Source organism: Talpa occidentalis, unplaced genomic scaffold (genome assembly GCF_014898055.3).
Source record: "Talpa occidentalis isolate TD23 unplaced genomic scaffold, MPIMG_talOcc4v2.1 talOcc4.7, whole genome shotgun sequence".
Classification (NCBI taxonomy): domain Eukaryota; kingdom Metazoa; phylum Chordata; class Mammalia; order Eulipotyphla; family Talpidae; genus Talpa; species Talpa occidentalis.
Window position 1 is genome coordinate 103,327,430 of NW_023605083.1, and position 72,089 is coordinate 103,399,518.

The following is a 72,089-nucleotide window of genomic DNA, read 5'->3' on the forward strand; positions in this document are numbered from 1 at the left end:
ACAGAAAGGAATAAAATAGGACCATAAGACAAAGCTCTGTCAGGCTCACTGTGTGACACGTGGTGCAAACGTGACCCATGTGCCTACAGGGCAACATGTGACTGCAAACCGCGTGTGTGGGGACAGAGGAGCTAACCTCGGCTGACACTGCTGGACAGCCCATTCCTGCTCCTGTTGCTCTTGCTGCATGGCGTGGATGCTGGCAAACTGCCAGGACGCGGGCGGGCCCCCGGGCACCAGGCAGACCCCTGGGCACCCATCTCAGAGGATAACTACCCCTCTGAGTGTTTGTGGCCCGTGGGATCCAGCCTGCTGCTCTGAAGGACAGAGATGATTCTGGTAACTGTGTGGGTGAAGGGGAGCAGGGAGAGAGCCATAGTGGGGTGGGATGGGGCTGCCAAAGGTGATGCCACATCTTCATCTTTTTCTCTCTCTCCCAAATCAGAGATGGGATGAGTTTGACATTTTCATAAATGAAGACAATGGGCTGAGGTGGTTTAAATGTGCCACCCTCAGATATGTCAGCCACACGGTGCAGTGTTTGTCTCCTGAAAGCCTATTCTTGCTTCTCTAAGAGTCTGGGTGATAAGCAAACACAGGAAGTACCATATCGGCCACCATCACAGGAGCTGTGGGCCTGTCCTCCCCTGCCCCATGGTCTGGAAAGGCCAGGCCTGCACTCTAGACCTCTACCCTGAACTCTGCCCACACAGAAGGGACAGGAGTCATTGCCCACAGGGAAAACAGTGGGGGCAGCTTTCCCTGCCCATGGGGAGTGGAGGAAATTTTGTCTGAATCATCCCTCTCCACCCACTGATAAGAGAAGGATCCCCACCCCAGGGTTGGGAGTGGGAAGACATGAACCCAACATGGGAAGACATGAGATGGACACAATTCATTAGTTTATTAGTCCCATATTCCCCCAGCCTGGGGACAGGGGAGCAAGGACACAGGAGGGTGTACTCAGGGACAGAGAGACCCAACAGGGATCATGGGAGGAGGACTCTGTAGTAACAAGAAGGCCCTGGTCTCACAGGAGGCTGTGATGGGTTTTTGTGGCCTTACCAAATGTCCAGGCAGCATCTAAGTTTGAACCTTATTGTTCAGGTTTACACTTAAGATACCTTTGAAGCTGTGCCCCAGGGTACCATGGGCAGTGACAGGTGAGCCTGCCAGGAGTAGGTCACATACCTCTTGAGGACCTGAAACTTGCAGCTGTGTGTTCCATAGACCTGCTGAGCTGTTGTCGTGGGAGGTGTGGACAGAACACCTTAGGGGACCTGAGTATGTCCCAGAAAGCTCCCTTCTCTCCCAGAAGGTGCAGACAGGCCCCAGGGCTTCCTGCAACTTCAGATGAGTGGACACAGCCAGGGGATTGCCCAGGTGGTGAAGGCAAATGACTGTCCAACCAATCCAGAACAGGACGGAGGGGCCATGTGTGCATGAGAGGGGGACTGGCCCCCCGTGACAAGAGGCAGGCTGGTGCGGACCATGGCCCATCCACTTGGGGCTCCACACAGATCCTGGTAGGAGACTCAAATGCAGTAGCTTAGGTTTCTCTTCCCTGACATGAGGTCCAGAGAGAGGCCGTCCAGGGTAACATTGAGACTCTAGAACGTCATAGTGGAGCCACGTTGTCCTTGTTTCCTCCAGGAAGAAGGGGCACAGGGGATGGAGGCTAAACCACAAGGATGCTGGGGCTCTGTCCTCACAGCGTGGGAGGTATGGACAGATGTGTGTGAGAAGGCAAGAGGGTGTGTTGTTGTTGCTCAGGATGAAGGAGGAACAGCTTGTTCTGGGAAATCAGCTGGTCACACCAAATATTCCTGAGTCTTGTTTGTGACTTCATCTCAGTTTCTCCACACTGTGATGCAGCTTTGATCTGGCTTAACACAATCCCTGCTTTCCCTGCGCGGTCTGCCCCTAGTCCTGGGTGCTCATCAACACCAAGAAATTGCCATCCAGGCCCGTTGACCATTGAGTGGACTCTTAGTTGGATGCTTGAGTCCATTGCCATGGGTTGTGCTTCTGTCCACCAAAAATGACAGCAGCAAGATTACCTCTCCCCAGTCAATCTTTGTGTCTGAACTCCTTTTAAGACCTCGGACCTGAGACTAGTCTTCCTTGTTGGTGTGTTTTTGCTCCTCTCACTTTCTGCCCTTGGGTCTGACCTCCTTTTAGTAGGGTCAAGAAAGTCTTTGGAAAGTCCAGAGAAACCCTGCCTCACTAAGTGACATTAGCTAATGAAAATTCAGAAAAGTGAGAGGCTGCTCAGCAGACGGCTCTCACTGGAACAGTGTCAGGACCCAGTGCAGCATTTTCAACTCTCCATGTGGACAGGTGCACAGCTGACCCAGGGAGAGAGTGTCTTGAAGGCAAGGGAGGGAGCTCAAGAGGCAGGCTGCAGGGGGACCTCATGAATGAGACGTCAACAGTGAGAACGGCCTTACTAAGCGTTTATTTTCAAAATCCAAAAGAAATTGTACACAATCGGTTAGTGTGGGAATTTCAGCACTTGCTGTGGTTCCAGCATTTAAAATAACCATTTAAAATCCTGTTCTTTTAATCTAAGGTGATAACAAAGTAGCTCTCTTTGGGGACTGCCCACATGCTAATCCCAGACACACTTCAGCTATATCAGCCAACACTTTTATTTCGGCTTTGTTTGTCTTTTATTGAAAAATCTGTCACTCACGATTCAAATCTTGGTCAATATTCTTTTGGTAGTATGTCTATTTATGTGTGGGCCATCTCACATAAAATTTAAAGAGAGCTAATAACCTTTGAGAGGTGGCTGGTGTCTGCAGACTCTGTCAGGGTCCATGCTTGGTATGGACGCGGAGGTGAGAAGGTGCTGGGTCTCCTGAGCATGTCCGAACTGTAGTGCCACGCACATCATCACCAGTATCAGGCTGGCCGTGTGCTCCAGCATTTGCCTGCACTGACCTGTGGATCAGACAGGGCAGCTGACTGACTTCTGGGAGAACGATGGTCTAGCAGTGAAATGCTCCTTAACCAGCGGCTCCACATGTCCTGTCCCCCAAATCTCACATCGATGAGAAGCAACTTTTGGTGACCAAAATCTCCAAGGTGCAAGTTAAAAAATTCATTAGTTTGTCGGCCCCAATCTGCATTTCAATCTTTTCTTTTTTTTCCTGAAAAAGAACACTAGATAGATGGACATCTCTGGGAGTACTTTTCATTTTTTAGAGAACAAGAATAAAATTGCTGAAGGGTTTTGAGAGCTTTCTTATGACGCTATTGTGTCTAAAAGATGCAGGATTGAGATTGAGATTGAAGAAGATCCTACAAGTCAATATGAGCTTCAAAGTAAGTTATGATAGTCATATATTACAGCCCAGGAGGCCCTGCTGATAGACACACTTGAATGAGTGAGTGGAAGAAACGGACTGTTCTTCCTTAGAGTAAAATGTTGACTCATCCCTCTACAAGGAATGATGGAATTAGAAAATCACCAGTTGGGAATCCTCTAGAGGGCGGTGATTCAGACAGGGGTCATGAGTGGATGTTGTGACTGGTGGGTGGAATTTGATGGGAAAAGGACATTTGAGGTTGCCTCAGCATCTTCCACAAAATATGATTAATGATGGGAGGCAACACGTTGCAGTGGAGAAGCCAGTGGTCACTGATATGGTGCAGGTGACAATCTGCAGGATGGGAAGCGCAGTGCTGTGTGAGCCTTCCACAGTGTCATCCAGCAGGAGAGGCGTGGCCTGAGTCTGCCCTGAGGAAACAGTGCACCTTGCCCCCTCCGTAGCTATCAAGGACATGTGGGACAGGGGAAGGCCACGGGCTGTTCCATATGAAGGACACTTACAAGATGTGACAGTGACATATAACATGTGGCTCTGGACAAGACCACACAGCAAAGAGGAGAGAGAGGCATCGTCGAGAGTATTGGCAACGTTTGAATGGGGTCAGTGTTGGGTGCTAATGTACTGATGTTGATTTCTTGATTGGGATGTTTATAAAGTGTTTATGTAGGAGAGAATCTTTGGGGGGAAAATAAACTGTAATATTTAGGGGTGCCTTCCCTCAACCCCAAGAAAAGCAGGACCCCAGGCTCATTCATTTTCTTTCTGTTTCTCTACCTACCTGCAACCTCACTGTGGCCTCAGGTGTGCTGTATTATTTCCAGGTTTTGTTAGTAACCTCTATCTTTTCAGTTTCCTGATGGGTATTGCTGAAGGGCATCTTGCAATCATAAGATGAACCCTAAGGGCTGGTCCAGTCAAACTGGGTTATAAAGGGGAAATGTTTATGGGAAATTTGCCTGGGCCAGATAAGTGCCTTCAGTCATTTCTAGTCATTAGCATTATTATCAATAGGCTGGAAAGTCACAAAAACCCCTGTTATACTGGCTACTTTAAGATTGTTATGAGATCATTCCAGTGCATGATTCTTTTCTGCATCAACAGTAGTTGATTGTCTTTTTTCATTTTAATTGTTCTTTTCTTGGTTCTTAATATGATGGATATTTTTTACTATCATGTGGATTTTCAGTTATTATTTAGGAGGACCTGGGGTCTATTAAAATGTAACTTCATTTAATAATTGTATTTCTTTTTGTTTTTAATTTGTTTAGGTTTAGCATGACAAACAGAGCTCCTGCCTGCCGTGGCAATCTGAACGGCGACAGCTTTGCATTGCTGTTTCGGACTGTGGCGTGTCTTCTGCCACTGGTCTCCCACAAATCCCTGTTGGCATGTTGGCACCCCAGGTAGAGAAGGGGCATCTGCAACCTGGGGGTGGAAGAAGCAATGAGGTTCTTATGCCGGCACCTCAGTCCGGTGCTCAGGGGAGTCTCCAACCTGGTATCAGAGGAGAAAGGAACCCCCATTGGCTGCTTGTTGGATCCCTTGGTGGGTTCTGGGCTCACCTGCATTGCTACAGGACTCAGTTTTGATTCTGAGGAGGAGGAAGCCTGCCAGGTGTGGAATTGGGAGACGTCAGGCCTGTGGCATCTACTCCTGATGAGATGTCAAAAGATGCCCAGCTACTGTGTATTTCCAGTCCTGGGCTCTCAAACCAGGTGCCTTCTCTTCCCATAGTTCAGAGCTCACTTTTGGTTACTGTTTTGTTTCTACAGTTTACAGTTGTGCTTAGAGTGGAGGAAAGACAACTGCAGGTGGTTCAGTGGTTTATTTTAAAAAGTAAATTTTGTAATCATTTTATTCTTTATGAAAATGTCCAAATATATGCCCTTACAATACTTTGTGCTGCAAATGGATAGTTTCACTTGTCAACTTTTCTTTCCAAACTTTTGATAGTCTCAGAAATTTATGAAAACCTCAGCAGTCATCGTTTAAATTTACAATCTTCAATATGTTCAATAAAAAGTAAGCTAAGGGGCCTCCCTGGTGGGGCAAGGGGTTCAGATGCAGCCTATCAAATTATCCACAGCCACTGAAGCACGAGTTCAATCATCAGTCGGGGAGCTACCCACATGGCGCAGCAGACCTGTCCTGACTCACCCGCTGCTCCCCTTAATAGTGTATTTCAGTCAATGTGCCTGTTCTGTCCCCCAATCTGTCTCTGGTGAATCCTCTCACCTCCCTCACCTATGGCCTGTACCCCAGTTCTTGCATGCATAAATAAATAAATCTTTAAAAAAAAAAAGTAAGCTATGTTTGCGATCTGTGGTTTTTCTAAGTAAGAGTCATTAAGAAGACTTTTTCTTCCAAAATAGGTAATATTAGTGTTCTTCAATGAATGTTGCTAAAGTTTCTGAGAAAAATGCTGGCAGCCTTCATAGATTTAGTCTGAGGCTAACAAGAGGGCATCCTTCTTTAATTCCTAATGCTTCCCCAAGACTCTGGAATTGCAGCAACTTTGCCCTTGCATCAGACCTGCAGTGAACAAACCATTTTTAATGATGAGGCACTAAGAATTTAGGGTTACTTATTATAATATGTAGGGTTAATTAGCCTGCTTAATATAATAAGTATAGATTATGAATAGATGCATTAAAGAGGCAAAGACCCAGATAGTCTATAAAGATGAAATGATGTGTAGAATGATGCAAATCAGAGTAGCACTCACACACCACTTTTCCATCTATCAGATTGGCAACAGCAGTCCATTAATAAAATATAATCTCTTTGACATTGCTGGTGGGAGTGTGTGGAGGTCAGAGTTCAGGGTGGGAAACAGAAATCCATTCAAGTATTTCAAGCAGAAAGATTTCCTGCAGATAACAGTGCTCTGGCTAGATCAGAGGAAGGCTGTGCTGTCTCCAGGAAGGATCCCAGAGCATGGGCAACAGAGAGTGGGAGGCTGCTATTGGAACCACAAGTTCAAGACCAAACTCCATGACATGCCATAGAGGAAAGGGAGCTAAGATGGGGGAGAGCTGTGCACACAAAACCCCACAATGGAGGGGAGGCTATCAAAGGCAGCAGGATGTGATTCCTCTAATTTTGTAACCACCTTGCAGAGCACTTGTACACTTTTGTATACAACTGTACACAAAGAGACACATGAAATCCTACTTCCTGATGAGCATAGGGCCACTTGTAGGGAGGGGAGCAGGACTTTCAGTATTATTGGAAATAATGAACCATTTCTCAGTATAGGAATGGCTCAAGAAATGGTTTGCCCATACAATGGAATACCAGTGATCTGTTAAACTGAACAAACAAGATTTATGTATATTAACAAGGGCAAATAGCAAAAACCATAATAATGTTATTTTATTTTATTTTTTTTTAAAGATTTTACTTATTTATGCAAGAACCGGGGTACAGGCCAGATGTGCAGGAGGGTGAGAGGATTCACCAGAGACAGAGTGGGGAACAGAACAGGCAGAATGACCGAAATACACTGCTGAGGGGAGCAGCGGGCAAGACAGGAAAGGTCTGCCTCGCCATGTGGGTTGCTCCACAGCCAGTGGGGATTGAACCAGCACTGCAGAGGCTGCGGACAGCTTCACAGCACTGCGCTCTACCGCCTGTGCCACCAGGGAGGCCCAACCATAATAATTTTAGAAAAGGTATATGACAAAAAGATACGAGAAGGGTTATATCAATGCTGTGTAGTTTTGAAAGTACCCAAGCAAGAATCTCTTGTTTTTCAATTATTCCCACTACATAAGGAACTAACTGAACCTTGGCCTTGCTCCTCTTGCAAGACAGGGCAAGCGGGTAATGAAGAACTTTTGACTTTATATTTAATAGTTTATTTCTTGGGTTTTTTTAATCTGGGATGATAAAATGTTTATATGTGGTAAGGTGTCTGGTGTAGCATTACCTGCATTGGTTGGGTTTGAAATGTTTCCTAATTAAAACAAAAATTAGAAAGTGTGTTCAGCAGAATCATAAAGAAAACTGAAATCAGCTAAGAGGGCTTGTTCCTGGAAAAACAGATGATCTAGGACTATATTTTGATTTTATAATTATATCTTCATGCAATTTTGTATTTTCCTTATACATATATAACTTTGTAATTGGCATCAATATCAATTAGCAAGAACACAGCTGTAGTTGACAAAGCTAAATTTTTTATTTGCTGCAGCAAGGAAAACTACATACCTGGGCAACCATGGCCAGAGTGTGTGGACACATATAGGTAGTGCCAAACTGGGGTCAATCGCAGGATGATCTTGGCCAGACTGCCCAGCACTGTAATGAAGGTGTTGCAGGAAGAGGGAGTGGTTTACCTTTGAAAACTTTTGTTTCCATATAAAATGGCTGTTAGATTGTATGTGTGCAGTTTCATCTTGGAACACAGTTAAGGAACATTTAACAGAAAAGCCACTATGATATGACCCAGTGATTCCACTTCTAGGAATCTACCTAAAAGACACAAAGACACCAATCCAAAAGGAAACCTGCACTCCTATGTTTATTGCAGAACTATTTACAATAGATAAGATATGGAAACAGTCTAAATGCCCCAAAACAGATGAATGGATCAAGAAGATGTGGCATATGTACACAATGGAATACTATTCAGCAATAAAAAAGATAAACTCATGCCATTTGCGGCTACATGAATGGAGCAGAAGGGATTATGCTAAGCAGAAGTCAGAGGAAAAGATAAATATCAGATGGTTACTTGCAGACTATAGAGAAACAAAGGATCAGGAAAAAGACAAAACCTGCAAGCAGACCATAGATCTGAGGCATACAACAGGGGAGGGGAAAATGGCCAATCTTCTATTAATATAGTCTTTTGGTTTATTTATTTATTTATTTTATTTAAAAAAATTTTTTTTAGATTTATTTATTTATTTATACAAGCACTGGGTACAGTCAGAAGCGCAGGAGGGTGAGAGAATCCACCAGAGCCAGAGCGGGGAGCAGCAGGCAGAAGGACCCAAGTACACTGCTGAGGGGAGCAGCGGGCGGCAGGAGAGGTCTGCGCGCCATGCGGGACCCTCCTCTGGTGACGGGGGAGCAGCCGGGGATGGAACCAGCGCCGCAGAGGCTGCGGGCAGCTTCACAACCCAGCGCTCAACCGCTGCGCCACCGGGGAGGCCCAATATAGTCTTTTGAAACAAGGGTGCAGTGACCATAGTCCTCACACAGATTCCAAGTCTCAGCCACACTTCCTGGGATGAGCTTATTCCAGGTCACTGTTTTAAGCTTTAACGACAGAATTTCTCAACCAAGCGGGAAGCCATTATTGCTGTTGTTCCACATCTCCACAACCCAAGAGATACACATCACCCCAGAGTTTGGATAAGGAGTTGTTTATTATTCTTGGAAGATAAAGGAGAGAGGAGGCAAGACTTGCATCAGTGTGCATGTCCCCTGTGAGTTGTTATCATGCTCCCCCCAGAGGAGGCCATCTTGTGACCAGTGACCACTGCCCCCCTCTCTCTCCCGTGCTGGGTGGATGGGCACTGCAGAACTGGAAGCAAGGCAGGCTGCCATGGCACAGCTCCTGTGCTCAGCCACACAGCTCTCTGGCCCTAGGCAGTTCAGAAATAACTGCCACCCAGTCCCCCCAGCATGGGGCTGCTGCTTAATTTGCCCCGATTTGGAAAGATTAAGAAGGATAAAGTTCAAACAAGAGCCAGCCTGTCCTGTCATCATTGTCCCCACACATTATTTAAGCAACAACACTCATGAACTTGTATGAACTGCCAGGAACAGAACCCAAAAGCAGTTTCCCCTCGTCGATCACATTTATTTTTCTTTCTTAGCACAGTCACTGCCTGTTGCATTTTTATTACCCAGTCTCCTAACAACACCAAAATTCAAACACAGCAAACTTCCACAATATATTTGAGAAGCTGTTGACTTGGGAGCGACACCAAAAAGCAATGTATCAAATGAAGATAAATTGGCCCTAATTTGCTTGCTTGCTGCTGGGTTATGGACTCAGAGAGAAGGGCTGGATTTATGGATCTTGAAAAATAGTCTCTTGTCATGTTAATTAACTAGAACATGATGGTGAAACACAGGCATTAAAGGGGGATTTTTCCACTCCTGGCTTCCCTTCCACTCTGTAAGGACAGCCAGCTCTGCGGGAACGGCAGAAGGTTCAGAGAAGTAATGATGCTCTTAAACTCAACTGGAAACCACGGCAACATACCAATGCCCACACTTCCTGCCCTCTAGGAAAAGGAATCAAATTATAAAAGGTTCCTGAGTGCCACTTACCACCTTTGCGTGTGACATCTCTCTGCTGACACATGCATGCCCAGGGTGACCTCCCAACAGGAACGCACATGGAGAATCTGTACCCAAAGTCCTCCTGCACTCCTGAGGGATGCACTCTCTACAGGTCCCTCAACCGCTCTCTGAGGAGAGATGACCCAGCATCCCTTATTCCTTTCTTCCTTATCAGGAGTCTGGCTTTACTCTGGGTGTTAATATTTCATACCATAAAATGACACTTTCCTTCCTGCATTGCACCCAGCGGTGGTCAAGCTCCCGGCTCTAGTCAGTGACATGCATATGGAGGAGGCTTCCAGGACAGTTCCTTAAAGAGATTAGAGGTACAATAGCCACATGGGAGGGTGATAAAAACTTGAGTACTGAAGACAAGTCAATAGATGGGGAATCTGAGAGGGCAGGGAGAACTGTACCCGTGGACAACATCCTCTAACCTGTAGGTAGAGGAACCTATGGTAGAGGCCATGTCTATAGATAAAGGGGCCCGGTGGGCAGAGGTCAAACCCAAGACTGAGAATATTCTGAGGGTGGAGGTCATGGCCAATGATAAGGAACCTTGAGGAAAGAAGATGGACCAAAGGATGAGGCACCCTGAGGATGGGTGTTGAAGATGGCAGATGTAAAGTCAGCAGTAGACTAGGGTATTGAACAATCATGGGACCACACCACAGACCTGCCTGCCTGATGAGAATTTCATGTTATTTAGGTGAACTTAACCCATAAAAATTAACCTTAAGTCAATGTTTGCTAATAATCAGTCACACTCTGACATCTCTCCACCCACCCACTCATATATGCAAATATACACTCACATGTACACATGTAGTGATACTGAAGGGTCTTTGTCTGGTGTCCACCAATTAAACCTGCACAAATTTTGAAAGAGCCAATAACTGGTTTCAAGTGAGGAATGTTTTTGCGGGTCACACAATAGGGAAGGGGTGACAACTGCCTGGAGCCACAATCCCAAGTTGAGTGCGGCAGGGGTCCTGGTGTTATGGGTTTGATGATCAATGTTGGGTAGCCAGAAAGCAGGGTATCAGCTGGCTATGTTTCTGTGGGTTTGAACCACAGACAGGTAACCAACAAGGACCAGGTTAACCCAGCAACACAAGCAAGGGCCAGGGTCCAGGGACCCTTTAAACAAAGACACTGTTCATTTGCCCTCAACAGAATCTGAGCTCACACTTTGTGAGGCCCTTCTTGGGTGTCAACTGAGGCGAGAGACTGTTTGGGGTACAGAAGGACCTCTTGGAGTCTTTTAAACAAGGCAAACTTCCCCTTCTTTCTCTCCCCCATGATGGCCCTCCCTAGAGCATCTGACATACCATGTATTTCTCAACGGTCAGTACAAATATAGGTTTTCTGAAAGCTCCCTGACCTGGCTGGAGGACACAAGTCTCCTTTCTGTGCTATATCATCAAAGCAGTTTCCCTCATGTGAGCTAGAAGTGTGTCCAGCCAACCAGCCTCTACCCAACCCCTGACTCTCTACAAATGTTTGTCTAATGAATAAGTGAGTGATTATAGAATATACTTCAAGTTTAGTGGAATGGATTTGTTGTGACATGATAGGGTATTTGGCTAGATACCCTAAAAGTGCCCATATCCTTCCTTGGCCTCAGAGTTTCCACCTTCTTGTGCGGGCATGATAGAAATGACATGCCATCTCCAGTCCAGCAACACCTGCAGAAAACCTCACGGTCAACCCTGAGAATCATAAGAAATAGCAGCATGTTGTGTTTTGGAGAGGTTTGTTATATGGAGCAAATACTTGATCTGAGTATCTGTCTCCCTAATTCCTTGTTCTTCCATTAATGAGGTAACATGGGCATGCAGCAATGGCCCCTGGGTATAGGCCCAGGCAGCCAGTGGATGCTGGTGGAGAGACCAGCTTTTCTGTGTTTCTGATTTCCAGCAGTCCAAACTGGCACGGTGAGCTTTCAAAGTGAGCTTTGAGATACACACTACAGAGCTGTAGAGGCGAGGCCAAGGCACCCCACAACCTCGGCTAAGAGTCCCCTTCTCTTGGAGAACTGGGAGGTTTTATGTCCTGGGCTTCTATAGCAAAATCTATTGAAGAAAACATGAGTTGCTTTAAATAGGTGAAAATCACTGGACTAGATTATTTTGAGGACCTTTGGGAACTCATCTAAGGCCAGCCAGAAGTCATGGCTCCAGCAAGAGCCTGTTCTGATTTGAAGTCTTGCCTAAAACCTCCGGAAAAAGCTGTGTCCACAGACCCCGCAGTTTCCCACGCAGCTGGAGAACGTGTGAGTGCACCATTGAGTACAAAAGCATCGATGGCCTGGAGGACAGAACCAGACTTCATGGCCACTTATTTTTGAGACTGCCATTTTAGTCTTCTTGGTGCAGGGTGAGTAGCTTTTTGGGTACCCTGCCAGCAGCCAGCGGTCCTCTCCGCTAGGGACCAGGTGATATCTCTGGCCATCTCAGAGGCACAGTGGGGACCGGCTCTCCTACATAAAAGAAGGCCTGCAGGAAGGGGCAGCACCCAGACTCCCTTTGAGGGAGGAGTTAAACCCTCCTGGTGTGATGTGCCATCACGGGAGGGAGTGCAGCGAGCACTGTCTGCAGAATGAAAGAGAAGAAGTCTCAAGAGTGCTTCCAAGGAGCTGGGTTCTTCTACCACACAGTGGACTTATTCCGGCCTCCAGCTCAGCCAGCCTTTCCATGTGCAGGTGTTCAGCAGATGTGGTTTCTCTACAGGGGGCAGGGAGAACCCAGGAAACTAATTGTAGGGCCAAGACAGGCCCTTCCCAGCTGTCTGCCACTTGTGGTCACCCCCAGAACAGCCTCCTGCATTTTGCTGTGTCCCTGGCCCCAGGCAGAGGAAGCTGGTGCCATGGAGGGGAATGTGCAACCTCCCAGCTTTGCCAAACATCCACACTTCTACAGAGTTTCCTCAGAAACACTAGAAATCCACTGTAAGCCTTGCAGAAAGAAACGACGCTTCCACAGGTCCTCAGGTCCACAGGCCCTCAGTTTCCTATTTTAAAAAGCCAAGTTGAATATCAGGGAAGCGACTCTACGCCTGCCTTTCACCTCTCCTGGCAAAGCAGCGGCCTCTTTTCTGATGGGACAGTCAGGAGCCCAAGGCAGGTCCAGCGTGAGCTGCAGTGGCCTCTGCTCCAGCCTTCCCTGCCTTTTCTCAGAACCTGTGGCTTCTGCTAAGCACAGTGCAGTTTAGAAAGTCAACCTGGCAGGTTGCTTTTGGAAGTGACCACATACACTGACTTCAGATCTGCAGCCAACGTGAGTATAGACTCATACCACTTCCGCAGAACAGGAGGATAGGGTGGGAGAACACAGAACCCAGGCCTGGGGCCTTCTTGGGCCTGCAGCTGCTGGCCATGGGCCAGAGGCAGCCTCACCCTATCGATATCGAACTATATAAAGATCGCCTACAACTCAAAAGCAAACTCCTCAAAAAATCCAATTGAAAAATGGGCAAAGGACGTGAATAGACATTTTTCCCAAAGCAGACTTACAAATAGCCGTCAAGGACAGGAAAAGGTGCTCAATATCACTAATCATCAGAGAAATGCTAATAAAACCACACAAGACATTACTTCACATCTGTTAGGATGACTAAAAAAACAACAACAAGGATATGGAGAAAAGAGAACTCTTGTACACTATTAATAGAAATGTAAGTTGATATCACCATTATGGAAAACAGTATGCAGTTTTCTCAAAACATAAACCTACATGAGCCAGAAAGTTACTTTTGGGTATTTATCCAAAGGAATTAAAATTAGGGTCTTGAAGAGATACTTGCACTACCTGCAGCATTATTTACAGTAGCAAAGATATGAGAGCAACAAAAACATCCATTGGTGGATGAACGTATAAACAAAATGAGATACAGATAGATAGATAATAGATAGACATATAGATACAGACACAATGGAATATTATTCAGCCATCAAAAGGAGGACATTCTTTCATTTGCTATAATGTGGATGAAGCTGGAGGATATTTTGCCAAGTGAAATAAGCAGACAAATCCTGTTTAATCTAACTTACATTTGGAACCTGAATAGTCAAACTGAAAGAAGCAGAGATTAGAATATTGACTGAGAAGAGCCGCAGTCTGGAAACAGTGAGGTGATGGCTGAAAGGTGCAAGTTTCAGTTATGAAAAATGAATGTTCTGGACATCCACTGTACAGTGTGTAGACTGGCACTTACACTACCATATTGGATACTTAAGTGTTCCTAAGAGGGTAGATCTATGTCAAGTACTCCTACTGGGGACTGAGATACCTGAGGGTCCTTGTCTTTCGAGAAAAGAATTTCAAGAAGCACCAAAATAAAGCCATTAGCAAAGTTTATTAGAAGGTGAAAGTACACTGCAAAGGAAGCCAGCAGGCAGTCTCTGGAAGCTAAGCTCAGTCTGAAGCTAAGCTGTCTCCTGAGCTTCCCAGCAGTAAGCAGTAGAGGTTATTTTTTTTTTTTAAGATTTATTTATTCATGCATACAAGAACCGGGGTACAGGCCAGAGGTTTGGGGTGGTGGTGAGAGGATTCACCAGAGACAGAGTGGGGAGCAGAACAGGCAGACTGATGAAATACACTGCTGAGGGGAGCAGCGGGCAGGACAGGAGAGGTCTGCTGTGCCATGTGGGATCCTCACCGGCCGGCAGGGATGGAACCAGCGCTGCAGAGGCTGCGGACAACCTCACAGCGCTGTGCTCAACTGCCTGCGCCACCAGGGGAGGCCCAGCAGTAGGGACTTTATGGTCTTTTTCCATCTGGGTGGGGAGGAGTCCCTGTTAATTACGTATGCCTTGCTCCCAGCACTCCTCCTTGTTCCCAGAATTTCAACGCCCCCTCCCTTCCTCTTTTTGAATGTGTGTGGGGGAAGGGGACATCCCTGACCAGCCAGACCTGGTCCAGTCCTTGGCAGGTGATGGGCCAGCTGGACCATAAAGATCATAAAGATGCAGAACCATGGCCACCTCTGTCTGGGAGGGCATTTGGGCTCCCTTTCTGTCCACAGCAACAGGACAAGAGGTCAGACCAAGATAGAGTTTAAACAGAAGTGTTTGGGTCATCTTGCCCCAGAACATGCAGACATTTCTCCCAGATTTCCTGCATGGGGACCTCTTGTTTACCACCCCGATGAAAAGAATGGGAACAGTTTTGTCCTTGAGTCCTGTCCCTCTGTCTCTACCCTGGAGCCTTCCTGTCTCATTTCCTCTGAGAGATATTTCATCCTCTTTATTCCTTAAAGGTAAAGGGACAATGGTTTCAATCTTCTGAGCCGCATCCTGCTGGATACAGGTGTAGAACCTACCTACATGGGTGAGGTGTGAAATTTTGTCTGAGCCTAAGAGGGAAGGAAAGGAGAGAGAGAGAGAGAGAGAGAACAGGAGAACAGGGCTATGAGTTTGGGACAGGTGGTTACGTGCAGTTGTTCAATGTTTGACACCAGGAGCTTGAACAAACAAGACCTCATCAGGAGGAGGATAAGAATAGCCATTAGGACCCCCGTAAATAAGGAGACAAGATCTCCATCCGGCAGCCTGTCCCATGGATCTGTCATCCCTTGTATTTCACAGTCTTTTGGAGACAAAAGGAACTAAATAATTTAAGAAGCAAGGGCCAAAGATCAAAAGAAATAAGCATATCTATTAACTGCCATAGGACGAAATGATCCATTAATCTATCCAGACCAATTAGAAAAGGCTTTCTTTATAAAAGGAGCCCAGGGCCAGGATGCAGAGCCTTTAAGATGCCCCACCTCTGGAAGGCAGCTTCTTTCTCTGTGTTTTTAGTTTCCATTCAGCTTGGAGCTCTTTCAAGGTTGTTGCTTTCTCTTGTCTGTAAATACAAGCCTCAGAGAGAAAATGTTAGGTGTTAGACACATTTTTTTCTTTTTGTGTTCTCCAAGGTCTGAGAGCAATTTAACCATTCAGCCTGCCTTACATCAACAGCTACATAGTAATAATAACAATAATAACAATGAGGAGGATGATAATGAAGAAAATGATGGAAACTTGGGAGGTAGTGGGTTTGTTATGGCCTCGATGATGGGATAAATTTATTCCCAAGCTCATCAAGTTTAGACATTAAATATGTACAGCTTTTTACATGTCAATTACATCTCAATAAAGTGGATCTTAAAAGAAGAAATGCAGCCAGAAATGCCCCTTCCATTTTGGACTATTGCTTCATTCACACCCCGTTACAATGTCATCCCTCTTTCTTGTGTCTGGAAAGGAATTATTTTGATTGAAACTATCAGATCTATGAAGCAGTGGGATTTACAATTCTTTAGCAAGGAAAACAAGGGAGTATGGAGACCTCCAGAATCACGACAGGAGAGGTTTCTGTCCACCTCAAGTCCAACCCTGAGCCGAGTGCACCCCACGGAACCTGCCTGGGTCAGCGAACCCTCTCCCTGAGTGCCTATTTAAACTGTCTCCCCTCTAGGCACTGTCTGGTGGTTTAGAGACTATATTCTTTTAAAGGAGGGTCAGTTTCTAAATTTAAATGAAAAAAAATACAGAAAATGAACTACATTATAAGGGAATTTGCAAATGGGTGGTCTAAACCTCTTCCTGCAGGCTTGTAGGAAATCCAGGTGCACCCCGCCCCCTCCAAATGGTGGGTTCTCTGCAAATGTGGTTCTAATTCAGAGCAGGGAATTCTGCAAACTCACATCTCCAGCATTCCTAATAATAGTCGGTCCCCTCCCCCCAGCCCTGCTGGCAGCTGAAGGGGCAAGTCCCAGGAATGCTCCATCGTGATGCAATTTGCCACAGGCCTCTGTCCCCGCAGCAGCTGCAGCTGATTACCGAGGGGCCAGGGCTGGGTTTTATTTATGAGCCGCCTCCTCTCTTTCAAAATCCATCAGCACACACTCATGGAAGCAACATCAGCGGCTCGGCCAAGGCCTCAGCTTGGGAAATACACTTTCCTCTCCTTCTTTTCAGGACAGCAGAGTCCAAAGGGAACAAACAGAAGGGCCAGTGTGCAGCCCTGAGTGGCACTGCGCTCTCTCCATAAACCCTTGCTAAGAAACAATGTTCTCTTATAATAGGTTTTTGTTCCTTAAATTTAACTTCCTCCTTTCCCTGCTTACCATCAGGCTTGACCTCTAACTCAGCAGAATTTTAGGCCCAGCACTTACCTTCCAACTGCTTCTATTTCTGCTTGAGGAAACTTGCTTGTTGGCAAGAGACAGAGACTCCAACTTGACTTTAGTCACTGTGATTGAATTCCCACCTCCGTGAGGGATTAACTGGTGAGAAAAGGCTCAAGCATGCTCTGACACCTTCTCAATTGTTCTCAGGTCTGCTGTCTGGGGTGTCCCCTAGGCCCACTTTTCCCTCCTTCCATCAGGACTGGCCCATGTCCAGCCTCTCTGATTGCTTTTTGGACAAGTCTTTATGTTGACTTGTCAATGTGACATTTCCATGAGATAACCCTGCATTCTTTGTTATCTTTGGAAATCTGGATTCGTTTTCAAGAGCTTTTGGTCCCCAATTAAAACAAAGAGAACATCACTTGGTCAAGGGCCTTATCAGAAGGACATTACTGGTTTGGTTATTCTTATCTTCCTTATGATGGCTGAGAAAGCATTTCCCAATGAAGATTTGTGTCAAATATGGAGGTTCCCACTTAGCTTTTAAGTCCAAAAAGCAGATGCTGGGTGATCATGCCTGGTTCAGGAGAGCCAAGCAGATCAGGTCAAAGAGAAAGAGGTGGAGGAAAATTAAGAAGAAATGGAGAATTCAGATGCCAGACAGAGAAATGGAAGGATAATTTAAGTCTGCTTTCTAGTTCCGTGAGCTCTGCCTGCTTAAAAATTGGAGTTGGGCAAATACGTATCCTCCAAAGAAGGAGATGGTGTTAGCATGAACATATGTGCTTGTGGATGTGTGTGAAATCACTTGTTCTGACAAGCGGGTCAGGGGACACCTCGGGGAGAAAGGACTTTGCAGGCATTTTGCCCATCCTCCGGCTTGGGTATCCCAGAGGAAGAAGATGTTTCTGATCTGCTCCTCCAAGTTTGGGAGAGTAGCTGGGCCCTGTGCTATAGTCACCCAGATGATGTTCCTTAAAGTCAGCACTATGTGAAACCTTCACTTTTCTGCTCACGATAGGAAAGTCCCAGGTAAGGACTCCTTTCTTTGGAGAACCCAGATCTGTACCATGCACATCTGCAATAGGTGGAGAAATTGAGGCCAGGGTCTCTCTCTTTCTGAGAGAGAGTTTCCCAAAACTGTGCTGGGGACATGGTTGGTGCTTTCCCAGCTGCTGACAAAGTGTCTCAGGGGCCTCCAGTCTGTTCTTGTTTTCTGGTGTTTATCTCCTTGGCTGCATTCTGGGCATCAGGACAGATATCCAGCTTTGGTGGTGTCTGGGCTCAATCAGGATTGGGTCAGGGTGGAGATGAAAGTGTGTCTTCATGGAGTCCACAGAAGCTGTGGAATTTCCCTCTATGTCAGCCTCTGAATCAGGAGTGATGGTCATTGTTCTGGAGCAGTGTGGTTGCAACTCAATCTGGAAAGATCCAGGGGCTTTCAAACCATGGTCCCTCTGGGTGAGTGATTAAGTGAAGTTGGAAAAGCAGTGCATTAGCTAATTTTTCAGTGTTTTGGTACTGTCTGAAAATTCATGTTAAAATACTAAGTACTTTAGTTAGTTACTTGTTCCAAAAGCCCCCTGAGTGGGCAATTTTCAAGGCTAACTCCTTGCTTTAGATGTACAAGAGACCCTGGTGAACAGGTAGACCAGATATACTAAGTGTACAGGAGCACCAGATGTCCAAGAACACCAGGTGTTCTAGGTATACTAGATGTTCCAGGGATATAAGGGTACAAGGTGGACCAGGTTATACTTAGATGTCCCAGGGGTATCAGAGGTACCAGATGTGTCAACATTTTCTCCAGTTAGAGGTACAGAGTTCACTTTGAAATAAGAATTTTGATCTCTCCTTCTCATAACCCCAAAATATTTTTATGAAAGATTATTGTGATATTAAATGTAGATAGCAAAAAAAAAAAAGGCTAAACTATCCATAATCCACCATTCAGGAACAAGTCTTTTAAATATGTTAGTGTCAGACAAAGAACAAACTTTAAAACCAACATTTGAAAGTTAACCATAGAATTGAGGCATCCAGAGGGGAGAGGGAAGGGTGAGCACAGGGTGGGGAGACTATGGTGGGTGAGCTATGAAGACTACCCCCAAAGGGGGAGGTCCTATACTTCTAACATGCTAACAACAATGTAAAGCAAAGGTACTAAAATAAAAATTCTATTGAAAGTAAATAAATATTTTAGTGTCAACCATTCCTATATATTTTTTGTCTTACACAGTATATGTGTGTATATATACTACATATATTATATATAAAATACATACGTGAATAGATAAACCCTCTCTGCGAAACTGGGAACACATAATTTCAAAGCCCATTAATTCAAATACCCTGATATCGTCAACATATTTCTGTGTCATTGAATACTGATCTACAATATCATTTTTAATGACCTTTGGGAATTTTCTTGCTATGGGTGGACCAAAGCTTTTTCAACCAATTTTTGGTTTTGGACTTTTACATTATTCTTCCCTTATTTATCTATGAACTATTGTTCGATGTTTGTCTTGTTATTACTAACTTAAAGTATCTTTGGTTAAAATCAAGAAGATGGAAGCTCATTGTTTTAATCTCTAGTTTTGTTTGTGAATCATTTCTTCATATATTTGCCAATTCCACTGGTGTCTGCTTATTAGAGGTCTGATTTATATATGTTTAGAATGTATATGATTTATCATATACAGTGAGAAATATGGTTCTTGTTTGACATTGAATTTCAGGTCTTTAGAGATACCGAGTCTACCAGTATCTCTTTTGCTTTCTTTGGAGAAGTCACACCTGATACCCTTCAACTTTCTGGTCTCTCCTTGGCTGTCTTGTTTAGGGGGGGTTGCTTTTCACCAGAGATGGTATCTGCAAACTCATCCATATTTTCTTTTATTGCTTTATTTTTAAAAAAATAATTAAGTCTTTTATTCACATGTAATTTATTTATGTACATGTTATAAAGTCTTCAATGGTTTTTCCAAATGACTAGCAAATTTCCCCAAATCCCCTCTTCTAAATAATAATTATTTTTGGCAACGCCCCCCTTCTCCTATATTAAATTCTTATTTTTATGTGGGTCTGTTCCTGGGATGTCCTGTTTTATTCATCTATCCATTTCTGAGTCATTATCACAATGATCAAGTATGTAGTTTTCAAATATGACTCCATTGCTTATACACTAAATAATCCTTCTTCCATTAAAATAATTTACTAGCAACACTATAGGAGTTTTTTCCTCCCAGGTAAAATTTCAGGTAAAAGAAAATCAGTGGACATTGCTCCCAGCAAGTCAATGGCTCCTGCTGCATGAGTTTCATCCTGAGGCAGTGAGGGGACATCTCACCCCACTGCCGTCCCCACAGCTGTCATGCTGCCACTGCCGTCCCCACAGCTGTCATGCTGCCAGCCATGGGTGCAAGCAGCTCAGCCTCCTCTTCAGGGTGGTGCCCCCCTTTCTGCACATGGCAGAGCTGAAGTAGCATGAAGGAGGGAGAACAACTGTGCTTAAGGTCTTCAGACACAGCAGAAGACTGGACATGGATAGAGCTGGAAGGGATCATGCTCAGTGAGATAAGCCAGAAGGAAAAGGAAAAATATCCAATGGTTTCACTTATAGGAGGAATGTAGGGGAACCAATTAAGGGATCAGGAAAAAAATAACAATGACAATAATAATAAAACAACAAAACTAACAGGCAGCCATGGATAAGAGACATTACATAATGGAAGGGGAAGAAAAGTGATCAGGGCAGGGGAGAGAAGAGCACAGGGGACTATGGTGATGGTTCAGGGGCGAACTAGTGGTGGGCATTTCACAGGGAATACACAGTGAAGTAAAAGATACAACAAATATATAAAATAAATAAAAACAAAACAAAATAAGATCTCTGAACACAGCCCCGGTTGTGCACCTGCTGAGAGCAAGAGCCAGTGTGGGAGAGGACAGGCACAGGGCTCTTGCACAGATTGCGTGCCCCCCCACCCCACATGCCCTGCAGTGTCATGCACAGAGGTGCTCAAGAGTCTCTGGAGCCAGCCTCTCAGGGATGACTTGAGATTCCTTCCAGGTCTGAGTGCGGGAAATTGAGTTCCTGGGGAGAGTAAGAGGTTACACAGGACAGACTCAGGATGAGCGGTCAGGCAGCTTCTGATGAGCTGAGGTGGGAGGTGTGCCATTTCCAGGGGTAGTATAAGGGTAAAACACTGGGCCTTCCTGGTGGCACAAGGGGTTAAAGTCTCAGCACTATGAAGCTGTCCGCAGCCTCTGCTAGTCACTGTGGCCTGAATTTGATCCCCGGCCAGGAAGCTACCCACATGGCGCAGCAGACCTCTCCTGTCTGGCCTGCTGCTCCCCTCAGCAGTGTATTTCAGTCAGTCTGCCTGTTCTGTTCCCCACTCTGTCTCTGGTGGATCCTCTCATCCCCTGCATCTCTGGCCTGTACTCCAGCTCTTGTATGCATAAATAAATAAATCTTAAAAAAAAAGAACAGCTGATTTTGGATTTACATTGTTATGTCAGTCTTAAAATTAAACTGGGAATAGTGTATCAGGAATAAAGGACTGCCAGGCCTGGCGCTAGTCCTGTGGAGACAGTTAATACAGACAAAATAAAGAAAGAACCCAAATATCCAATGGATAAATCGTTAAACTGTGATATCGCCTTACCGTGAACATCACTCAGCAACAAAAAGAAAGAAAGCATTGATTCACACACTGTGTTGAATGGATCTCAAGGGAATTATGCTGAGTAAAGTGCCGATCTTAAAAGGTTATGTACTCTCTGATTCCATTTGTATAACATTTTGAATGACAGAATTATGGAGAGGGAGGGCAGATCCATTGGTGCCAGGGCAAAAGCTGCCACCCCCCCTCCACTCCCATTCCCATCCTGGCACCAATGGGTCTGCCCTCCACCTCCATAATTCTTTCTATATTTTGGCTATTACAAATAAAGTTGCTATAAAAATCTGCATAGAGTTTTTTGTGCGAACACATTTTCATTTCTCTCGATAAAGTTTCAACAATGCAGTTGCTGGATCATCTGATAGGTCAGCTTTACCTTTTTAAGGAAATCCCATTCTACTGCCAGGGTGGCTTTTCCATTTTCACACCAGAAACCAGTGCATGGTTCTGTTTCTCTGCATTTCCGCTGATATTTGAAGTGGTCATGTTTGTTTTAGCCATTTGGTAGGTCTGTAGAGAAACCACATTGTGGTTTCATGTTTTCCTGATGGCAATGATGTTGAATCTTCCATGTGCTTGTCTGCTTTCCTTAAGTCTTCAGTGAATTAGTATCTCTTAACTGGGTTGCTCTGTTCCTGCTGAGCATTGAGAGATCTAGATCTTTTCTAGATACTAGTCCTTTGTTGGGCATGTGCTTTTTCCTGGTCTGTGCAAGGGGTGTGCCAGGCTCATTTTTTGCCTGTCCATGTCTGCCCACTCTAGCCCCATCTATTGGACAGAGGTGTTCTTCCTCCCTCGAACACCTTGTGCTCATTTGTCAACAAATATTGGGCATATCTTCAGTGTGGGTTCAAACAGGAGATAGAAATCAACCAGCAGGTTAAACATGGGAAGTTTAGTGCAAGAATAATTAACTATCATAAAAAACAACTATAGGATATGCAGAAACTTAAATGGCATAGATTATAAACTGAAGGAGAAAATTTAAAAAAGACAAGATTGGAAGGATTTCAGATCTCTTTGGTCAGCAACAAGGGAGGAACTTGTTGGTGGCTTAGCCAGACTGGAGTTGCTGGCTGGAGTGTGGACAGGGAGCAGAAAATCGGCACCCAGTGGGTGGGTGTGAGGGGAGGGTGACTGGGCACCAGGGAGAATAACTTCAGAGAATGTAGGCTGTGTGGAGGGAGGGGCTTGCAGAGGGAGAGGAAGACCCTTGCAGACCCCTGAATGCAGGTCACCAGGGGTTCCATGTCGTGGGCAGGAGGCTGCCTTTAAAGAGTGGCTGAATGGCTGAAATCAGAACTTTAGATAGAATGGCAATGACAGAATGGGACCTGGGGGCATCAGAAAGAGGGTGGAGAAAGCAGAAATGTAGGTAAATAGACCAGAATACCCTACTCATAATTTCCTAGGTCATGTTTGACAATGGTAGCAAGTGACACTACACTCACCCCGACCTTCCTGTAACCCCTGCTGGCCTCATCCTGGCTTTCACAGGCTGCTGTTCAGTGACACAGAGGCCCTGAAGTCACCCTCAGTGCCCATGTGTGGAAGGATGTTGCATCCCCGGGGATTTGGAAGGGCTGAGGGTCTCCTGGAGAGGTCATCTTGAGGAGTGACCCTGGTCTCCAGGGGTGTGAGGGCCCCTGAGGGCCAGGCCCCAGATCCAGGCTGGCTCAAGGGGAAAGGGAGGGTCAAGACTCCAGTCACCTAGTCACAGGTCGCACCCTCAGTGCAGCCCCGCCCTCCAGGAGGAGGGGATGGGAGCTGCACAGAGAACTAGGAGATCCCAGCGCCCAGAAACCTGAGCAATTCTCTCCCCTTCTCCCCTCCTCTTCCTTGGAGTCTTTGGAGGGATGAGGGAGGGAAGCCCTCCAATTTGGGGTGCTGGCCCCTAGTGTGTTCACAGCGTGGTGGGGCAGCTCCAGGGCTCTTCCTTGCTGTGCAATGTGGGGGTTCTCCAGGAAGTCCACAATGTATGAAACTAGGGGCTGTAGGGTGGAAACCTTGCAACAAATATGCAATTTAAAATCATACTCTTACAAAACAACAAACAACAAACAAGAAACAAGACAGGCTTTTTTAGGAACCAAGGGAAGGTCAGCGGGCAGGAAGCAGTGAGCTGACTCAGGCCTCCCCATGCTCAGGTTCAGTCCCCAGGACAGAAAAGCGTGATAGATTGGGGCTCACTAACCCTTGCTCTGTTTCTCTACTTCCTATTAGACAGCAGTGAGAGCAGTACGAACTGCACAAACGCTGGTTAGGTTACACGCTGTGGTTTTTTTTGTTTGCTTTTCAGAAAAATATATGTTGGCAAAATACAGATTTGGGAGCTGCAACCCAAGAAGGAAATAACTGGTTCCCCCATTGCCAGGGTCTGCCACGGGGTGTGGACCCCTGTGCATGGGGGAAGTGGGGGCTGGAATACCCGGGAGGTCATTTGGAACTCTGCCTTGGAAACTCTGAAGCTCTTCGAAGGAGATGCCTCCTCTGAAAACTCTCTTCACTTGTCTTTCTGAGCAAGGGGCTACTAAAAGGTGCAGGCTAGGACCAGAGAATGCTGCAAAAACCTCTAAGGATGGAGGTTCGTAAGAAAAAAAAAACTTACATGGCAGGGGCATTGTTGTAAACACCCACATGCCGGTTCCTTGCCCAACATACTCATTCTGAGTCCTTGCGGGTGCAGATTCTGTGGAGCTGGGGTCAAGAGCAAGACCAGCAAGAGGTCACCCTCTTGCTTGTCATTGGGGCACACAGAGAAGGTGCAGGCAGACAAGTCAATGTCAGGGGTTCAGCGCAGTCCCTTGTCAGTAACCTCAGAACCCAGGCAATGAGGGGAGCACAGGAAACAACATGTGGGTCCTCAGAGCAGGAGAATGAGTGGGGCTGGGCTCATGTGGGGGAGGGAGAACGTCTTCAGTGACCACATGGATAGCTTTGGGGCCACCAGAGGGCGGAACAGACACCAGGCAGCATGGCTAAACGGGGGTGTGCACAAGGTGGGGGATAGAGCAGCAGTAGCATACACAGACATCTCCAAACCCTCCTGCTCTGCAAGTGGTATCATGTGTTTCCTTTGGCAGGGGGTGCTGGACAGGAGTCTGAGAGAGGCCTTCGTGCACAGACTATGCTGAGCACCCTGGAAAAGTGGTGGCCAATGATCCTGCAAGAGAATCTAGGGATCTGATGAGGCTGATCCTACTCTAGCTGACAGCAGGTGGCAGGGGGTGATGCTTAGGGCAGTGTCAGCCTGGGAGTGCCCTGAGGACTCTGGCCTGGCAGAGGAGGAAAGAGGGGCAGCTGCAGCCCCATTCTGAGTAACTAGATTCCAGGGTAGGGGGAAGGGGAAAAGGTAGGGAACAAGACCAGGGCTGGGTGTATAGACGAGAGGAGACCCCTGGTGCTAAGGACGAAGTGTTGTGGGTGCTAATGGTGATGAGGAATCATGGGCTTCCAGGGAGAGCAGCTGTGCCTGGGAGGGAAGAGGAGGTATTTGTCACAAATAGAATTGAGGTCGACAGATGCATATGCTGTAAGTGAGGACCAAAGACAGGGTACAAGGATGGTTCTAGAGAAATAGGAAGAGTTAGAGAGGAAGGATTCTTAGCCTAGTAGAAAAACAGACCCAGTCCAAGAGTAAAGAATCTTCTCCCAAGGAAAATGGCACTTGACAAGCATCACTCTGAATTTCTCGCTGAGAAGGAGGCAAATGGGATGGTCATGTCCAGTTGTATAGGTTGTGTAGTGCACAAGGCACATCCTGGGGTAGTTGATGTGGGTTTACATGTGACCCATGGAACCTCTCCCTAACCTGTATACAGGCTCTGTAGGGGCCAGGGACCCAGGGAGTTACTGAGTGGGGACGGAAAAGACTGAAGGAAGAAGCACACCTTGGGGGCTCATGGCGAGGACATGGAGAAAGAAAAAGTCAGTGGCAAGCAGTAACCGTTTTCTCCCTCTGTCTCTTTGACCAAATGACTTCAGCGTCTGTGCACAACTTTTACTATCCTAGAATATAATGCTACAGCCCACGTTCAAGGCCAACTTCCTTGCAGGAACAGAGAGCAACGAACAAGAGGCTGTGGTTCCAGACAATAAATGTGCTATCTTTATAGAACCTGCAGACCTGTCTAGCTGCTTTAAAACTCAAAATGGGGTATTTAACCTTGTATTTCAAAAATGCTTATAAAATTATTTCAGATTATTTTTTTAAAGATTTATTTTATTTTATTTATTTATTTATTTATTTATACAAGCACTGGGTACAGTCAGAAGCGCGGGAGGGTGAGAGAATTCACCAGAGCCAGAGCGGGGAGCAGAGCAGGCAGAAGGACCGAAGTACACTGCTGAGGGGAGCAGCGGGCGGCAGGAGAGGTCTGTGCGCCATGTGGGACCCTCCTCCGGTGACCGGGGAGCTGCTGGGGATCGAACTGGCGCTGCAGAGGCTGCGGGCAGCTTCGCAACCCAGCACTCAACTGCTGCGCCACTGGGGAGGCCCTATTTCAGATTTTTTAAAAGTGTGAATGGAACACAGATCCTGGCAACCCTTTTTAATCCAAGCCCAAAGGACTCACCACTGGCTCCCATCATCTGCGCTGTGTGGGATGTGCTAGGCCCTGGAACCTCTGTGTTCTCCAGCTTTGTCTGTGCCACCGTCTTCTCCAACAATGTGATCCAGCACAGCGACCATTGTCTGTCAAAACAGGGATGTCAGCATCAGTTGGTAAGAATTCTGGGCCGACACGGTGAAGGAAAGGGCCATGGTGCTCGTAGTTGGCTACGGTGACGTCCTGACGCCATTGCCGCACAGGCACCAGTTCCGATGTGTGGTCTTAGGACTTGTGTGGTCTCAGTAATTAATTAAATTATTTATTTCTCACAAATGCAGGGGCAGTGAATGTAGGTCATTCCTGAGCTGACCCCTTTCAAATGAGACAATGCCTCACAGCCAGACTAGCATCCCGGAAAAGGTGTTAATAAATATCAGTGATGCTTACTACCTATTTTACTTTAGAATCTTCCAACATGTTATATCACTATTATTGAAAAGAAAAAAATCTTACAAAACCCCAATCACTACCGGGACATGACATTCGGTCAACAGACCTGAAATTCTCCTTGGACCGAGCTCTCAGCAAACACTCATCTCTCTGCACCAGAGAGGGTCTCACAGCACCAAATCTCCGCCATTCAGGCTGGCAGGAGTGTGAATACAGATAGTAGTAAGAAAATGCTTTATCCGGTCATGCACATGATGGGGCACACTTCCATCTGGATGGCCCCCAAGATTACTGGCTCACATTCCTCTAGTTCCATAGACAGCAGGTGATGGGACACCAGCACGCCGTCACTGCAAGAACGAGGAGAACAGAGCACTCAGGACAGTTCTGAGCCCTGTGTGGTGTCCTGTAGGTGCATCAGCAAATCCTCTAAGCAGAACTCCTCCCATGGGACTGTGAGCAGGGACTCTATTGTACCTGTTTCTGGGGTGCTCAGAATGAACTCACCGTGGGATGGATACCGGGAGACAAGATTTTCTTCCCTATTATCATTGACATACATGATCACAAGAGAATGAGTTAGAGTCCTGAGCCATCATCCCTCCATCTCTAGTGCAGAGACGACAGGAGAAGGACTCCCCACGAGGTAATCCTCTGCACTGGCATATGCTGTCTTCTCATCTCCTACACTACTCACTCCAACTTCCCAGCCCCTGGCCTCTGATGGGCATGGGGTACAAATGCCCTGGGAGCTCTCCTATCGCTGTTCCTGCAAGGGATGTGTGCCACCAGGAGATTTCCGAGTCTTCCTGACCTGCTTCTTGCTCCAAATCGCATCATGAGAAGCCTCACTGTTACTGTGCTCATTCATTTCTGCATGTCCAATGGTGCTGAGTCCATGGTCGGGGTCATCAGGCTGGTACAAACACTAGTGGGCATGAGTCAGATCTGGGCTGTGAACCCAAGCCCGCCTCCTGCAGTTATGTGACTTGACAGGGTCTAATGCTCAGTATTGTTGAGACTTTACTACACTGAGCTTTTTGCGATTTTGACAAGGCATTTTTGTCTCCATGTCACTGTGGCTTAGGAAAGGACCTGGTACTTGCAAGTTCTGGCAGCATTACAGCTGAGTTCATGCCCAGGTCTTGGGAGCCAGAACAAATGCTGTGTGTTCCTTGGATCCATGACGTCTGTTCTGTCTTGGCTTTTCCTGGACAAAGTGGGGCACTTAGATTTTTGGGGACCATGTGGCCGTTGGATGGAGGGGGGATGGAGAAGATGTGTGTGTACTCTGCAGCCTTCCTCCCCTAAACCCAGAATGGACCTGATGTCTGGAATAGGTGCTGGTAAACATCTATGTGAATGGATAATATAAGCAAGTGCCTAGCTTAGTAAGCCACAAAGGTGGGTTATAGCTGTGGGAGGAGGAGTCTATAAATCTATCAACCCAGTTTACATCTGTCTCCATCCTCATCCCCCTCCTGGTCAAGGACCACAGTGCAGCAGGGAACCTGATCACACTGGCACTCAAGGGCTGTGTGTCTGTGCCACCGAGGAGGGCAGTGACCAAGGGGCACACCCTCCTTCCACAGTGGTACTGAGTTGGTGGGTTCACGCAAGATCAAATGCTTATTCAGCTGTATTTAAGGTGGCAGAAACTTGTTTTTCTATGATTCACTTAATTCTCACAAAACACCAAAGGGCTTGGCTTTCTTGCTCTGACCATTTAACAGATGAGGAAACTAGAACTTAAAAGCTTTAAGTTACCCACAAGCACAAGTATGAAATGAGCCACATAAAGATAAGCTTGCCTAAAACACAGTAAGCACTAAATACATGCCCTGATGATGCTTTTTTGGAGGGGTGTTTGCCCTGCCTATTTGACCACCCACGGGACAAAGTCACAGGTGCCTCACCCCATGGTAGGTGGGGGCAGCCCCCGCCCCCACCCAGTGTCCCCAGGTTCCTCCTCTGCCTCAGCAGCTCCTGAGAACAGAGATTGTGCTGACAGCATCTCAGCAGAGAACAAAGGCCCTCTGGGGGTCCTTGCTCTTTTCCAAGTGCTGCAATTTTTCTTTCCTTTTTTTTTTCATTTAATAAGAGAGAAAAATATCCCCCCTAAATTCCTAGGGGAAATCCAAAGGCAGTGATTCCCATCATATTTTGAGGAGATCTTGAGCCCTCCACTAGAGGATATCAGATTCTCAGAAGGCAACTGACCTTCTGCAAAAGCCATTAGAAATGGGTCATCTGGAAGGATTTCCAAGACAAAATATGCTCAGGCCCTGTTCAGTCCTAGGATGTATATTGAGGGGTTTGTGGGTGTCAGCCTTAGGGAAAAGTACTAGTGGAAGTGAGCTTAGGATGTTTGGACTGGTAAATCCTGAGTTTTGGGGTTATTCCACTCTCATGTGGAAGGAAGGGTACAAGGTCCAGGTCGGTGCATTCTCTTGACCTTATGGACACTCCTCTGCAGAAGAGACACCTCAGAGCTGGATCAGCATGAATCCTCTCAGGACTAGCCCTGGCTGGCGGCTCCTTGTCTGGACTGTGGCCCTCACTGGCCAGAAAAACTAAGAATTTCTGTAACTGGATGACCTACCCTAAGCAAAAGCCTGGAGAAAATTGTTCCAACTGAAAGGAAATGAGAGAATAAGGAATCTTGAAACATTAGAAAGAAAGTAAAGTGATGGGAAAATAATAAGACTTTTCTTCCCTTTGGTTTCCTAAATTATGTTTGATGGTTGGACGACACAGTAATATTGTTCTCAAAGTGTATGTGGAGGACATAAGTAAGACATTATATTATCAGTAGGGAAGAATTAAAAAGTGTAAAGAAAGTGAGGTCTTAATAACTCATTTGAACTAGTAAACTTTTTGGAGCCTTTAGTCTCTGAAAACATGTGTATATAATGAATTACTAATAAGAGCAACCCCACAAAAAGCTATACAAAGATATACACTAAAAAAACAACAACAAACACTGCAGCTATATCAAAATGAAAATCTAAAAAATATTCAATTAGCACGCAGAAAGAGAAAAAATAAATGAAGGAAGTGAAACAAGAGATAATAATATAAAATCAAAACTTAAGCTACAGCACATTCTTAATTACATAAATGCTCTAAATACACAGGTTAATAGTGAAGATTGACAGATAAAATAAAATTTATGACCCTAAAACATGCCATCAGTAAGAAATTCACTTCAGATTTACTGATATTGATAGATTTAAAGTGAAAAGCTAGAAAATAAATTGCCACATGCCATGCAAACATTCATATCCTACCTTTAGTGATGGATAAATCATTAGGTAGAAGGTGAACAAAGAAATAAAAGACTTGACCAACACAGCAAAAAAAGTATGCAAGGGGGATTTTCCAGGATAGACCACATATTAGGCCAAAAATACAAGGCAGATGGATTGAAATCATAGAAAGCATGCCCTAGGACCACAATGGAATTAAATAGTAGCAATAACAGGAAAGAATTTAAGGAATTCATAAACACATCGAGTTAAACAACACATTCTAGTAACCAATAGATCAAAGAAGAAATCACAAGAAAAATTAGAAAACACCTTGAAATAAATGAAAACCTGCTGGGTTTTCTTAAATAAATGTTTCTTCATTTTCTGAATGCCCTTTGGACAATTTCCAGACTTTAAATGGTTGGTTTTTAAAAATACTTTTCACCAGTTAAGGTTATTAAGCTGGGGAGCAGGTATGTGCACTTCTCACGCCACCATTCTGAAAGCGAACCTGCCAGTTAAAGTTCACTTGAGAGTGCTGCAACAGCAGGTTTTTCCACAAGAAAGACTACAAAAGAAGACAGAAGACCCAGATGATAAATCCACAGAGTAACAGAGTAACAGATGAAAAAATAGACAAAAATTAAGGGAAAGAAATCACCAAGCATTAACACAAGAATATGTCTCAGAACTGAAAGACAAGTGTCTCCATGGACAACCATACTTTCCAAAATTCCAGCACAATAAATTTATCTATTTATTTATTTAATTTATTTTTCTTACATCATTGTTCATTTTTATATGATGTTTGATTTCTCCCCTCATGTGTGTTCCCCATAATTCTCCCACCACTGTGGCCCCCATGTCCATCACCATAGTCCCTTGCAGCACAATAAATTAAAAAAAAAACATAAACAGGTAAAGGTATATAATTACGGAGTTTCAAGACATGAGACTATGAAAAAATCTTGAAAACTCAAAAACGGAAATACATGTCACCTTCAAAGGAACACAGTTAGAAATGCCATTGGTCTGGATGTTGAAGATAATAGGACTATTCAAAATTCTGAGGGAGGGTATTTTCCAACATAAAATTCTAGTATCTATACCTAATTTAAACATGTAATGACTGAATCGAGACATTCTGGACAGGCAAGGACTTAAAAAGTTCACTTCTCACATCATCTTCCTCTGGAAATGACTCATAGATGACCCACCTAACACGTGGCACCAAATTAAGGCAGGTCAGAGGAGCCACAGGGAGAGCCAGAGGAGAATGCCTTGCAGCTGCTTGTAAGCCCAGACCAGCCGCCACCAAAAGGACAATGAAAGACTTAGGAAGGTACCCAAGTGCTGAGGTCTGGGGAGGGGGTGAAGCAGTGAGGGTCATGAAGGAGAAACACATTGTTACATCAAAAGACAGACAAGGGGCCTCCCTGGTGGCACAAGGGGTTAAGCATCAGCACTCTGAAGCTATCCGTAGCCACTGCAGCACAAGTTCGATCCCCAGCCAGGGAGCTACACACATGGCATAGCAGACCTCTCCTGTTGGGCCCACTGCTCCCCTCAGCAGTGTATTTCAGTAGATCCACCTGTTCTGTTCCCCACCCTGTCTCTGGTGAATCCTCTCACCTCCGCCACCCCCACACCTCTGGCCTGTACCCCAGTTCTTATATGCATAAATAAATAAATCTTTAAAAAAAAAAAAACAGAAACAAAAGACAGACAAAAAGAAACCCAAGGAAACCAGACATAAAGAGGGAAATTGTGGCAAACCGTTGTTCCCCAGCAGAATAATATGAGCGGTTCTTTGACTCAAAGTGGAGTTGTTCCTATATTTCAAGATAGAGGTAGGAAGTGGAAGGTAGGAAGTTAAGTTTTGAATCATCAAAAGTTAAGTAATTTCTACTCAAAGAAACTGTCAAATTTAAAAAGTTGTTGTCACTGAGAATCATGATGGATTCCTTTAGGCAGGATTTTTTTTTATAAGACTTTTGATATGACAACATTTTAACCATATGTCATGTAACCATATATCATTTTGACTAAAATAGATTAAATTTTACTTTAAAATGCTCGCAATTTACCTGGATATTTACTTTTTATTATTTTATTTGATAACAGTGCATTACGAACACCTAGGTTAAGACAAAGCTTCTAAAAGGAATTCCAAAATTACCCCTATGTGGAGAGAGTCTCTTGGTGGTGAGAGTCTCTTGGTGGTGTAACAGAGGCACCTTCATAGCAGGGGATGGTACCATGTTCCCCACCCTATTAACGAGTCGCCAGGTGAAGCTATCTGACACAGCATGCAGGTAGGCTCGGGGGAGATACCTGGAGAGGAAGTGTTGCTTCTCGGCTTTGGGCTTGCACTAGGGACTTGGGGAACTTGGAAGGAGACATGTGGAAGAGAGAGATTAGGTGAGAGACACGCAGTGGTGGGGGGAGTGCTGGCAATGGCAGTCTTTACCTTGATTTGTTCTTTGATTTTTTGCTCCTTTTGTCCCAGACATGCCTGGCCCCTCCTTTCTCCTTCCTGTGGTTGCCCACCAGAGGGTGACTTAGACTTGTGGCAACCTTTCAGGCCTCAATGGCCCCACTTTGAGCAGACCCTGTTAAGCTGGGCATTTACCTATGAAGGGATGGGTAACTTTGGGTGTTTTATTGGGAAATATCCTTTCTTTTCTCTCTGCCCACTAAATCCTATTAAATTTCTTTCACACTGAGTATGCTTTGTCTTTGTACACACAGATGGTTGGACCCCTTTGGAGCTTGCAATTTGGGGGTCCCAGGGCATCCCTCAGTCTGCATGCTAAAAAAGGGAGAAACATAGAGAACAAACTTCAAGTAAAACAGTCCTCTTAAATCCTCATCAAGATGTGTGCTCTTCCGGGTCATGAAGAGTAAGGGCGTCAGGGGATGCCCTACACTCAAGAGCTGTCTTCCGAGGAGTGGGATAGAGTCCAACTTTATTTAAAGATTGATTGATTGATTGATTTTACTTATACAAGAACGGGGGCACAGACCAGATGTGCAGGAGGGTGAGAGGATTCACCAGAGACAGAGCAGGGAGCAGAACAGGCAGACTGACGAAGCACACTGCTGAGGGGAGCTGCAGGCGAGACAGGAGAGGTCTGCGCACCATGTGGGTTGCTCCAAGGACAGCAGGGATCTGATCAGCAGGGATCAAACTGTTAGGGGGAAAGGATGTCCCAAAGCTAATTCCATACAGGCTTTGTGGACTCCACCCCCACCCCAGGCCAAAGCCAAAGACACTGGGAACTCCAAATCCCATCACCACCAAAGGGAAGGTGGCTGGGACCTGAGGGTGGGGTTAAGCAGCCAGGTTGATATAAGGCAGAAACATGGGCTTTGGAGGGGTCCCCCATTTTGGCTCTCGGCCAGCTTGCAGCGTCTGGCCAGCTCTGAGAGTGCCTTTGGGTTTCCAGGTCGGTGGATCGGGTAGGACGCATTAAAGACTTTATTTCCCTATTTTCTCCCTGAGTTGTACATTTTCCTTATTTCCTTTTCCCTTGTAAATTAACCTTTTATTAACCTTTTGTGTGTGCCTGTAGTGGAGTATTCATAAGTCCCTTTTAAGCATGCGGGTGAGGACCCACAGCCAGGCAACCCGTTCAATATCGGGGCTGTCCTATAACAAGATGAATGGCTGTGCTGACCTGAAGATTGAAGAGCCTGGGAGTAGACATGGCTCGCAGCCTTCTGGGGGAGAAGTCTTATAGGACAGGGAGAGGGGCAGCCCAAACCCCGCAAACCTGCCTATTCTAAATGGGTTCTGCCATCCGCCGCATCAACACAAAACATAGGAGACTTTAATGGGAAGGAACTTTAATTAAACTAGGACACAACACAGGTAAGGCAAAGAGTCTAGCTTCTAAATGAAGCACTCAAAGTTACCCATCCCCTCGTGGGTAAAAGTCCATCCATATGGGATCGGCCCAGAACAAGGCCCCAAAGCCTGCCACAAGTCTAAAACATCTTCCAGTGGGGACCCACAGAAAAGGGTCACAAACAACCAGACAAGCCCGGAAGGAAAAGAGCAAAATCAACATCAAGATAAAAGCTGCCATGGTCACCTCCCCACGGGTCTCACCCACATCTGTGTCACCCAGTCCACGACCAAAAGACAAGCGCAGTTTCTTCACGTGTCTCTAAGCTCCACGCGCCTCCTCCAGGTCTCCTGGCTCCATCCTGCTTCCTTCCTCAGTCTCTTCTTCAGCTTCTCCTATTCCTGCTCAGCTCCACCCTCCCTTGGGTGGGGCAGGGAACCTCCCCCTTTCCTGGGGACCACCCTGTTACAATCCCCCCTTTTAATTTTTATTCCACCATATCTATGGTGGCACAAATCTCAGGGTGTAGTCTTAGGAGACAGTCTTTTTTTTAGGGTTACAATGTGTGTAAGAGAAGCAACAATTAGTCAGCAGCATTGTCTATGAATATCCAGTATGACAGTTTTCCATTCTGAAAAATAGTCCATTATACAAGCCAAAAGAAAAAAAAAATTGGAGCATAGGCTAAAACAAGATAGTAAATATATCAAAATCACAGGGAAAAAATGTTAAAATGGTTCAACTTATGTAAAACACAAATTTTCTCAACCTTGATCCCAAACTTTTAACAGCATAGCAAAAGTTTGCAAACTAAATCTACTTTTAAACCATTTTTCCTATTTTTGCATAAAATCACAGGGCAGAAAATAATTAACGGCAATTTTTAGATGGCTTTGTTGAAATACTCCACACAGGATCAGAGCGAACCTGTGGCATCAGGTCGACGTAGGCTTCAGGTATAAAGTTGGACTTATTAGACTCCACCTGGGCTTTCCTCTTCTCGAGGGTACCAGGGCATTTTCGTTGGCCGGGTTGTCCAGTCCTGCCAATGGAGGCAAGCTTCCTCACCTTCTTTGGAGGTCTCTGGAACCCTACAAACAAAGCAAACAGGTTCTCCTCTTCTTGGTTCAGCTCTTTTTCAACTTTTTGGAAGAACTCCACACAAAGCCACACAATCAAACTCACGTCCAATTTTTTTTGTTGTTGTTTAAGCAGACAAAATCCCTATGGAAGTTATGCAAAAACAGACTCTGAGATAAGTAGCAAAAATTACTACCACTATTTGTATGCCGTTTTGGCATCAAGGGGAGAGAAAATGTGACAAGTTAGCTTTGCTGGAAAAAAAATTGCAACCTTGCTGCAGATCCTTGTTACTCAAAACAAAACAAAACAAAACAAAAACTTCGTGGATTCAGGACAGAATGCATAAAAAATTTCCAGTATTATGTCAAAGAAACCTTAGTAAATGTCAGGTGTATTTCCAGGTCTATTCAGTCCTTTGTAGGAAAGTTTTTTACTCTCAACAGTTCCATCAATAGGAATCTGTTGAGACCTTTTTTCCCTATATTTCCAGAAACAATTTCTGTAGATGTGAAACAATTGAATTATACAATATTACAAGGTGACAATCACCATTGACAATGTACATACATACCAGATACCGAGAGGTTTTTTTTTTTTTTTTTACACACATTTAGAAAACTACTGTTAACATTTTGTACATACCAAAGTTTTACCATTTTCCCAAGTGACAATGCTTCCCTTCCAGTTTTACTTCATTAGGTAAAAGCCAAATAGAACAAATTCATGTAATGCCTTCCCAGGAGGAAAGGGAGAAACTTCGTGGAGTGTCTCAGGAGCTCTACTGAGGTTCCACAAAATTTCCTTGCATCAGTCAAATGACAGGCTACCAAATTTGTACTTGAATTTAGATTTCTGGGAAGCTTTGCCATAAATATTAGAAACTTAACAGAAACAACAATATTCAATGTCTATGAAGGCACCGGCTTAGTTCAGTAGCACAATGTTGACAATCAAACCATAACTTTTTGTTTTTCTCATAACCGGAGACTCTTTTTTTTTCAACGTCTATGGGCACCATGTATACCAATCTGTCAATCACTGGAGGACAAGACAGACAGAAGGACATACAGACATACAACATATAGACAGACAGTTTTTTTTTTTTTTAGTTATGCCACGTAGAATATGTTATGTAACTGCAGTTTTACTCCATAGGCTCAGAAAAAAAAAGTCAAAGTCCAAAAAAAAATGTGGAGTGTTGCTGGCAGAAAAATTTCCAGTTGTCATCCTACAAACCTAAGACTTTGGAAATAGGAAGGAAAAGTTTTATTAATCACAAGAGTTACATGACCTTGTTTATCACCTTAGGGTTTTCAGTGTTGAAGAGTTTTTATTAGAAGTCAATCCTGGGGTATTCTGTACAGCAACTGAAAGAATAAAAGTTAACAGTTAACTTTTAAGCAAAAGGAGTCATCTCTTGTTAGCCACCAAGCAGGCACTCCTTGGGTTTCCTGGAATACAACCTGAAAAAGCAAAATCAAATTATCAGTAATTAACTTTCAATTAAAAGGAGTCATCTCCTTACTTCTGTTAGCCACTCTGGGACAGAAGCTGAAAGAGCAGATTAAACATCTAAGCACAGATTACACCTCCCCCACACTAGGGAGGGACAACAACAACACAGGTATGAAAACCTGGTACAGTTATATGATGCACCCTAAAGAGTGCTTTCCACAACAGACCTTCCTCAGTAGGAAGCAGAAACTTAGAATCTTGTCTTACACCAGCAACTGAACAAATCCAGTATTCAAAATGGCAAACATGCCCAAAACAAATTGTGTAGACAAAATTCACAGTAGCAAATCCTTTCAGACTCAGACTAAATCTTGTTAATTTTTCTGATCCAGACTTTGCAAAAATTCAAGTTATCTCCAAGAATCCATCAAGGCTACCAGCAATTACCAGTTACTGCTTAAGGCTACTCTTTCCTTAACACCCAGGCATACATTTGCTAATTTAAACACCACTGCTCCACAATTGGCTGGCAAAATCCATCAGGCAGAGAGTAGGAAGTAGCCAAAGACAAAGCAACATACCAGTGAAGAACCATTATTGCCTTTAGAAATGCTAATGAGACAGCAGAGATTACAAAAAGAAAAAAAAAAGAGTTCCAAAGTCCTAGCAACAAGATCCTCTGAATTTTACAAGAGCCCGCCAAGTGGCCTTAGACGCCATCTTTGATCTGGCCACATGGTCCAATGTACTGCCTAATCTTTTGAGTGAAACTGGCACAGAAAAATTTCCACAAATTAAAATCTCTTAGCAAGTCACTACAAACAAATTACACACAAACACACAGAATCTTCACAAAACCCAAGCCAGTTTTTCAACAGCAAATCGACATATGAAACAAACACACCGGAGAAACCAAAAATCACATTTGCGCTTATGGTAGCCAGTGCCATAGGGAAGCCCAATTTCCCCATGGGGCTGACTAACCACTGATGGCTCTGTCCTAAATCTTCGTGGTCGCCAAATCTGTTATAGGACAGGGAGAGGGGCAGCCCAAACCCCGCAAACCTGCCTATTCTAAATGGGTTCTGCCATCCGCCGCATCAACACAAAACATAGGAGACTTTAATGGGAAGGAACTTTAATTAAACTAGGACACAACACAGGTAAGGCAAAGAGTCTAGCTTCTAAATGAAGCACTCAAAGTTACCCATCCCCTCGTGGGTAAAAGTCCATCCATATGGGATCGGCCCAGAACAAGGCCCCAAAGCCTGCCACAAGTCTAAAACATCTTCCAGTGGGGACCCACAGAAAAGGGTCAGAAACAACCAAACAAGCCCGGAAGGAAAAGAGCAAAATCAACATCAAGATAAAAGCTGCCATGGTCACCTCCCCACGGGTCTCACCCACATCTGTGTCACCCAGTCCACGACCAAAAGACAAGCGCTGTTTCTTCACGTGTCTCTAGGCTCCATGCGCCTCCTCCAGGTCTCCTGGCTCCATCCTGCTTCCTTCCTCAGTCTCTTCTTCAGCTTCTCCTCTTCCTGCTCAGCTCCACCTTCCCTTGGGTGGGGCAGGGAACCTCCCCCTTTCCTGGGGACCACCCTGTTACAGAAGGAGGAGGTGGGCTGAGGGAGAAAGCTGAGAAGGGGCAGCCATGGTTCCCGTGCAGAGTGGAGGGAGCTGGGGGCCATGTAGGTGAGGGGAAGGGAGGAGAAATAAAGCTTTGAGGTAGAAACAGGCTTCTGGGCCTTTGCTCTCCTGTGTAGACGCTAATCTGGGCCTTGACTGAAAACCCTCATCGTGCACCAGAGCTCTGGGGTGGGGGCACTCAGGGTGCCCGCCTTGAAAGTAGGAGCAGGACACCAGGTTTGTGTCAATTCCAGGCATTTCTGACTTTCAGTCTTTCACATTTGCCATCCCCAGATGTGTGACCCTGCCATTCCTGAAGCAGGTCCATTGTCAGCAGTGTTCACACAAAATCTAGAGTCCATCAACACGGCCACCGCCACAATCTTCATTAGTTATTTACCTCCTTATGTCCAGGGGATGTTTATTTAAGTGCCTGAGGAAATGACCCCTCCCAGGTGAAATACAATGGCTTTTCATCCAGAATTGAATCTCTCTTCACAAAATTCAAAGTAGCCCAGTTGCTGCCGGGCTTTGATGCAAAGTTACCCAGAACAGCATCAGAGGCTCACCATAGCCAGGAATTCATCTGTGGGAATTGTAAGAGCATCATTTTGAATGCCAGACCTCTGCTTTGATAAATCCAGCACCCCTGAAATGTTTCTCCATTAAGATTGGTTATTGATGATTTAAAGTCAACTTTTAGAAAATTCAACAGGTCCCTAATTTGAGCTCTTGTAAAGGACAATACACACCACATTTCACACTGCAGTTTTCTTTACAGTGATAAATAAAGGGAACACCTATTTTAATAGGCCTCTATTTCCCCAGATCTGCATAGGGTTGTCTTGTTTTCCTGGCGTGTTTGGGGAGCCTAGACCTCTGATTAGACTCTGATGGCCTCCTATTATGTTGCTAATGAACGGAGGAGGCAGGATTCCCTTCTCAGGAAAGCTGGGGCTTTGCAGCTGAGCGACAGCCCATTACTAATTCTCTATTTCTTGTCTCAGAGATTTTGCCGTCCTCAGAGCCAGCTTTCATTCCCAGGCCCTGGACCTCACAGCTGCTGCCGGATATCCACCCAAGGCTTCACAAAAGCATTCTTGTGTCTGCGGTCCTGAGCAAGCAGTTCTAAAATGCCCTGTCTTTTCTTTTCCCAGAAATCAATTAGTGTCCTCTGCCTGACCGGGAAACTCGAGATAGATTTCTCAGTTAGCACAAACAAAGTTGACAGTCACCCATCTCTGGGAAATCATCAACAGGTTGCATGCAAATAAGAAATTTGAAAGCACAGAACACATGAAGGCAATTTGCATTCAATTTCATTTCAAAATACTACAGAAAAATTTCATATCTAAGGGTATTAATTCTCATTATTAGTCAGTTAATTAGTAAGTTACCTAATAGTTCCCAATTGCTCATTATCAAAATCAACTTATTTACCACTGCCACTGTTAGGGGGAAAAGGATGTCCCAAAGCAAATTCCATATAGGCTTTGTGGACTCCACCCCCACCCCAGGTCAAAGCCAAAGACACTGGGAACTCCAAATCCCATCACCACCAAAGGGAAGGTGGCTGGGACCTGAGGGTGGGGTTAAGCAGCCAGGTGGATATAAAAGGCAGACACGTGGGCTTTGGGGGACCCCATTTTGGCTCTCCGCCAGCTCGCAGCGTCCAGCCAGCTCTGAGAGTGACTTCGTCGGATCGGGTAGGACACATTAAAGACTTTATTTCCCTATTTTCTCCCTGAGTTGTACATTTTCCTTATTTCCTTTCCTCTTGTAAATAAACTTTTTATTAACCTTTTTGTCTGTAGTAGAGTATTCATAAGTCCCTTTAAAGTGCGCGGGTGAGGACCCACAGCCAGGAACCCGTTTAATAGCGGGGTTGCTCTATAACAGCCACGATGTGTGTATGTGTGCGTGTTTGCACAATTAAGGCAATACTGTATTTCTAAAGGATAAATTCCCAAGAGATGCAGTTGCTGGGTGAAAGTTCATGCATATTTAGAATTTTTTAAGTATTGCCAATGGCTTTCCAAAGAAGGAAAGGATGCCCACATTCTGGCCAGCACGGACTAACAGCGACCCTAATCTGAACGGTAAGAAGTGGGATCTCAGAACTGGCTAGATCTGCTTTTTCAAAATTTTTGATAAAAATGAGCCCCTATTCAGATGTTTGCTGTCATTGTTATTTATTCGAGTCTTTTGCTGGCAGATTCAATGATTGTTCATCTTTTTCTCATTGCTTTCTTGGAGCCTTTTATATATTAAGGAGCTTTCCCTTTGTGACATGTAGTGCAAATTAGTTTTCTTCACAGTGACAGCTCTATTTCTTCTGTTAGGAAGGGTTTTTATAGAGTCATGTTTGTCAGCACCACCAGCACTGCCCTGAGCTGCTTATGTATTCCTGCTAAGGTTTTGACCATTGTTCTAATAAAGCATGAAACCATTCAAATATGGAGTCTCTGCTGTCATCATTTCCCTTCAGATTCCCTTCCTAGTAATGATCCATTATAACCACGTGATAAATATAAGTTATTTCCTTAATAAATCATTTATTATGCAAAGATGTGCATTGGAAAAAAATATCTTCATAAAGCAGGTTCTCACTAAAAGCCTTAGATTCAGGAGAATGGGTTTTGTTTTTTTTTTTTTTTTTTTTTTTGATGCACAGTAAATCCAGGAGTTTGGGGAAGATCAAATGTGGTCATTTTATTGATGGTAAATCATGAGGCCAAGTAAGATAATGAGCCATTTTGTTTGCTTTGCTTAAGGACATCTTTCTTCAGCATTTTAAGAGTTAGCATATATCCCGTTTGCTTTGACTGTTAAGGAAGAAATAGTAAAAGAAAAAAAATGGCAAATGTAGTGAATGTCTTAATTTGACTTTGTCAAATAAACATGCATAAGAATCATTTGATGTTCTAGTAATTGGCGGATTTACTGTTCACTGTTCTTTGCTTCAGACTCTATAAATTTGAGGCTAATTTAATGCAAGAATGATAAATTGTTAGTGATATTTGTCCATTAGACATGAACGTAATTTTTTTTTGTATTTCTTTTTTCTAAATTTCTTTTTTCTTATATATTTTTATTAAAGAAACATTGTTTCATAACACTGTATACGATCCAGTGGAGAGCATTCAGGTGCATGACCACACTACACCCACCACCAAGGCACCTGGACTCTTCCACCATAGTCCATTGGCTCCCCTTCCCCTCTCCAATTTCCCCTCCTCCTCTGGTAGCCTCAGCTTTACAGTCAGATTTCTAGATTTGCTTTTGCTTTGGTATTGTCTGCCTCTTGCTTTATTTTTCTATATCCCACATATGAGCAAAACCATCTGCTATTTATCTGTCTCCTTCTGGCTTATTTCACTTTGCATAATCCCCTCCAGTTGCATCCATGTTGTTGCAAATGACAAAAGTTCATCTTTTTTTATAGCTGAGAAGTATTCCATTGTGCGTATTCCTAATCCACTCATCTTTCCCTTGAGCACTTAGGTTTCTTCCATAATTTGGCTATTATAAATTATGATGCAACGAATGTGGGAGTACATATCTCTCTTCTAATTAGTGTTTTTGCATTCTTTGGGTAAATACGTAGGAGTGGAATTGCTGGATCATATGGTAGATAGTTTTTTGAGTGGCAGAAATGATAGCTCAAAGCAGCACTTCTCCTCACTGAATGAGTGTGTGTGTTTATATTTCCTTCCAACTTTGTCATCTTTTGCCTGTTAGTTTTCTCCTTAATGAGTTAAATAAACCAGTCTTTGGCATGTCTTCAGTCTATGAGAGTTGGGAGGTTAGCAGATTGAACATTATCTGGCTGGACTGGATATCTGTGTCCTCAATTTTATAACCATCCTGTTCAGCTCTTGAAATGTATGATTTTTTAAAAAGAGGCCATATTAAAAAATATAGGATTTTAAAGACAAATGCCATTTCTCGAGGTATGAGATTACTATAATATCTAAGCTTTGTGTCTCAAGACTCACAGTTGCAAGGAGAAATGCCCAGAGCAACCCCTGACAATTATTCTATTCAGAGAGACTTGTTGCAGAAGACCCTTGAAATCCAGGTCCACTTCTTCTTCCTGTATGCAGGATGGAGCTGAAAAATCAGTAAAAGTATCATACGCATTTGTGATAAAGAAGTTGCATGTGATTACCTGTTTCAGCACCCAGGCATGTCCTTACAGGGCTGGCTTTGGCTTGGAGGTCACTGTAGGGGGCAGCAGTCCTGCCTGCAGGAGGGCACCCTCCTGGTGTCTGTCACCAACATTGGGTGCAGCAGGCTGGGGCCCACAATGCCTCTCCTTTCACCACCTGGCATGAATTTCCTGCTGACCTACTCAGTTTTTCTAGACTGCCTTCCAGTTTCGAATCCAGAATTGTAGAATTTAGCAAAATGAGCTGAGTCAATAAAATAAGGACTTTCCAGTTGCACTTCCTGTATGAGATTGCATGTGTGTGTGTGTATGCACATATAATACATGTTTTCTATGAAAATACTTATATTTATGAATTTAAATATTTATGTAAGATCATGAAGTAGATGTGTATCTATACAAACAATCAACAGGTTGAGTTGAGGGCTTCCGAGGTGCTACACCTTGTTTCATCCTTTTTAAAAGTACATGTCCTGCAACCACACACCAGGTAGCCCAGCAGGGAGCTGTTGCTCCCTTCTCGCCTTCATGGCCCCAGGACGATGCCGGGGACATTTGTCCATGATGTGAGGATGGGTTACATCAATACTTTGTCGTTTTTTGAAACCCCTTTCTCCACTTTTGGTTCATTGCAGGTGCCAGGGGGCACTCTGGTGTGGGAGGCGGCCCCTGCTCTGCCTGCCTGGTAAGATGGTGGGAGGTGGCTTTGTCTTCACTCAGGATGGCAGCCCTCGTCCTGGGAGGAGAGCTGACTTGATGTGCTTCTTGTCTCGGGCGTGGCCTGCAGCTTGTCTCTTTGACCTGATTCCTCTGGCCCCAGCCAAGTTACTAAATAATGCATCTTCCAGATTTTAGTTTTTGCTTTTCAGTTTGTATAATTTTTTTTGAGGTAACATTGGTTTATAATATTATAAAAGTTTCAGGGTACAGCCTTTGACATCAAGATCTGTACCTGCTACGTTACGTTTGCCACCAAAAGTCTAACTTTCTTCACCAGAACAGTTGACTCCTTTACCCCACTGGCTCACCATCTGATCCCCTTCCCCTGCTGGTATGCTCTATTTTGTTCTTGTAGCCCAAGAGTTTGTTTTTGTTTTGCTTTGTTCATTCATTTGTTCCGTTTCTATGCGTGAAGTCACACAGCGTTGGTGTTTGTCTTCCCCCACCTGACAGAGTCACTAAGCAAAGTCCCCTGTGGGTCCCACAATGTTGCTGCAAATGGCCAGACCTGACAATTGGCGCCTTTCAGAAGGAGGACTATGCTCCACTTGACACCCACCCAGTGCTGGACACCAGTGCGTCATGTGGATGAAACTAGGAATTTGACTTTGTTCAAACGGCAGTGAGACACAAAGGCAGCTTCTCTTCCCAACAGCTTCCCTCACTGTGACATTTGCCTCGACACACTGGCATTCCTACCAGGAACCTCTGAGGCCAAATGAGAAACAGGGAGGTCCCTCTGGGGTGCCTGAATGAATGTGAATTCCACTGTGATGTGATGAGGGGCTCACTGCCCTCCCTCTCCCCTCAGCATTCCAGAGCCGTCCTGGCCACATGAGCTCTTCTGCTTCCATTTTGTCTACATGCTCTAGAGAGCTCAGGGATAAGTTACTGGCACAGCCTTGGAGAGCTTATTTGAGCTTATTTTTTTCCTAAGGTGTGCTTAACTTTGGAGAAGCAATCATCTCCAAGTTAAGAGAAAAAGTTTAAACTATGAAAACCATCTCTACGCATTTTCCTTTCTCCATCTGGCCCTCATTAAGCCTTTCAGACATGAGCTGCAATTTCTTGTTACTGGATTTGATCTAATACAACGTGATATTCTCAGACTCTCCTTCTGGAGCTTTCAGAGCTTACTTTGCTCCAAGTCTTCAGTGACTGGTCAAGACTTTCACCCACCCATTCTGCTGCGTGCCTGCCCCGCACCCACCACAAGGAACCTATGTTCCTTAGAGAGCCTGAAATACAGTGGAGGGGAGAGAGAGAGAGATAGACAGACAGACAGACAGACAGACAGAGAGGTGTCTACTCCAGGGCTACCCTGTCTCAGGCAAAAGGCCCCCAAATGTCATAACAAAGGGCTGGGTTTAAAGGTGGAGGATCACCCTGTAAATATAATTCTCTTTTGTAGGTGGAAGGAACTGGAAGTGTGAGCTGGCATCTTTGAGTGTAAGTTGGGGACTGAAGGGAGAAGTTGCCATGGCAACTGGGAAGCTAGAGATGCCCACAGAGCCCATCTGCCCACCGCGGCCATCTCCTTGGAGACTGCAATGTTGATGCAAGTCACTACTCTCTTTTGGGGAGTTAAGAGTTTTACTTTTTTGAGTGAGCTATTTTTGGTGTTGAAAATAACCTCTGCCAAGGCAAAGACTGAGCCTGTTCACAACCTGAGGTCCTGTTGCATCACGGATATATCGGGTGGAATTTGACTCTGCAGTCTGGTGCCCTGGCAATGCTCACACCCCTTCCCCTGGCTCACAAGGTGAAGACTCGGGGAAGGCTCCAGGTCTCCAACCTTACCTTAAAAAAAAAAAAAAAAAAAAAAAAAACAGACCTCCTGATGCACTGACTCTTTTTGCTTAAGCAAAAGCCGGGAATAATTTTTTGTAAAATCGACTTTAAAGAAAGAGATACATTACATCCAACTCCCTACACATGAGCAAGTCTGAAGAGAGTTTAGAAAGCTGCGTGCACAGCAAAGAGAAACACTTCTATCCGCCCTCCATTCCACCCCACCCCCAGAATATTCCTTCTACCTCTTTTTTCTGCCCCTAGCCCAGGCAACCATTTATCTGCCTTATGTCCCTAAAAGCCAGTTTACCCATCCTAGGACTTTATGTAAGAAATCAGAGTAGGGAGCATTTAGTGTCTGGCTGCTATCACTCAACACAGTGACTTTGAGGTTCACCCACCTGTCAGTAGATCATCCTTGGATGCTGAGCACTGCCCATTGTGTGGGATTGATCTCATTTTGGTTACCCACTCACCCAAAATGGGCATTTGGGGGGCTCAGTTTTAAGCTCTTTTGAATAAAGCTGCTCTTGACATTCATTTACACGGTGGTGTGGACTTCTCTCATGGATAGGTAGCCACTGATGGAGCAGCTAGGTTCTAGAGTCACTGTACCATGAACTTTTAAAAAAACTGCTGGTTTTCTAGAAGGGGTGCATGTTCCAGCTGGCCCACATTTCTGCCAGGATCAGGAATGGACTCATGTTTTCCTTTTTTCCTTCCCTGGGCATGACGCCAAGTCTTACCGTGATTTGACTGTTTCGCTGGTGACATTGAGCATCTCATCAGGGACTTGTTGACCATGAGAACTCTGCTTTTGAGAAATGTATGTTCAATGTTTTTGTCTATTTATTTTTAAATAGCTTATTTGTTTCCCCCAGATATCACAGATGGCTATCTTTCATATTTTATATGAAGTCTGTCTTTATCTGCAAGAGTTTCTGTTTATTAGACTGTCACTACACCATATTGGAAGCAGAATTCCAGGTAAATTTTGGAAACAGAACCCCTAACCCCTGGCCCATGTGTAGGGTGATTTAATCAATAACTGCATTTCTACGACACATCCTTTCATTATAGGAAAGCAGTAAAATAATTTAATTTTCTAAGAAGAAAAGTATCAAACAGAACATATTTTTCTTTCTGACCGTTAGTTACACTATCAAGGTAAAATTTTTTCTAGCAAAGTATCAAAACATGAGTTTCTCCATGTTCTTTCATTATATTTTAAGTTTTGTTTATATGTTAATGACTAATCATTTAAAACTTGTTTGAATGTAAATCACTGATAAAAGAAATGATGTGTAGAAACATTCAGACTGATAAAAATAGATTCCTTCTCTTGGGATATGCTTTAATATGTACATAAACATTATTTTATTGGGCAAATTATTTCATTTGTTTAGAGATTATTTTAAGTACTTAAGCAACGTGGTTCACAAAAGGCCAAACATTATTTCCATAACCCTGATTACTTTCATTTGTGTAATAAACACTTTCTCTGTCTACAATATCAATTCCAACTATGGGAAATATAAAGTATTATCAAGTTCGGATTAGATACTGATAAAACTTCTTCTCTTCGCTCCCTGATCCACCCAGCACCTCCCGGCATCCAGCTACCTCTCACCCTAGAGCCTGTGTCCACTGCTGAGGAGACCCTCCCATAGCTCACATTCCTCTCTTTCCTCCAGTGTCTCAAACACTCACCTTCATGGACACTCCACTGTATCTCTTAGCTCTGCTGTCTCATCAGCAGTGAAGCAAATTATAATCGTTTCTCCTCAAAGAACCATCTCTGAATTTAGTGCTGCTGTCTTTGGCGTGGTCACTTCGTCCACTACACTCTTATTTCAAGAAAATTGTCAGTGCTCCATCCAAACATCTTTTGAAATTTCTTAACAAAAAGAACCCTTCTTTGAGTGACCTCTGTGGTGCCAAAGGTGCTCTGACTTTTAGAAATAGATCCACCACTTTATGGAGTGAACTGTGGGGGCAGGCGTCTGCAGCAGTTGGGAGTCAGGGGTTTGGATCAGGGGTTCCTCTGACAGCATGTGGGGAGCCCACGAGTTCCTCAGCCCCACCGGCCAATGACACCAGGGGTGATGATAAAGTGACAAGCCCTTCCTCCAGACCCTTCTCAGGCAGTCATTTTATAGTCACTTCCATCTCAGAGTTGAATAAACCCTGGCTCAGAGATTTTAAAGGGTCAACCTATCGATGACAGTTACAGATCCAAGTCATAGTCACCATCAGCTAGGTCTTGTGTTCAGGGATTTAAATGCATGTTCTTATTGTATCTTCCTAGCAACCTATTGAATATAAAATTGTTCTTGTTCTTATTGCAGTTCTATCAATGAGAATGCTGATCATTGTGGGGGTTAAGTAATTTGCCCAAAGCCACACAGTTAATGGGCTTCAAACCAAGGTGGACACTGTCCCTTGGGGTGTGATTCCCATTGCCAAATTCTCCTTCCAAAGCCTTTTGAGTTGGGCAACATCCTGCCCTGGAGCAGAACACTCTGCACTGTCTGTTTCCCGGCCAGGCCCCTCCCTCATTCCCTAGAAGTTGGGCAGTTCTCGTCTGGTGGAGGCCTATCCCACAACTATGAAAGAACCACTTCAAATCAGTCCTGCTGAAGATGTTTGAGGAGATTTGAGAAGTCACAGCTTGAGCATTCAGTTTTGAAATATTTTTAAATGTTTTCCAAGAAATATGACTAAATTCATCAAGGATTTGAATACCTCAGTGTTTGTTCTCATTGCAAAAGTTGTGTTCACATAGCTTGGTGTTTGCAAAATGAACGTGTCTCGTACTATATCTGACATTGTGGAGACCTCAACATGCAAAGCTGTGTCAAAGAACATTCTGTGGTTTGCAAATGCCAAAGACAAGACAGAAGTCTTGACTTTAAGTTCTATACACCTCTCTAAATATAAGACCTTTTGTTTTCTGCATTCTCACTTAGGTGTATAGCCCCGATTGGCTCCCTGAAGTAGCTAATTGTAGGGTTTGTGTTTTTATAGTACAGCTTTGGTGAACAGAGTGAAGAAAATTCTCAAGAGCAACTATCAAAAATATATACTGGTATAATGTCCTCCAGATCATAAAAGTGATGTTAAATACTCAATGGAGTAAGAAGTACTCTGCATGGACTCATTGTTCTTTGGAGACTTTAAAGTCAGCTTTCCAGGACTGGCCCAAGTCAGCAGATGGAGAAGAGATATTATACAAGCAGCTCTGGATGGGGACAGAGAGTGGTCATGATGCCCAGAGACTTGCAAGGGGAACTAGAGCATCCAAGAGGTCAGGGGCATGTGGCTGCTGGCTCACCAACCTGATACATGTACATGTCAGTGGATTTTCTGGAAGGAATGGTATCTCATGCACTATTAAAAAACTCTACCATAAGTGAGTACTCCAGGGGGGAGTATAGAAGCATCTTGGTAAGTGCCTATAAAGCTAGTTTTCTTGCTCTAGAACCCTTTCTCAGGGTGTTCCATGGTGTTTGGAGGGCTCTAGTTGAAGGATATCTTGTGTCAGACATCTTTAGAAGATATTCCAGGAGGTCTTTAATGGCCTCCTGGGTTTGGGGTCATGAAGCTGAGAGCCCCAGTTCCAAGGGATCTTCTTTTGGTGTCAGAGGTTGGCCTACAGCACCTATACAGGTATGTCACCTTGGATGATATTCAACCATTCAATAGCGAGGAAGGAGCCACAGAGCAGGACCCCTATAAATTTGGGACATCTTGAAATGAATGAATGTTTTGTAATATCCAAGCAGAACATGTGATATCCCTAAGAACTACATCTTGCAAAGGCCCTAAGGGTCTCAGGCAATTCCGTGCTTGAAAATAGTGAACCCACCAGTAAATCATTGCCTGCGAGTATCTACATCTTCAAGGGACCAGGGAAGCCATATTATCTGCTGTCACTCCCCAAATGATGTATTTACCTTGTAAGTCTGGTAAGAATTCTGACTCCACGCTGTGTAATTCTGATCAAATCATGAAGTCATATATTTTCTTCCCAACTATATCACAATCCAAGAGATAGGTACTAAACCAGCCATCTTCTAATTATTGAAGTTAAGATGTAAAATAATCATTAGATGTTAAACACAAAATTGAATTATGATTATTCATCAGCTCACACTCATACATAGTTTAAAAGTGTCTACAGATAACCTAATGATAAGTGAAGGAGAGAATGTAAAAGCAGACAGAAGAAGGCTTTCCCTCAGAAGCCCATCCTGATGGCAAGGTCAAATTCACCAGGATCTCTTTCTCTGAGAAACAATATCTCTCTCTTAAAAGCTGACATCTTGGGGCCTCCCTGGTGGTGCAAGGGGTTAAGCACCGCACTATGAAGCAATCTGCAGCTTCTGCAGCCTGGGTTCGATCCCTGGCCAGCCAGAGAGCAACCCACATGGCGAAGCAGACTTCTCCTGTCTTGCCTGCTACTCCCCTCAGCAGTATATTTCAGTCAGTCTGCCTGTTCTGTTCCCCACTCTGTCTCTGGTGAATCCTCTTACCCTCCACACCTCTGGCCTGTACCCCAGCTCTTGTATGCATAAATAAATAAATCTTTTTAAAAAAAAAAGTTGACATCTTGGTATTTTTTGTTGTCTGTTGAGCTATTGCCTAGTAGCCAATCTTATTACTTCTGAAAAGTTTGGGACAAATATGTACCATGGATTAATAACTGGAAAACCCCACACTAACTCCCAGCCCTATTTTCTTTAGGCTTGTCAAGAGCAGACAATGTGTCCAAACATACTGTACTAGAGGTTTACTGAAAGTGACCTCAGGGTGTCCTTAGTGCTCACAGAGCAATGATACTGGGATGACACTACAAACAGATACTAATCAGATTTTGCTTTCACTGCTGAGTATTCACAGGCCCCTGGTTAGTCTGAGTAAGAAGTTATTTATGGAGGCTTCAGGATGCTTTCACCTCCGCCGCATGCAGCAGACACACAGGGGAGCACACACATGCACATCCCCAAGCAGCGGGCAGGCAGGTGCTGAGAAATGTTGTTTTGTGGGGTTAAAATGTGTGTGTCCTCTGAAGAAATGCAACACATGGAGTCCAACTCCAAAATAGATTTCATAAAATGAAGGAAGGGAACCTGGCATCGTGCCCGTCATCAGAAAACAAGCCTGACTCAGAGGTCAGAATTTGCCAGTCAGTGTAGGCATTTACAAGAACATTTGTCATGAATATGAATTCTGATTCACTAATAGGTGACAGCTCATATTATTTTATTTTACTTTGCAAATGATCTTACACCTCGTTATCTCTTGTTTGATATATATATATACATATATATATATATATTTTTTTTTTGCAGGAATGCTGAAATGGATTTATTATATAAACCCAGCCTCTTGCCAGGTTCAAGCAGAGGAATGAATACACATTCCCTCCTTAAAATAATAAGAAATGCATTACAGAGAGTTGTATCAACATCACTGAGAATCTTTGGTAGAATAACTCTGAAGAATCTGTATTTACTCCATGCTGCTAAATAGCCCAGTGAATTTATATTCAGGTTGGCCTGTTTTAACTTATCCCTAATATTTCCTCTAGATTCAATCTATTTTCTCTTTGTATTTCTCTTGTTATTTTCTGCTGATACAATTTTCAATATATAAAAAAATAATCTCTGCTGTGATCATTCTTTTATTGGATGCATCTTAATTTACTTTGTAATTAAATTTTCATTTTCAGCCTTTTTTGTTCTTTTCTATTAAGTTTTGATCTCTGTGACATTCTTCAATTTTTCCACTTTTTTTAAATGTTTTTTTAATTTAAATTTTATTTTTATATTCCCCATACAATTGTAATCCCCTTATTTTGACCCCAATCCCTCCCCTCCCCGCCCCCCACCCCCCATAGAGTGTCTCTGGTTCATAGTTTTTGTTGATTTTGATTTTCACTTTCTTATAGTTATTCATTTCCCTGGTCCCTTATTTAAGTTTTCTAGATTCCTGGTATGAGTGAGACCATCCGGTATTTTTCTTTTTCTTTCTGGCTTATTTTGCTGAGCATGATCCCTTCCAGCTCCATCCATGTTGCTGCAAATTGCATGTGTTTATCTTTTTTGAATGCTGAGTAATATTCCATGGTGTATATGTACCACATCTTCTTGATCCAGTCATCTATTCATCTATTGTTTGATATCTTAAGACCCTTGTTTGAGAAGGAGTAGTTGTATGAAACAACACCTGTGTCAGGAATGTTAAAAAAAAATTCATTTCTGGGCCTCCCCGGTGGCGCAGCGGTTGAGCGCTGGGTTGCGAAGCTGCCCGCGGCCTCTGCGGCGCCGGTTCGATCCCCGGCTGCTCCCCGGCCACCGGCGGAGGATCCCACATGGTGCGCAGACCTCTCCTGCCACCCGCTGCTCCCCTCAGCAGTGTACTTCGGTCCTTCTGCCTGCTCTGCTCCCCGCTCTGGCTCTGGTGAATTCTCTCACCCTCCCGTGCTTCTGACTGTACCCAGTGCATGTATAAACAAAACAAACAAACAAACAAATAAATAATAAATAAAAAAACATGCCTCTATAAAAAAAAAAAAATAAAAAAAAAAAAAATTCATTTCTTAGAAATGAATGGTGCAAAACTTAGAAAGGACGGTGCAATAAAGGTTTAAAAGAGGTGGTTCCATCTAGATAATAACATTTTAAATAATTCATTTCTCAAAAAAATGCATATGTTGGAGAGTAAAAGAGAAAAGGTATTGTCAGGTCAACACGAGGTCAGCTAGATTCAGTGCCACCGAAAGCAAACATCAGCCAGGCAGAGTAAGAATAACCTGACATGTCTTCAACCACAGTCAATGGTTGCTGAGAGGTGGGGGTCTTCCCTGTAAGTGAAGGTGAGGAATGTGGTCAATCTGTTAGGTGCTGGTCAATTTGCTAACAGGCTTTGTGATTTCAGAGAAGTATTCTTGATTTTGCTTTTCTCTCTTAATATACACTCAAGATATTATTTCTGAAAATTTTGGGACAAATATGTACCATGGACAAATATCTTCTCTGGGTAATAATCCCTAGTAGTAAGCAAACAGGTTTCTCATTCTTTTTCAGACTAAATGGTATTCCCTTGATGTGTAGACCATATCTCCCATTAAATGTTTCCATCCCTCTTTTGCTCCTTTTGTGACCATTCACTGAACAATTTCATGATGGTGCATTTTTTTTTCACTTGCATGTAGTCAGTTTTATCAATTATGGCTTCTGGATTCCTTGGTTATACTTTCTGTATTTCAAAATAATTCTTCAAAATTTCTCCAATGGCTTCTAGCATTTTGTGTAACTAAGACAATTTCAAAAAAGAATTTTAGTTTCACAGAGTATATAGGCAGAAAGTACAGAGATTTCCCATGCACTGCCCACCCCTCCCCAGACACAATTTTTAACGTCCCCCAACCCCCCTGGGTGGTATATTTGTTACAACCAATGGACCTACATTGACATGTCATCATCACACAAAGTCTGTTGACTCTGGGTGCTGTCCATTCTGTGGATTTGCAGAAACTTATAATGATATGAACCCACCATTGCAGCACCGTGAACTACTCTGACAGAGTAGTTTCACCCTATACTCTTCAATGCTGTTCATAGCTTTCTCCCTAGCCCCTGGCAGCCACTGATCTTTTTACTGTGTCCATAGCTTTGTCTTCTTCAGAATGTTCACAGAGTTGGAACGATCCAGCGGTAGCCTTTTCAGATGGCCTTCTTTTCCTTAGTGATATGCAATTAAACATCTTCCAAGCCTTTTTATGGCTTGCTAACTCATTTCTTTCTCAATGTACCACAGTTTATTTATCTGTTCATATACTAAAGGACATCTTGCTTCCAAGTTTTGGTAATTATGAATAAAGCCGCTATCATGTGCAGATTTCCGTGTGGACATGTTTTTAACTAGTTTGGGTAAATACCACAGAGCACAATTGCTGGCTCATCTGTTAAGAATATGTTTATTTTGGCAAGAAATTGCCAAACTGGCTGTTGCACTTTCATCAGCAATGAAAACAATGAAGATTCCTATTGTTTAACATTCAGTGTTGTTACTGTTCTAGATTTAGCCATCCTAATAGTGTTCAGTGGCTCTCATTGTTGCTTGAATTTGTAATTCCCCACTGAAATATGATAGTGCATATATTTTCACAAGCTTATTTGCCATTATGCCTTCTATAGAAAGGTATCTTTTGTCCAATTTAATTGGGGTTTTTATTTTCTTATTGTTGACTATAAAGAGGTCTTTATATATTTTGGATAACAGGTCTTTATCAGGTGTGTGTTTTATAAAGATATTCTCCTAGTCTTTGTTTATTTTTTTAAAGATTTATTTATTTTTATACAAGAGCTGGGGTACAAGCCAGAGGCACAGGAGGGTGAGAGGATTCACCAGAGACAGAGCAGGGAGCAGGACAGGCAGACGACCCAAATACACTGCTGAGGGGAGCAGTGGGCGTGACAAGAGAGGTCTGCCACACAGTGTGGGAATCGAACCTGCCCTGAAGAGGCTGCAGACAGCTTCACAGCGCTGTGCTCAACCCGCTGCACCACCAGGGAGGCCCTCTCCTAGTCTTTAGATTCTTGTTCTCTTAGTCACGTCTTTCATTATAGCAGGAGTTTTTAATATATTTTTTTAAAGATTTATTTATTTATTTATTTATACAAGCACTGGGTACAATCAGAAGCACGGGAGAGTGAGAGAATTCACCAGAGCCAGAGCGGGGAGCGAAACAGGCTGAAGGACCAAAGTACACTGCTGAGGGGAGCAGTGGGCATGGCAGGAGAGGTCTGCACGCCATGTGGGACCCTGGCCCGGTGGCCGGGGATCTAATCAGCGCTGCAGTGGCTGCGGGCAGCTTCGCAGCCCAGCACTCAACCACTGCACCACGGGGGAGGCCCAGGAGTTTTTATTATTAATGAAATCTACCTTATTTTTTTCTTTGATGGATTTTTTTCTCTCTCATACTTTTGCTGGTGTATCTGAAAGTCATCCTCAAAAACAAGGTCATCTAGATTTCCCCGTTTTCTTATTGGAGTTTTATGGTTTTGCATCTTACATTTATATCTGTGACCAATTCTGAGTTAAATTTTTTGTGATGGACATAAGGTCTATGTTTGCAATCATTTCTTTTTCTACATGTGTATGTCCATTTGTTTCAAGACAATTTGTTTAAAAGTCTCATCTTTCTCCGCTAAGTTGTCTTTGTTCTTCTTTGTCTAATGTCTGTGTGATCAGCAGTGATGCCCCTCTTTTATTTGTGATATTAGTTGCTTGTTTCTTCTCTTTTTGTTAGGTTGGCTAGAGGCTTAACAATTTATATTATTGACCTTTTCAAGGCGTTTGTTCAGCCCTACTAGAAAAATCATGTTTTTCATAAGAATGAAAAACACAGAGAAAAAAATTAACAAATTACCGAGCTGAAGGAAATTTCAAGTGGCCTAATATAGAGGTAAATTGAGTCCCCCATAGAGAGGGTAGAGAGCAAAAAATTTATGACTTAATCACTAAAAGTTACCAAATTTGATGAAAACCTTAATAGCCACAGATTCAACAAATCCACTGAGCTATGATTACAAGAAACATGAAATATTGTGAAATATTTGAAAGCCAGTGTAAAGAAAAAGTGTTAAAATCAGCTAGAGCTTTTTTTTTTTTTTTTTTTTTTTTGCAATGGGTTTGCCACCAGAACATAAGTGTGAAAGTCACAGCTAAACTAAGTCAAAACAGAAAAGGAAAAGACTCCCATCAAATTCATGGCCATTGGGTAGATCCATTTGGGTAAATCTATTACCACTGGTCATCTGTCTACAAATATGGTGGATCTTTGGGATTGACCAAAGAAAGAATCACTGAAAAATTTGAGAAGGAAGCTGCTGAGATGGAAAGGCTCCTCCAAGTGTGCTGGGTCTCAAATAAACTGAAACTGAACGTGAGCGTGGTGTCACCATCTACATCTCCCTGTGGAAATTCGAGACTAGCAACTATTATGTGACCGTATTAATGTCCCAGGACACAGATGACATCATACTTAATGCTAGAACACACATTTACAGTCAACATTTACCGAAGTTTCCAGCCATTATAACCAGGCAAGAGAAAGAAATTAAAGGCATTTGAATTGGAAAGGAAAAAGTAAAATTATCTTTATTTGCATACACATGATCATCTATGTAAAAATCTGATGGAATCTATAAAAAAATGCTACTAGAATTAGCAAGAGAGTTTAGTGACATCCCAGAGGACAGGACCAATGTTTAGAAATCAATTGTATTTTGAACTTCTAATAAACAATTGGACATTGAAAATTCAAATAATATCTTTTATATTATCATTAAAAAACCCATGAAATTCTTAGGGCTTTATCTGGCAAAAGAGGTGAGAATTCTGTATACAAAATGATAAAACACTGTTGAGATAAATTCAAGATTTAAGTAAATGAACTATACTATGTTCGTGGGTCAAAAGAGTTCATGGTCAATAGTGTTGTCAATTCTCCACAACTTGACCTGTAGGGTCAGGGCAATTCCAACCAAAATACCAATTTGATGACTGAATCTAACAACATCATTAAAAAAGGAACACAATTTCTAAAGACCTTTTTTTTTTTTTCAGAAGATCATATCAGGTGTTATAAATGCATAGGGGAAACAGGAGGCTTTGGCTTGTCGAAATGTAATGAATTTCTGGAAGTGGACATCATCCTCTTGGGAAATGTTATAAAAACAGGGTGAGTTTGAGTGTGTTGTCAGGACCCAGACCGTACAGCTCACTTTCTCACTTTCTGGGGGAGTCCACAGGAGCCAGGACTGTGGGAAGCTCTTGCTCAGACATTCAGCTTTTTGGGGCATAGATGCCTCTTGCAGGGATGGCCTCAGTCTCCACCCACCCCTAACATGCTCCAGGCTCACCAGTGAATCTCAAAAGGAAGGTGCTATTATCCCACTTACAGAGGACTGGTCTTCCAGAAAACACTTCTCCTGCCTCAGGCTCTTCGTCCCTCTACTGGAAGGAAAACCCTGCAGCAAACTGTGACACTTTCAAAAATTCCCCCAACAAAAGTTTGTTTAGCTACTTTCTGCAGTGATGGGAGCCCACAGCTTTTTCACAACCCATGTGCCCTGCTGCAGGAGGCTGGCTACACCCATGTAGTAGCTGCTACACCCATGTAGTAGCCAGGACAACCTATTAGTGGCCAGGACAACCGCCAACACCAGACCCCTGCCCCAGACACCACGGCCAGTTTCTATGGAGGCAGACGCTACCTCCCATGATGGATTCTGAAATATTAAGAATTACTTCATCTCCATTGGTTGAAAGTTGTAAAATAGCAAAGATAAAAAATCTGATTTGTTTCCTTGGGCAACACCTCAGCCGGTTGGCAGCATAGTATGGAGAGCGGGGCAACTAGAGAGGTGAACACTGAGATGCTCCAATCTTAAGGAATCAGAAAAGCAGGGAACACGCTCAGTTCTCCTTTATTTCCACCTGGGAAGTCACAAAGTTGTTTAAAATGAGCGAATTCTCTGAGGCCCTATGGGAACAAATATAAACTCTATATCTCATAAATAACCGAAACCAGGTATTTATTTTCTCTAGAGGAGGTGGGAGGAGAGAAAGGCGTGGGGAAGAGTTGGCCAGGGAAAGAATAGAGATTATTTTTTTTATTTGATCAAGTGGACGAATAGGAGATGGATGTCCTGAATCATTTTATGAGGCATAACGACTTGGGTTTATAGGGTGGCTTTCTTCTGAAGATCTAAAGACATCTCCATACCTATTATTTTGATTCCGTTCACAGCAACCTGAAAAACAAGGCACTGTTGTGAAATAAACATCAAATGCCGAAAGGTTGCCTATAGAGAAGAAGAAAAAGCCCTGAGAACTCTTTCAGACCTCAGTGTCCATGGAGGAAGGAACAGACTTCCCCTCAATGAGGGGAGAGGAAGGTGGGGTGACACAGAGCCCCTCCCCACGGACACCGCCAGCCCTAGCAACTACTTTGCTCCCAGCTAGGGAAGCCAGGCAGGTGCACAACTGCTTCCCACACAACTTTTTCAATCCTTGTTTTGAAAAATACACCTCAGGGCCTCCCTGGTGGGGCACTGGTTTGAGAGCGGAGTTGTGAAGCTGTCTGCAGCCTCTGCAGTGCAGGTTCCATTCCCAGCCAGCCAGGGAGATACCCACATGGCGAGGCAGACCTCTCCTGTCTCGTCCGCTGCTCCCCTCAGCAGTGTTTTCAGTCTGTCTGCCTGTTTTGTTCCCTGCTCTGTCTCTGGTGGATTCTCTCACCCTCCCATGCCTCAGGCCTGTACCCCAGTTCTTGTATAAATAAATAAATCTTAAAAAACAATAAATTTTTAAAAATACACTTCATTGTGGAGCAGTTTTAGGTTCACAGCAAAACTGAGGGGAAGGTACAGAGTTTTCCCATAAGCCCGCTGACATCCCCCCAAGTCTCCCTCATTATTAACTTCTCACCAGAGCCATACATGTTACCAGTCATGAACCTCCCAAAGTCCATAGCTAATTGTACATTCTTGGGGTCCATTCTTGGTATTGCACATTCTATGGGATTTGTGAAATGTGTGACATGTATCCACCATTATACAGTCATGCAGAGTAGTTTTACTGTCCTAAAAATGATGTGCATTTTGCCTGTTTCCCTCTCCTCTCCTCTTAGCTCTGGCAGTCATTCATTTTTTATTGTCTCCATAGTTTTGCCTTTTCTAAAATGTCACATAGTTGGAATCCTATAGCATGAAGTCTTTTTCAGACTGACTTCTTTCACTGAGCAATATGCACTTAAGTTTCCACTATGTCTTTTAATGGCCTAATAGCTCATTTCTTTTCAGTATTCAACAGTATTCCATTGTCTGGATGGACCACAGTGGATTTATCCACTCCCCTCCCAAAGAACACTTTTGCGACATCAAATTTTGGTAATTATGAATAAAGTTGCTATAAATACTTGTGTGCAGGATTTTTTCTGTGTATATAAATTTTCAACTCATACCAAGGAGCATGATTATTGGAACATATGGTAAAAGTAGTTACTTTTGCAAGAAACCACCAAACTGGTGGTTCCCACTAGGGATCAACTAAGTTCCTGTTGCTTCCTTTATTCATTATTATTATTTTTAATCATGCAGGCCTTGGCAGAAACACAACATTGCTGGAATATACCAGAAGCCTCTCCTCTGAGCTTCACCTGAAACAGGCTCCAAGGTGTCACTGGGACATGCTTGCAGGGGGTCCAGGAGAAAGTGTCTGATATCCTAAGTGCAGAGAGGGAAACTGTGTCACCTCTGGGGACCCTGAGAACACAGAAAATGGGCCTCTTTGTTTCACTTATGCGTGCAAGCCTCAAATAAGATACACGCCCTGCTTCTCTATCAGTTTCCCACCAGCCCACACCCCACCTGCAATCTTAGCTGCTGCCTGATGGATAAAAGCTGCTGGCCAGGCGCTGTCAGAAACTAGAAGTAGTGAAGGAGAGAGAAGGGTGGGGTCCTGTTGGGGTTACTTCCTGAATCTCCCAAAGGACGCTAATGCTCAGCTGCTTTTACAGAAAACTGTTATGCCATTGGCCATAGAAACAAGGGGAGTTAAAATTCTAACTCAGGGGACATTATAGGATAAATGGTGTGTTTCCTCTACACATAAAATAAATAAATAGATGAATAAATAGAGGTGCAAGCTGTTTTTAGAATAAAGTAGAACTGCATGACCTACCAATCCAATGCAATGTGGACTCCTTGTTTGGATTCAGATTTTTAAAGCCAAATATAAAAAGGCATTTTGGAGATAATCAAAGACATTTGAATTTGCACCAGACATTAGGTGATATGAAAGAATAACCTTTGGGTTTGTTGGAGGTGATAACACCATGTCTGTTATATCAGAAGATAAAGGGCTTTCTGGTTAGCGTGGTACACAGGAGGATTTAGCAGTAAAAACATATGCAGCTCATTATTTGCTCTAATATAAATTAATTTTTTTAAGATTTATTTATGCACACAAGAACTGGGGAACAGGCCAGAGGTGAGGTGTGCAGGGGTGAGAGGATTCACCAGAGACAGAGTGGGGAACAGAACAGGCAGATCTACTGAAATACACTGCTGTGGGGAGCAGTTGGCGAGACAGGAGAGGTCTGCTGCGTCATGTGGGTCAGCTCCCTGGCCAGGGATCGAACTCATGCTGCAGAAGCTGCGGATAGCTTCATAGGTTGTGTCTTAACCCCTTGCACCACCAGGGAGGCCCAATTTGCACTAATAAATGTCAACAAAGCCAAACAAACAAGCCTGGCAGGTGAAGGAGGGTGTTGTGGGGAAGTTGGTGCCTGGTTCTTAGGCTTTGGCAACACAGTGATCCCCTGGAGTAATTTTTCCATAGACTGTGGGGCCCACCCAGACCCTCTGATGCCTTAGGGCTGCGGAAGGGCTTCAAATTTGCATTGTTAGCAAGAAGGCTGCTGTTTCAGGCTCGGAGAACCACTGTGTAAATTAAGCAAGACTTCAACATGTTGATAGTAATTGAACATGGGCTTGCATTCTTCAGGCTTCTCTTGTACTATATTATTCTCTCTCAATGTCTGTGCTCAGAATGGAATGATTTAAACAATATACTCTGTGCCTATTTAGAGTTGAAATCACACTGGCACTTCAGAAATCATATTCTTGCCACAATCTTCCTCTACCCAAACCTGCTATAAGGAATCAAGTAGCAGTTCCAGGAAACCCAACCAACTCAACCATGGAGTGTCCTTCTACTCTCTTTTCTCACACTTTCCCCAAGTGTCACTCAGGCTCAGACAAACCAGGGGCAAAAAACAGAACATTGGGAAATGATCCTAGATATTTGCCAAAACAGGGAAGCCTGTTTCAATGATAGAATTTAGTAATACTACATGTTCAATCAGTTGGCCGTAAAATCATTTGAAACTGGCTGTGAATGACAGAAACTCACCTGCCCAGCTCAACCTGAATGAGGGGGCAAATAGGAAGGATGCAAACCTGCTTAAACAAAAGAAACCTTTGTTTCTCCTTCTTCTTGGGCCTCTGTGATAGTCTGGGACCCCCAACGCCACCGGCCTCACGGCCCAACATGGAAACAAGGATGTGGATGTGGCGGGATGAATCTGGACGTTTCCTGACATCTGGACGTTCCCCAGACATCTCCACCACGGGGGTGGTCACTGCACCTGCCAGGGCGGCAGAGATGGCTGCATGAAGCCAGAAAGGGCACAGAGGCGCAGAAGAGCCCAAATAGCCTTCCTGGGCTGTCTGATCAGGCAGAAGCCTTCACGAAACCACCACACTTCCTGTCTAGACCCTGTTTAGATAAAGCCCCATCAGCCAGCCTTTCAAACCCGTTCCACCATTCAGTCACGTCTCTTGTAGCAGGCTGGTGACCTATTCAGGGAAATCGGGACAAGAGATACCACATCGTCCACTAGAGTGGAATTTGAAGGCCGGCAGAAGGAAATGAGACACCCATGTCCTGTCCTGTCTAGTGACAATGTTAGGGGAAAGGCCATTTTATATCAGGGTTGTCCTGTAACAACAACATTCTCTGATGCGGGCAGCAACAGCTCTATGTTGTCCTGCAAGAAGAGCATTTATTACTTACCTCTATCCAAAACACAGTTCCAGGATCATCTGCTTCCTGCAATTTTGCTTATCTGAACATCATCACTTAGAATAGAAAATCCCTTTTGAGACCCACACAGTCCTATGGATTGGCAGGTAAATACTGTGTTTTTGTAAGGGGGTTCTGAACTTTGCTGGGAACACATGCAGGTGGCAAAAGTTCTCCAGGTTCTTTTGGGGAGCATTAAAGGGCAGGATAGGAGGTGTCTCTTTCCTGGGGTCATTTGGGAGAGCTTCTCTACTGTGTTCTGCAAGCAGAAGTTAATCTTAAGGTCACCGAGATCTTTGTTTATTTAAAATGAAATAATACAACTAATATCTATGTCTTGTAGAAAAATTACAGAATGTAGATAAGAAAAAGATCTTATTTCTACCACAAGTTCTGCTAGCTAAATATGCTTGTGTGTGTGTTCTGTTACGTAGTGTGTGTGTGGTGGTATGTGAAGTGTATGTGTGTAGTGGCGTGGTGTGTATATAGTGTGTTTGTCACAGTGCAAATATTGTGAACATATCGTAAAATGTTCTGGGACATTCCCCCTTCCCCTCCACCCCTCACACGCCCTTCTACTCCCCTATTCCCCTCTCTACCAGAGCTGGTAGACAAAAGAGCAAACTCATTTCAAAGACTAAAAGGTCAGAACAGGCTCCGCCCAGTTTTTTACCTTCCTGCTTATGCAGGAATTCTGCTTAATGAAAAAAGGAAAAAACAAAAAAACAAAGCCAATCTTTTCACCTGCTGTGGTGGCCAAGGAATCAGATCAAGAAGATTTAAGATTTAACAATGGGTTTGCAACTTTTGCATTCTTTAGAACAAAAGAGGTTAAATCCTGCCTTGACTTCCTCTAGCCTCAGTATAGCTTTAGGTTGGGACAACTTAGAACTGAAAGTAGCCCCTACAGAATAGTCACATTCCTAATGTTACTGACTCACTGTTTCTACCTATATAAACTAAACTCAAACTTGTGTATATTGGAACATTTCTTTCCTAGTAAAATCTGTTGGACTGCTTCCCGGGTTCAAATTCACACTTTGTTTATATAATACATTTTAGGTCTAACTCTCATTGAGATTTATTTCCAGTGAACAATATTCTGCTTTTTTGCATACCTATAACTGATTTGAATGTAAAAACCTCAGCCTAGCCCTCAGTGTTCAATCGTTTCCACAACTTAAAGAAAACCTTAAAATAATTGAGGTTCAGGAGATAAACTCTTGGAAATTCAAACTGTGACTCCCCTGGGCAATTTGCCTTCATAGGGGCACTAAATTTTAAACACAGTCTGGGGCACTGAGGCTCAACACAGTGGAAACTCCAGTCCCTGTGGTGACTCTGGAGGATCAGCGAGACCCTAGAGTCTGAGGCTGTATGGGCTGACCTCAGGGTGTAGGGCCTAGGATTCCCCCTGCACCCTGTCCCCTGGCACTCTTCCTGGGACAGCCTGGTGCTGGCCTGTGCTTTCTTGTTCTTTCCCTTCCACAGAAGTGAAGGTTGAGTTTCAAAGGTTGCCTGGGGGCTAATGGCAAAGGCAAGCTGCAAGTTCAGACCTATGTATGTCCCAGGCCCACGGGAAGGGAGGGTAGCCGGGAGGAGGGGGAGGCATGGAGAGGCTGAGGGAGGAGGGCATCCTAGGGGGTGTGTGAAAGAGAAGGAGGTGAGGAGGCTGAGGGGAGGGAGAAGTAGATGTGTAGGCTTCCTGGAAAAGATGAGTGTGTCACACCTCTCACTTGGGGAACCACAGAACCTCTTCCTCATATAGGCAAGGTTATCAGGGGTGCTTGGCTTCCAGACCAGCCACCAAACTTTTTTTTAGCCACAGCATGTAGTGGAAATGACATTGCAATTGCAAGAAGATCAGTAAACTGACCACTACGTGGACCAGCCCTGGAAAGTAGTCACGTGACTATGTCTTTAATCAGAGGATCCCCAGTTAAGAGCAACAAACTGAGAAATAAGCCTGTGACACCCAAGTTATTTGGAAGCAGAGGCTGAAACTGACACATGGAAGCCTATGGGGCTGGTTATTGCTTCTTTCCCTCACTGGACAGTGACTGCCCTGCTCGGTGTCCTCCCTAATGGGCTGCAAAGATGGAAAGAGGTGGCACGGTGGCCTAGTCCTCCCAGGGCCCCTGTTGTTGGTGGCCCATTATTGAATCTGGACTGGACTGGAACCTTCTTTAACCAATGAAATATGGCAGACATGACACAATGTTGGGTCCCAAGCTGAATGCCAAGAAGTCCTGGAAGACTAAGCGGTGTGCTCCTGGGTGCCTGGGCTGCTCTGTAAGAAGTTCCCTGTTGGAGACATGCCACGGAGGGGCCGGGAATGCCTGGCGTGAGGTTTACCCAGCCCTTCCAGCGCCCACTGAACCCTCTCCCGGCCACCTCAGCCTGTTTTAATCCTGCCTCTGGCCACTTGGAGGGAGGGTAGCCCAGGACACCTGAAGTGTGGTACCCTCGTGGCTCCCCATCCACTGTGGATTTCCCTCCTTGCTTATTCAATCCTGACTGTCACGCTAGACGTCCTCCATCCTAGCTGATTGTTGGAATCACCTGGAAGGATATTTCAAGAGCATTTAAGCACTTTAAAGCACACATCTTCAACTGGAGTTTCTGAAGTTCTCTGCTATTACTTCTGTTTTCTGTCTAATTCAGAATGAGCCCTAGCAACAACCAATCAGAGATGTCATTGTCACCAGAAATAGAAAATGATAGAAAAATCTTGTTGTCATTTACTCTATAACTAAGTTTGGTTTTTTTTTCCAATACTGTTGTGGTGTGTAGAGATCCAAATATTTTGCTTTTAAATAATTCAGTCCTAGTTGTTGTTAAAATTGTTTCTTAGTTGCTGTGGGCCATTCACAGCAATTCTGCAGTTTGCTGCATAGAAGCCAAGTCACAGCCAGAAGCCATTTGACAGATTCACTGTGATACATGACCACCAAAGAGATGAGGCATCAGCAGGGCACAACTAGCTTTCTGTGTAGATGGCCAGAGCAGTCACGCCACCTGCCGTGCTCTGGGCTGGCACTCACACCATCTCCCAGGGCTCCCACTCTGGCTTTGCACCAGTCTCTGGAGGTGTGTCTCCCATGCGGTTCGTCTTAGAAAGTCATTTAAACAGCTGGTATTTGTTCCTTAGTGGAGGTGCAGACTTCCTTTTGGTTTAGAAGTAAAAGCTACAAAAAGGGTTCAGAAGCAAAAGCAGAGAATGAGCCCAGGGCTCCAGCTTGCTCTGCCATTAACCAACCTGGAGAGTTGGGCAACCATCAGGTGATTCACCCCATTATTGGCCAGTAAGACGGTCACACCCACTCAGGGTATCTGCTGGGCACCACTGCTGAGTCATAACCTGTGCTCCTGAGAAACCCTCTCCAAGCAATGCATTTTCTGCCCCTCTGAAAAACCATCACCAAGTGTCCTTTTGGGGCTGATGGGCTGTTTCGGGGGGTTCCCACAGATTTTTGAGTGTGAGAGTACAAGAACATTTGAGTTTGCCAGTAGCATTCACACAGGTGGTTTCATTCACAGGAAAACTCAAACAGGTTCCCTCCCAAGGACACAAGCCAATAAATGCCACATGGGCTCCAGGCCAGGCCCTGGCCCCAAGTCCAGTGGTCTCATGACCCTGAGAGTGGGGTTCTTCCACTGGTTCCCAAGGAGATGGTACTGGCCGTCCTGACCCACAGCACCAGCAGCCTGTCTTTCAACAGGGGAGCACCACTGACCCCATTTTTATTTGTAAGTTTAATAGCACCTCGGTTAATAAAATCCTTTAAAACTCTTCCAGTAAATAACTTCAAGTTGCCTTTGGCAAAATAGAGATTCTGTCAATGGGATCTGACTGGAACTTTGGGCCCTGTGTTCTGTGGCAGGGGTGCATCTCTCCCGGGTATCCCTGGAAGAAGGTAAAGGAAGGCAGCATCAGAGGCTCAGATGGGGGCTGCATTCTGGGGGCACTGTAACACCCACTGGCCCTCCTCCACCTGGACTCCAAACCTGACAACCTGCTTCTCTGTTGGAAGCATTAAAACCAGCTAATTGGCTCAACCCACCTCCTCATAAGTTTTCTATGAAGGTAAGATTGTCTATTTAGCAAATTCCATCTTTTCCAGCCTCTGTGGAACCAAACCGATGTCCTGGCACTTGAGCCCTCCTTACATGCCCCCTCCTTACCCCCCTCTCATCCACTGCCCAATTGGCCCTTTCGCCCCTGCTGGGCTCCTCTGCCAAAGGGCCATGCCTCCAAGCCAAAGTGTTAATCCTCAGACATCCTAGCCAGAGGCCTTCCCCAGAGTCTTCCCTCACCAGGAGGAGAGATCCCTGCTGTGGGCAGTGCAGAGGTGACCACGGAGCTTCAGGAATGAGAGGAACTGCCCAAGCAGCAGCCCCAGGGGAGCAGCCTTCCATGACCTCGGGGGGTGTCACACAGACAGGGGGCGGGGCACAGGGCAGAAGTTTCAGAGAAGCATTTCCTTGGTTCTCATTCACCACAGATGCTGATCTACGTGCACAGGTGGGACCCGCAGCACTGTGGGCTCCGTCTAAGCTCATCCTTGCAAAGAAACAGCCAAGAGCCTGGGCAGTGAGTTGTGGACGCAGAACATATCTGATTGGCTGCTTTTTCTGGGAGCAAACGTGTGTGTAGAGGGAGTTCCAGGGTATATGGAGGGTGAGTGTAGGGTGTGTATCTGGAGTGGATGTAGAGGGGTTGTGTAAAAGGCTGTGTAGGGGGTAGGCATAGAGGGTGTGTGTGCAAGGTGTGTGTAGAGGGTGTGTACAGAGGTCGTGTGTAGGGTGTGTGTAGTATGTGCAGAGGTTGTGTGTAGAGAGTATAAGCAGAGGCCTTGCCTGGGGTATGTGAGTGTAGAGGTGTGTTAGAGGGATGTGTCGAGGTTGTGTTATAAAGCTTGTTGAGGACGAATGTGCGTGGCAGGCCGTTACGCGCCGTGGCCCAGCAGTAGGAAGATCTCCTAAGCAAATTGTTTATAGCATTTGAGGTAAGGAGGGGAACAGGATGAAAGTTCTGTGATTCTCCCGAAACTAGCTCAGTCATTTCATGTCTTCATAAACATGAAACAACTCACATAAAAACTTTTCCAAATTAATTAAGGAGTCTTTAAAAGGCACTGGAGGAGGATTTTATGGAACAGCCAATGGGAAACGCTTTGAGGGAATCTTATTTTCCCCACAGCTATGAAACTTTTAAATGCAGTGGTTTCTGAGCTGCCTAGCCTCATGCCAGAATGCTTAATATTTTACAAATTCTCAATTGGCCATTAAGGAGGGGTGACGATGTGGCTCTTTAAAACCAGGCACATTATTTTGAAGAGGTTAAAGTATTGAAAGAGAGAGCTTAATTAAAAAAGGAAGGGGGTAGAGAGAAAAGAGAAATTACCCCCTTTAAGAGTTTCTAGCTAGACATCCTGTTTCAGAATAGGTTGCTTATTTCAGGAAAAAGGAAAACATCTCTGAGGATGGACATTATAAAGGAGAGAGGGAAGTGAGGCAGCTGGGATTCTGAGAGGCCCCCGACCGCCCTCACCCTGCGGTTGTATCCTGGGCCCCTCCACTTGTGTGTGGGTGGGACCCCAACTTGTGCTCCTCAGGAGAACCAACAGAGGGGATAAGTTTGGGTAGGGAAACCCAGAAGGGAAACTGAGCCAGGAGGAACTAAATTCTGGCAAGCACAGCAGGAGCTTAGCAGGGGACCTCAAGCCTCACTCGAAGGGCAGCTGTCAGCTGGCCGCCCTGTGGGAACCTGAACACGGAACTTAGCTCAGTGGTGACTGCGCTCCTAACTCAGGGACGCCGGGAGACAATGGTTTTAAGAGCTGTGCAGTGTATGTTTCGCACACATACAGTTCATCCATCAAAGGTGTACAATTCAATATATTTTGGTTTATTCACAGGATTATATGCAATTATCAACATTAACTCTAGGACATTTTGATCCATCTTAAAAGCACCCCCATTCACATCCGCTGTCACTACACATTTCCCCCCAATGCTGCCCAGTGCTAAGTAACCACTAATCTAGTTCTTATATCTATATTTGTCTCTTCTGGACATTTCATACAAATGGAATCATATCCTATGAGGTTTTTAATGACTGGATACTTCTACTTACTATACTGTTTTCAGAGTTCATTTATGTGATAGCATGTATCATTATTGCTTCCACTTTTCAAGAAAGTCTTACAGTTGACCATAAATATAGTGTTGATATATCACATTTTACTTATTCATCCAGAAATTGTTGGACACTTAGGTTGTTTCCATTCTTTACTATGAAGAATCATGCTGCTATAAATATTTGTTTATGGGTTTTTGTGTGAACATTTGCTATAATTCTCTTGGGTATAATCCTGAGAGTGGAATTTCTGGGTCATATGGTCATTCAATGTTTAACCATTTCGGGAACCACCACACTGCTTTCTAAGGCATCCCCAACAGCAGTGTATGGAGGTTCCGACTCCTCCACACTCCAGCTAGCACTTGGTATCTGTCTTCTTTATTATCGCATCTCTAGAGGATGTGAGGCATGTTTTGATTTGCATATCCCGAAAGACCAGTGTCTTTTCATGTACATATCAGTCATTTGAATATCTCCTTTGGAGAAATATCTGTTCAAACCCTTTACCCAGTTTTAAATTAGATTATTTCTCTTTTTCATATTAAGTTGTAAAAGTTCTTTTTATATTATAGATACAAGATACAAGCTCTTTGTCTAATGTATCCATTTCAAATACCTTCTCCTACTCTGTGTATTGTTTTTTCATATTTTTTGTAGCACAAAAATATCTAATTTTTATATTTGTTTTTTTTTTTCCTTTTGTCACTTGGTGCCTTTTTTTTTTTTTTAAAGATTTATTTTTATTTATTTATACAAGCACTGGGCACAGCCAGAAGCGCGAGAGGGTGAGAGAATTCACCAGAGCCAGAGCGGGGAGCAGAGCAGGCAGAAGGACTGAAGTACACTGCTGAGGGGAGCAGCGGGCGGCAGGAGAGGTCTGCAGGCCATGTGGGACCCTCCTCCTGTGGCCGGGGAGCAGCCGGGGATCGAACCAGTGCTGCAGAGGCTGCAGGCAGCTTCACAACCCAGCGCTCAACCACTGCGCCACCGGGGAGGCCCGGTGCTTTTTTTTTTTTTTTTTTTAAGATTTATTTATTCATTTACGCAAGAACCAGGGTACAGGCCAGATGCACGGGAGGGTGAGAGGATTCACCAGAGACAGAGCAGGGAACAGAACAGAAATACACTGCCAAGGGGCGCAGTGGGCGCGACAGGAGAGTTCTGCAGTACCATGTGGGACCCTCGCTGGTCAGCTGGTATCGAACCAGGGCTGTAGAGGCTGTGGATAGCTCCACAGCGCGGAGCTCAACCGCCTCTGCCACCAGGGGAGACCCTGTTACTTGGTGCTTTTGATGTTCTTATCTAAGAGCATTGCCTAGATCAGCATCAGGAAGCTATACTTCCATTTTTTCTTCTAAGAGTTTTATAGGTTGAGCCCTTACATTTAGACCAATGATTTGTTTTGAGGTCATTTTTGTGTGTGGTTTGAGTTGTGGGATCAACTTAACTTCATTCTTAAAATGTGACTATACAATTTATCACACACCATTTGTTGGATCCAAACAACAAATTCCCACACCATTGAATAATCTTGGTGCTCTTGTCAAAAATCTGTTGGCCATAAATATAAGGATTTATTTATTAACTTGCTATTCTATTCCACTGGCCTATATAACTACACTTACACCTTCATTACAACAGTTTTGTGTTATGTTTTAAAACTGGGAATACATGACTCCTCCAAATTTGTTTCCATTTTCAAGGTTGCTTTGACTATCTTGGATCTCTTGCATTTCTGTATGAATGATAGTGTCAGCTGGTCAATTTCTGCCAAAAATAAAAAAATCCACCTGTGGTTTTAATAGGGATCCCCACAGAGAGTTGGGAAAAGCAGTGACTGGGCCCCCTCTATACTCACCAGTGGTGAGACATGTTAGGGAGTAGAAGTCCAGCTTATGTACAGAGGCTACAAGAGACAGAGAGATCTCTTTCATCTGTGTCTTCCAGGGATAAGGTTTCTGCAACATAGACCTGGAGGACAGGAAATACTGCAGCCCCTTGTATCCCACAGTGGAGCATAATAACTCCAGACTAGGATCTTGGGGGAGAGAGGTCATTGAATTCTAGACTTCATACACTGGGGAAGATCTATCACCAGGGGGAGGAGGGTTAATGAGGCAAGCAGTTTAAATGCCAGAATTCTCACTGTTTCTTATAAGAGTTAATCAATTTTCTTAATAATAGTTTCCCCATTTTTTTATATGACCATAGGACAATTTCCAGACTTTAAATGAATTTTAAAAATAATTTTGGTAGTTAAATTGTTCATTTGTTTTTGGAGAGAGGAATTCCTTTTTCAGTCATTTCAGAAGTCCTTGGATCTTTTTTTTTTAACCTGTTAAATTATATGGTAATTTATTACATGACAATAGAAAATGAATACAAATATGGTTTGTATTCTGGTGGCTGTTCTAAGGAGAGTGGAAAAGTTACAGAAATGAGTTGTAGAAGTGACTCTCCTCCAAGGGATTTCTCTCATTAGAGCCACCTCCCAGCAGTAGCAAGGTTGAGGGCTTGCATTTCTGGAGACCCTGCGTCTTCCCGACTTCCTAAGCAGTAGCTCAGAGCCCAAGAGAGCGGGAGAATTTCAACAGTTAACGTCTGAGCCAGAGCATTTCTGCTCAGAGCAACTCATGATCAAGAAAAAATATTCAGGATGATGTAACTACTTAACTTGAGACATTAAATGCAGATGTGATTTTTTTTTAAATGATTTATTTATTTATTTGTTTATTTATTTATACATGCACTGGGTACAGTCAGAAGCGTGGGAGGGTGAGAGAATTCACCAGAGCCAGAGCAGGGAGCAGAGCATGCAGAAGGACCGAAGCACACTGCTGAGGGGAGCAGCGGGCGGCAGGAGAGGTCTGCACGCCATGGCAGGAGAGGTCTGCGCGCCATGTGGGACCCTCCTCCGGAGGCCAGGTAGCAGCCGGGGATCGAACCAGCGCTGCAGAGGCTGTGGGCAGCTTCGCAACCCAGAGCTCAACTGCTGCGCCACCGGGGAGGCCCCGCAGATGGGATTTTAACAAAGTCTGTACAACAGTTAAACTTAAGTAAAAGCTTTAGCAAAAAGCCAGCCTGTGTTTATTTTTAACCATACTTGGAATTATTGTTAAATTATATCCAACTATAATTGGGTTCATTAAATTCTTGTGCCTTATTTTTTTCTTTTTTTCTTATTTATTTTTCACATCATTTTTCATTTTTAAACGATATTTGATTCCTGCCCACCCCCATCCCCGCTTGTGTCTTATTTTAGAAAAAAAAAGACTTGCGTATGGCAAAGTGGATTAACTTCTTCCAATAATCCAACCACTGTGAAAAATTGATGTAGCCTCTTTTCCGGAAACGGCAATGTGCCAACAGTGAGTTGTAGTATCTGGAGTAGGGAAAAACATTAACTTACTCTGGATAGAGGGTATGAATCCAGACCTTCAGAGGGAGCTGACTCTGCAGAGGATGGAAGCAAACCAAATCAGAGGCCCAGAGAGGGAATACAAGCATGTAAGCTGCTGCTGTCCTTCTTGGGAAGGCCAGCTTGAAAATGTGCAGGGGAGGCGACTCACCAGGTATTGATACCTGGGAGGAGGAGTCAGAGCACATTAGCTGTCAGACAACCCTGTGACATAAACAACCATGTGTTGTATGGTGAAAACAGTCATTGAAAATCATGTGTTTGATATTTTAGTCATAAAGGGAAAAAATACCAGTTACTCCAAAAAATAGGACAGAGGTTTAATGACATGCGACACTAATTTGTACTATATAATACATGGTAGCTTCCTGTAGATTTCATGTGTATGTATTATTTGTGCATACAAACACACAGAACATGGTATATCTTTGTATTTATTACAGCATACATAGGTACTGTATATATGCACATACACGAACAAGCACTATACCACGTGGTAACATGGTAGTATGTGCGCGCTCTCTTTATCTCTCTCTCTCTCTCTCTCTCTCTCTCTATATATATATATATATATATATATGCTAAACTATACATACACATATGCATTTCTTTGAGGGCCTGCCATATGTCCTGCTATGCAGCAAGTGCTTTAGAAACATTGCCTCATTTCTTCCCTGGAGCATCTCCGTGACCGAGGTGTGTACTGGGTTGAAGAATGTCCCTCGAATTGATGTCCACTTGGAACTGATTGTTCTCCTGGGTTACTAAGGGACCCCAGAGGTCCTTGGCTTATACACAGGGAAGAACTCAAGCAGGAGTCAAAATATGTGAGTGAGAAATGAAGCTTATTATAAGTGATCATGATGTGGTTCGGATGTTGAGGTTTGGTGAGTGGGGTACTTGGGTTCCTCTGATAAATGATTTTAGCAGAGTCCCTCATTCAGTAGAAAGTTTATTAAGAAAAAAGGGAGAGAGGAAAAAAGAGGTGCCTGCATAGACATTATGTGAGCTGTTTTAGGGCAAGATCTGTGTTTGCCAGAGCAAGAAGTATCCATATATAATGTTCTTAAGTGCAATTTCACATTGTTCTTGGTGTAATTTCTCACTTTAGAGTTAAGTTGGTTTGCTGAAAAGATTTCTAACTTTTTCCACTCCCTTCTCTGGCCCCTGGCTTTGCCTGCAGACCTTCCAAAGGCTCTGTCAATCATTTCTATCTCACCTCCAGCTAGTTCAGATGTTTGTCTTTCCCAGCAGGGTGTTCTATTAAGGATATATTAATAGAATAATCAACATTTTAAGTTTCCAGGAATACAGTTGGAGCCAGTTAATAACTGGCAATGATGAGGGGATATAGGGAAGGCAATTTAGTGAGTTAACAGTTAATTCTAAAGAGGGGCTACAGTTCAGTGGTCAGAATTTAATTCTGATTATTCCTATATTTTCTGATCTAAGCTTCCCTTAGAACCTGTGAGTGTGATCTTATTTGGAAATAAGATGTAATGTGTTAAGGTGAGGTTAAGCTGGACTCAGGTGGTCCCTAAATCCAATGACTTCTGTCTTTATAAGAAAAATGAAATTTGGACACAAACACAAGAGAAAAGTCTACAGGAAGACCTAGTTAAAGACTGGGGTATTTACAAGCCCAGGAAAGCCTAGGTTTGCTAGCAACTGTTGAAGCTAGAAGAGGCAAGAAGCTTCTTTCCTAGAGGAAGGCCCTGACAGCACCTGTAGTTGGGGATTCTGGCACCCAGAACTGTGAGACAATAAGTAGTTTTAAGCCTCGCAGTGTATAGTATCTTGTTACAGAAACTAGGAGATTAGCACAAGGCCTCTTCATCCCCACTGATATATGAAGACATGTAGAATGAGAAGGATTAAGAACATTGACTAAGGCTAGGCAGTTAATAACTGTAGAGGCCTAACTGAAATGCAGGCAAAGGGGTGCCTGAGGGCCCGGGAGACAGTGGCAGCACTGCCTCCATCTTGCTCAGCACCAAGGTGTCCAGAGATAATTTAGGAGATCATTTGCCTTGGATTTGGGAAGTGCGCGGGAGTCTCACCATGCATGGACTCTGCAATCTACCCACTCTTCTGTTGTAGGCTTCTGAATAAGCCCTGTTTGTTGTTGGAATAATTGATTGCTTGTTTGAGGTAGTTGCAGCCACAGTGAGAAGCTGTGGACCTGGCCTCAAGCAGGTGGGGTTAGTTCAGCCTGTGTGCGTGCACAGAGGACAATGGCGCTGCTAAGTCAAGTCAAGTGGAAGGCCATGGTGCTAGATGGGGCTGTGTCTGGGCACATACACATTAACAATGATTTTTTTAAAAAAGGGAGAGACTTGTTCATATTTTAAGCCTCCCTGGCGGCTCAAGGGGTCAAGACACAACCTATGAAGCTATCCACAGCCACTGCAGCACTGGTTCGATCCCTGGCAGGGAGCTACCCACACAGTGCAGCAGACCTCTC

General features: G+C 44.1%; 1 long non-coding RNA gene across 1 annotated transcript; it reads left to right on the forward strand.

Annotated features, from left to right (window-relative positions):
• The first annotated feature begins 44,020 nt into the window (after positions 1 to 44,020).
• On the forward strand, positions 44,021 to 48,953 carry LOC129144834 (uncharacterized). The gene is made up of 3 exons (XR_008549548.1): positions 44,021 to 44,057; positions 45,281 to 45,386; positions 46,748 to 48,953. It is a non-coding gene; the product is annotated as an uncharacterized LOC129144834 (long non-coding RNA).
• Positions 48,954 to 72,089: the final 23,136 nt, after the last annotated feature.